The 66,416-nt window shown below is 57.5% G+C and overlaps 5 protein-coding genes across 11 annotated transcripts; 4 read left to right on the top strand and 1 right to left on the bottom strand.

Moving 5' to 3' along the window:
• The first annotated feature begins 11,560 nt into the window (after window positions 1-11,560).
• On the top strand, window positions 11,561-20,189 carry PPP1R1B (protein phosphatase 1 regulatory inhibitor subunit 1B). The gene is made up of 7 exons (XM_065897336.1): window positions 11,561-12,027; window positions 13,691-13,751; window positions 14,037-14,059; window positions 14,515-14,590; window positions 17,720-17,917; window positions 19,180-19,299; window positions 19,390-20,189. The coding sequence occupies exons 1-7, from the start codon at window positions 11,947-11,949 to the stop codon at window positions 19,437-19,439; spliced, it is 609 nt and encodes a 202-aa protein (XP_065753408.1). The 5' UTR covers window positions 11,561-11,946; the 3' UTR covers window positions 19,440-20,189.
• A 472-nt stretch (window positions 20,190-20,661) lies between these two features.
• STARD3 (StAR related lipid transfer domain containing 3) lies at window positions 20,662-43,498 on the top strand. 3 transcript variants are annotated; one of them, XM_065896528.1, is made up of 15 exons: window positions 20,662-20,798; window positions 32,944-33,215; window positions 36,112-36,189; window positions 36,572-36,649; window positions 36,773-36,826; window positions 37,224-37,341; window positions 37,535-37,633; window positions 37,852-37,907; window positions 38,275-38,367; window positions 40,106-40,168; window positions 40,335-40,430; window positions 40,812-40,891; window positions 40,981-41,085; window positions 42,216-42,309; window positions 42,758-43,498. In XM_065896528.1, exons 2-15 carry the CDS (start codon window positions 32,994-32,996, stop codon window positions 42,860-42,862), a joined length of 1,341 nt encoding a protein of 446 aa, XP_065752600.1. In that variant the 5' UTR covers window positions 20,662-20,798; window positions 32,944-32,993; the 3' UTR covers window positions 42,863-43,498. The 3 variants fall into 3 exon arrangements, with proteins under 3 accessions (XP_065752600.1, XP_065752601.1, XP_065752602.1); XM_065896529.1 differs by lacking the exon at window positions 20,662-20,798 and having other exon boundaries at window positions 32,994-33,215; window positions 36,572-36,636; window positions 37,522-37,633; window positions 42,758-42,862; XM_065896530.1 differs by lacking the exons at window positions 20,662-20,798; window positions 36,773-36,826 and having other exon boundaries at window positions 32,994-33,215; window positions 42,758-42,862.
• Window positions 43,499-45,309: 1,811 nt separating this feature from the next.
• On the top strand, window positions 45,310-46,515 carry TCAP (titin-cap). The gene is made up of 2 exons (XM_065897324.1): window positions 45,310-45,439; window positions 45,663-46,515. Exons 1-2 carry the CDS (start codon window positions 45,330-45,332, stop codon window positions 46,054-46,056), a joined length of 504 nt encoding a protein of 167 aa, XP_065753396.1. The 5' UTR covers window positions 45,310-45,329; the 3' UTR covers window positions 46,057-46,515.
• Window positions 46,516-48,191: 1,676 nt separating this feature from the next.
• On the top strand, window positions 48,192-49,881 carry PNMT (phenylethanolamine N-methyltransferase). The gene is made up of 3 exons (XM_065897632.1): window positions 48,192-48,489; window positions 49,024-49,231; window positions 49,356-49,881. Exons 1-3 carry the CDS (start codon window positions 48,288-48,290, stop codon window positions 49,795-49,797), a joined length of 852 nt encoding a protein of 283 aa, XP_065753704.1. The 5' UTR covers window positions 48,192-48,287; the 3' UTR covers window positions 49,798-49,881.
• A 620-nt stretch (window positions 49,882-50,501) lies between these two features.
• PGAP3 (post-GPI attachment to proteins phospholipase 3) lies at window positions 50,502-64,366 on the bottom strand. 5 transcript variants are annotated; one of them, XM_065896995.1, is made up of 8 exons: window positions 64,178-64,366; window positions 62,847-62,944; window positions 61,894-62,046; window positions 54,027-54,089; window positions 53,300-53,361; window positions 52,848-52,984; window positions 52,369-52,573; window positions 50,502-52,219 (listed from the first exon to the last, which is right to left on the bottom strand). In XM_065896995.1, exons 1-8 carry the CDS (start codon window positions 64,356-64,358, stop codon window positions 52,156-52,158), a joined length of 963 nt encoding a protein of 320 aa, XP_065753067.1. In that variant the 5' UTR covers window positions 64,359-64,366; the 3' UTR covers window positions 50,502-52,155. The 5 variants fall into 5 exon arrangements, with proteins under 5 accessions (XP_065753067.1, XP_065753068.1, XP_065753070.1 ...); XM_065896996.1 differs by lacking the exon at window positions 54,027-54,089 and having other exon boundaries at window positions 52,156-52,219; window positions 64,178-64,358; XM_065896998.1 differs by lacking the exon at window positions 61,894-62,046 and having other exon boundaries at window positions 52,156-52,219; window positions 64,178-64,358.
• Window positions 64,367-66,416: the final 2,050 nt, after the last annotated feature.

Genomic DNA, 66,416 nt, shown 5'->3' with positions numbered 1-66,416 from the left:
GGAGTAGCCCCCACCTGCCGCAACTAGAGAAAGCCCACATGCAGCAACGAAGACCCAATGCGGCCAAAAGTATAGAAATAAATAAATAATTAAATACAAAACTGTTTCTGAAGCTCTGTCCATCGCTGCATCTTTGTTCTGCCTTTCTTGTCAGTTTTCCAAGTGAGCAGTCGGGATGTCCTGCCCCTGCCCCTCCACGGGTCTGCAGAGGAGGGCAGTCAGTGGAAGAGGGAGCTCGAGCTGGTCAAAAGAACACCAGACTTAGCAGGGTCTCAACCTTTGTTAAATCATGTAAACTTCTGCTTCCTCATCTGTAAAATGGGACTAGTGCCACTTGTCCACCTGCTGTCTCTCTCAGCACTGATGGGAGGACCAAAAGGACAGTGATTATGAAGTGCGCTTGGAGTGGTTAAGTCCTGATTGATGGCAGAAAGTGGGCGCCTGATGGGGCAGTGCAAGGCAGTGGGAAGAGCACAGGACGGGTGTGCATTCCAGGTTTCTTTCCTCCAGGCAGGCTCTGCCTTGAACTTGCCCATGACTTGGGCATGTCCTGATTTCCTCCTCTGGAAATCAGCACCAAGGATCTGGGCTGGGGACTTCTGGGTACCTAGTACCAGACAGTTCTCTGATGCCTCCCTTGAGCCCAGTAACAGAGCATGGGGCACCTGAGGCTGGCAGTGGGCACAGAGGACCCACAGCTGCAGTGGTGCTGGTGTTCACAGGAGGACAGCCTTAAAGGGCTGTGCATGGGGGTGGGGGCGGAGGTGTGCATGCGGGGCAGGAGGTCACAATTTAACCAGATACCTCTTGGCTTAGCCCCTGGGAGACTGGAGCCCAACACAGTGTGAATGAGACTTAGCCTTTACTTCCCTGGTTCAGTGCCCTGTGGCATCAGGGGGGCACGGGGAGGGAAGGGAACAGTCTAGGGGTAGGAGCCTCATGGCCCAATGCCCCGTCTTACAGATAAGGAAACCACAGCACAGAGAGGAGAAGCAACATTCTTTGTTTCACACAATAAGTGGTGACAGAGCTGGGACTAGAAACGAGGACCCTGATTACTGCTTTGGGGTCCTCCCGTCCCTGGGACCTCAGAGCTCTCTGTAATACTTTAATGTTTTGTAATCCATAATAGTGAAATAATGACAGTGGCAGTGTTATCTGTGCCAGGCCCTGACCTCACACACACAATCTTATTTCATTCTCACCATGACCTCAGATGTGGGATTACTGTTACCTCCACTTAAAGACTAGATGCTGAAGAACAGAGAGGTTGAGGTTAAGGTTGCTGTGTCAGACTTCCCTGGTGGTACAGTAGTTAAGAATCTGTCTGCCAATGCAGGGGACGTGGGTTCGAACCCTGGTCCGGGAAGATTCCCATATGCCACGGAGTAAGCCACAACTAGGTGAACCCGTGCACCTAGAGCGCGTGCTCCGCAAAAAAGAAGCCACCGCAATGAGAAGCCCACATGCCACAACTAAGAGTAGCCCCTGCTCTCCGCAACTGGAGAAAGCCCGCAGGCAGCAACGAAGACCCAACGCAGCCCAAAATAAATAAATTTATTTTTTTAAAAATGTTGCTGTGGGCTTCCCTGGTGGCGCAGTGGTTGAGAGTCCGCCTGCCGATGCAGGGGACACGGGTTCGTGCCCCGGTCTGGGAAGATCCCACATGCCGCGGAGCGGCTGGGCCCGTGAGCCATGGCCGCTGAGCCTGCGCGTCCAGAGCCTGTCCTCCGCAACGGGAGAGGCCACAACAGTGAGAGGCCCGCGTAACGCATAAAAAAAAAAAAAAAAAATGTTGCTGTGTCAGGGTCACATGGCTGGTAAGTGGCAGAGCCCGTATTTGAACCAAGCTCTGCCTTACTCTGAGTCCAATCTCTTACTCACTTTTACAAAGTGTTCCCTTCTCTGAAACCTGGGTTTATCTCCACACTGTGGGACCAGCAGACGCTACAATAGAGAGGGAAAGGAGGGCACGCTGGGAGGATCTGGGCCAAGGGTTTGCCTGTTATCCAGGCCCCCACGTAATGGGAGTCAGTGCCCTGGCCTGGGTCTCTGCAGTTCTACTCATGGTAGGTGGGAGGGGGGGCGGTGTCTCTCTACACAAGGAAAGGGGCAGTCACATCAAACCTGGGTTTTCTCCACCCTCTATCCCTCTTCCCTCAGCTCCTGCAGGAGGTGCCTTCCTCGCCCCTGCAAGCTCAGTGAGGTGCTTCCTTCACCAGGAAGTCCTCCCTGATGCCCGCTGAGGAAATGTCACTCTTTCCCCTGGCCCTTGGCTCCACGTTGAGCACTTGAGGATGGACCGACCTGCTGGAAACCTAGCTTTACTACTTGATCACTAGCGGGGGCCCACCCCATTCTGTTTTTCGGTCTGTAAAATGGGAATAAGGAGCCCTGCCTCACGGAATCTTTGTGAGACTGGAAGCAAAGCGGTGTCCTATGAAGAAGCACCTGGCCCCCAGTGGGCCCCTGCCACTCCTTCTCCTTGTCCTTCCCACCCTGGCTTTCTCCCGGCTCTCTCCTCATCACCCCCGCCGCGTGCCGGGCAGAGGGCCTGGAGCTCCCCGGCCGCTGGGTCTCGGCTCACAGCCTGCCTTCCGGCCTGCCAGGCTCCCTCGGCACGTGCCCCGCGCCCCCTGGGGCCGCGCCACCTCCTGGGCGGCCTCGGCGCGCGCCCTCTGGCCTCTAGCCCGGCTCGGGCCGCCGGTCGCCTCCCGGAAGGGTGTTCAACTGGGGCTGGGGGGTGAGGGCGGCGGGGGTGGGGGCGGCCGGGCGGCGGCGGGAAGCGGACGCTGCCCCTTTAAGGTGCCACCGCCGCGTGGCAGGGAAACAGCTTGTGCCAGCCCCATTCCGCCAGGCTCCGCTCGCAACAAGAAACACAATGCATAACAATCAGGCGCGCTCTTGGAGCTGTGCCACGCGGCGGGGGTGGGGCGGGGCCTCGGGTGGGGTGGGGGCGCCCAGGTCACGACCCCGACCGGCGTCCGGTGGCCGCGGTTCGGCCCGGAACCCGCGCTGCCCCGCGCAGCCGCTCCGCGCCTCGCGAGGTGGCCCAGCGCCCCGGCGCCCCCGGCCTCGCCCCGCTCGCCTCCCCCTCCCTCCCCGCCTTCGCGCTCCCTACAAAGTTCATTCCCACTAACTCTTTTCCAGGCCACTTCCTCCTCACATCTGACAATCCAGGGCCCCTCATTCTCCCAGTAATCACTCCACTGCACTAATTGCACATGCAAATATGCAAATGCGTATTAATTAATTACTATACTAATTAGTTCTGTGGTATTTGCGAGTAATAAATCATTGGATGGGAGCGAGGAAGCTGGAGACCTGGCCCATTTTCATTCTGCATAAAATTTTAATGGTCTCTCTGGCTGATCCGGGACGGCGGCGCGCGGAGAGGCTCTTAAAGGGCCAGTGGCGGCGGGAAGGGGCAGGGGCGCGGGGCGCGGGGCGACCCCGGCCCTGGGCGGGCTTGGAGGTGCAGCCCCACGTCCTGCAGAGGCGATCTCCAGCACGGGGTTGGCTCTTCCCCTCCCCTCCCGGGCTAAGGGTCCTCCTGGGTGGCTTCTAAGGAGAGAATCCGGGCGGGGTGGAGGAGGCTGAGCTCGGTTTCTTTAAGAAAGGAAAGAGGGCAAGGAGCTGCGAGAGGCCAATGCCAAGGCCTTTGGCGCCCCGGGGAGACAGAAATGAAGAGTCCATCTCCAGGATGGCTGAGTAAACTGAGGCACCAGACAAGACAAGCTTAGCTCTCACCCCAGCCTGTCCCCAGGGGAAGGAAGCCTCCAGGATGTCCTCGGTGCCCCAGTCTCGTCTCTGGTGGGGGCCACCACGGCTAGGGGTACCTCCAAGCTTTCCCTTTCCACATGATCAAACTGCAACACCGCCTCCATGGGCACCAGCTGGCACCCTGGCAGAGAAGTCCTAGGCTTGAGTGGGCCCCCGGGACCTGGTTTTTTTCTTCTAGGAGGTAGTCAGGACCTAGGCATAGGGAGGGGGCTGGAGAGTTTGCAGGAGCATTGACTCAGGGAGGTAGAGGGTTGTGCCTCCTGACGGAGTCCAAGCCAGGGTCTAGGGGGATGTCAGAGGTGGGAAAACTGAGGATGTGGAGCCTGCGAGTCTATCCTGAGCCAGGAAGCCCAATACTCGGGTCTCCAGTCTGGTTCTGCTCACCCTGCAACCTTCTGCCATCAACAAGCCCCTAGTGGGGCAAGGCCTAAAGGGAGTCAGTGCTCTAGTGGGCCCATAATAGTAACAGCAACTCACAATACTGTTAATTCAGGGAAACATTTATTTAGCTGGAGACCTGTTCCGAGAATTCTAGATGGCTCACAACCCCCCAGCGACGTAGGTTCTATCACAGGCCCTTTTATGGATGGAGAAACACGGGTACTAGACAGTTAAGCAACCTGCCCAAGGTCACTCAGCTGCGAGGAGTGGAGTGGGATTTGAACCAAGACAGTCCAGTTCTGGCATCCGGGTTCTTTCCACCACACTCTACCACCTCTCTCTCCACCACTATGTCCTCAGCACCGGCTGAGAGCCAGGCCCTATGCTAAGGATAAGAACTTCATGGGTAGTGTCTCATTCAACCCTCATGACAACCCAGGAGGTAGGTTCTGGGATTCTCCCCATTCTAGAGCTGGGGAACCCAAGGCTCAGAGAGGTTGACTAAGTTGCTCTGGGCACACAGGGAGGATATAGCAGAGTCAGGCTCAGCCTGAATGACAGTAGAGGCCAGCAGGTCTCTGGGTGTGGGGCAGGAAAGGGTCATGACAGCTAATAGAACAAGAGAAGAAATGGAAGGGAATTCAATTAGACAGAATGTGGGGAGAACTTTCTTCTTGAGAGGTGGGGCTCCAAGGAGCTGGAGTCAGGTGGAAGCTTTTCCTTCTTTTCCAAGAAGCAGGCTGGGGAAAGGCCATGGCTACCTGAGTCAGGAGGAGGTTGGGGGTTTGAGGAATGGGAGGGAACAGAAGGGCCCAGAATGAGAGAACCCAGTCAGAACCATATAACTCAGAAATCCAGGTTGGTTTTGTCCCCAGAACACCTACCTGCCCCCACCCGTGGAACTCTCCTGAGCAACCCCACCCCAAGATTTGCTACTTGTGGGGAGCTAGGAGATCCAGTCTCTGCTCTTTCCAGCAGGGGGATGGGAAAGATAATACTGTCACATTACCGTAAGCATCTACGATGTGCCAGGCACTTTTTGTGCCTCAGCTTGTCTAATTTTCACAACAGTTCTGTAATTATTATCCCTATTTTATAAATGGAGTCACCGAGGAAGGAAAGAGAAGTTAAGTTACTTGCCCAAGGTCACACAGCTAGTAGGTGGGAGACCGGGATTTGAACTTCTGACCTGGTGTGCTTTACCACACTGTTCCCCGTTTCTTACTGAGCTCCTTGTGTCTACAGGGGCATGGCTGGATTTTTCTTTAAAAATAAATAAATTATTTACTTATTTTTGGCTGCATTGGGTCTTCATCACTGCACGCGGGCTTTCTCTAGTTGCAGCGAGCAGGGGCTACTCTTCAGCGGCCATGGCTCACGGGCCTAGCTGCTCCGCGGCATGTGGGATCTTCCTGGACCGGGGCACGAACCCGTGTCCCCTGCATCGGCAGGCGGACTCCCAACCACTGTGCCACCAGGGAAGCCCGGGGCTGCTCTTCATTTTGGTGTGAGGGCTTCTCATTATGGTGGCTTCTCTTGTTGCGGAGCACGGGCTCTAGGCGCACGGGCTTCAGTAGTTGTGGCTCGCGAGCTCAGTAGTTATGGCTCACGGGCTCTAGAGCACAGGTCCAGTAGTTGTGGCACACGGGCTTACTTACTCCGCAGCATGTAGGATCTTCCCGGACCAGGTATCGAACCTGTGTCCCCTGCATTGCAGACGTATTCTTAACCACTGTGCCGCTAGGGAAGTCCAGCATGGCTGGATTGACTCTTGCCCAGCAGAGTCAGGGAACACAGTAGCAGCAGGCCTTTCACCCCGGGTGCCTTTGGAACGTGCAGATGCAAAGAACATGTCTCATGTCTGCCGTTCACAAGACCCCCACCCCGCGTGGATTTTCTTGGTGCCTTTTATATGCTAGTGGAAGTTAGGCAAAGTGAATGTTCTGGAGGCCCAGATCCCTCCTCTCACTATCCTGGGGATGAGTGTGTGTGGGCATCTCCCCAGAGCGGGGATGTTATCCCAGCATTCCTTGCCGCCTCCCAGCACCTCCCACCCCCCTTGAGAGAACAGCAGGGTCAGTGAGTCTGTTAGCATCTGTCAGGGGGACCACCCTGATATGCGAATTGAGATTCCAGTGCGCTCGCGGATGAGTCCAGGTTCCCTTTGCCTCCCAGTTGCTCAGGGGAACTTCTCTAGGGAATCTGAACACCTCATCTCCCCCAGGACTAAGAAAACCTTTGACACCTACCCTCTGGGCCTGGGAGTCCTGGGTTGGGGGTTTTAGGGCGTTGGGAGGGATGGCCTTTGGGCTGTAGAAAAATCATCCTCCCCTCTCCACTCCACTGAAGCCCACAGAAGCTGGGTTTCATTGGGGTTTCCCCCACACATGTCCAGTTCTTGGGAGATTGGGGGCAAGCTGGGGAGTTGGGGGAAGGAGGCAGGAGGGACAGGCTGGCGGCTCCGAGCTTCTCCGTGCAGCCCTCGGGGCCGGGTGCCTGGGCAGGAGGGGGGACAGAGCAGCTGTTGGCGATTTATTAAGCAGTCACGGAAAAATTGGTTTATAAATTAACAGCTGTTTTAACTTTAGGGCCTCTTCTTCAGGGAATGGAAGCAGCCGACTGGACCGGGATTGGAGTGTGTGTGAGGCTGGTGGAGGGGGTGGGAGGCGGCAGGCTCCGGCAGCTGGCGTTCTTCGGGGGCAGCCTCAGCTGGCACCTCGGGGGGCACCAGGCAGTGGCCAGAGCAGGGGGTCTCCAGGTGCCCGGGGCTGAGGCTGCCCCCGCCGTGGGCTGCCGGCCTGCTCCTTCTTCTCAACAGCATCCCACCTGGGGGCGCCAGAGGGAACAGATACCGCTGTACTCATGTCTGCCACCAGAGGGCAGCCTCCGCACATTGATTTTTGCTTCCCACCCAGGCTGGTCCAAACTGGGCTGAGAGAGAGAGAAACCCGGTCCAATTCTGAGCAAGAGAGAAGCCCAGTTCTGTGTAGGCAAGCGATCTTGTACTTAACTCTGAAGTCAGACGGTTTGCCTTTGAACGCAGGCTCTGGGCAGAAGTTCTGAGCCTCATTTGCCCCATCTATAAAACGGAGTGAATCTGATGAGGATTAAATGAGACAATACATATAAAAGGCCTGGCCCCGTGTCCAGCACAGAGTAAATGCTCCATGTACGTCACGCGTTGCCAATTTCTACGACTCATGTATTTATCTATTCATTCATTCCTCAATCCATGCCCTCTACAGCATGTAGTGCTACTGTATTCTGGGCACTATGGCAGGCAGGTGATGATGCAAAGACAGATAGTGGGTAGGACATGTCTCAAAGTAGTGTGCTAAGAGTTATGATACACCCAGTGAGGGGGGAAGGGAGATTGACTTGGATGGGGCAAAAGAACATTTGGGGGTGATGAGAACGTTCTATATCTGTATTGATAGTGGTCACATGTTGTATGGAAATGTTTCATAGAAATTTATATTTAAACTTGGTACATTTTATTGTATATAAACTCTAACTCAATAGAGTTGATTTTTAAAAAAGCACCCAATGTGAATTTACTGAATGGGCAAAGGGTTGGATGATGGATGAATGAATGAATGTGTGTCAATGAGTGTCTCAGATGATTGCCCACCTGTCCTGGTGTCTGAGGGTGCCTTTGCCCTCTTCTGTCGGTGTCCACGGGTTTTCCCAGAGGCGGGCCTTGGAATCCCCAGTCTCTCCCTCCCGCCCTCCATCCCGCCCCCTCCCCCCACCAGCAGCGGCAGGGAAAGATGCCCCAGAGAGCCCAGCTAACGCTCCCTGGCTTCTCTAAGGTTGCTTCCAGGGGCTTCCGGGGGCCTCCCTTCCAGCTGCCACATGCCAACACAGCCAGCTTGACTCAGATCCGTGGTGCCAAGGTCAGGGTTGTGATGCCCGGGTACAGACACGCAGTGCCAGCAGCGCAGCAGCCCAAACACTGGCCGACTCCGCCACCTTCTGGCTATTTTCGGAACTGCACTCCTAGCGCTCTAGAGAAGCTGGAACCTTTATTGAATACTGACCGGGGAGCCCTGCACTGGGCTGGGGACTTCATTAGTTTCACTTTTTCGAATCGTCACAGGTACCATGTAAGGTGGGCTTTGAGACACGAGGAACCTAAAGGCACGGTGAGGCTAAGAATTTGTCTAAGGTCACACAGTAAGTTACAGAGCTAAGATTCCTACCCAGGTCTGTCCAATCTACCCAGTTTATGTTGTCCACTAGGCTATACCTTGCTTGGAAGAAAGGAGGGAAAATTCACGATTGAACTCTTTCCCCACCTCCCCAAAAGAGAACAAAGGCTTCACACTTCCAGAGAAGGTGAATGTAGTGCCTCCTGTATGCCGGACAATGTGGCAGGCAAGAGGCAATGATGTGAGGAGAAACGGTGTGCTCAAAACAACTGTGCTCAGACCTACTATACATTAATAGACACTCTGTGACAAACTTTGTCAGTCCAAGCAGGAAGACCCATAGTTCAATGGGAGTTAAGTCAAACAAGGTCTTGAATTTGTTCCTTGGACCCAAACGCCTGTGTTTCTAACTCAAGAATAATAACCGAGGAGTGGCATATTATTTTTACATCTCATTTGCATATGATTAATTCTAAGTCAGAGAAAATGGAGGTCACCCTGGCCCCTTGCTTCTCAACCCCTCTGGGATGGGCCTGACGCTGGCCACCTCCCCCAGCCCCTGCTGGGCTCCTCCATCCTCACCAGCCCCTCCCCACTCCTTGCCCCTGCCTACACCTCCCTCCCCCCAGAAGTCCCTTTCCCTTCCTCCTCTGTCACCCACGCAGCCCCCGCCACCTGGCCGCCCACCTGAAAAACTTTTCCCCAAGTTCTTGAGAAGTCGCGTAGGATCCAGGAGAGAAAAATCAAAGTAATAAAACCTCATTTAATTCCTAACGGAGGGCAGAGCTGTGAGCTGCAATTATCTTAATGCTGAGCTATTTTTACTCTCTCCATCTCTGTCTCCTGCCTCTCTGTCGTGAGGCTTTCTCTCTCCCCCTTTGTCTCTCCATCTCTCACATGTGTTTTCTCGCTCTTTCTTTCCGATGTTTCCTACCTCCCCCTCCTCTCTTTCTCTCACCTCCTGTCTCTGTCATCCTTCCTTCCCTTCCTCCTCCTTCCTGTCTGTCCCTTGTGACTGTTCCTCTGTCAGTGAGGTTCCCCCGTCCCTCTTGGCTCCAGGGTTTAGCAGCCAGAGCTGTGGGTGCCTGGGCAAAGGTTGGGGGAAGAGGGCAAAGACCCTCCCCTCTATCCCATCTTCCAAGCTTAGCCAAGAGAGGAGAGTCTCCGTTACCAGCTGCCCCAGCCTGGGTCAGGGGAACTTTTCCTGATTCAGGGCCACCCAGAGCTCCAATCCTTTTGGCAGAAGCTCTATGAACAAGCCTCCCTGGTCAAAGGAGCCTCAGCCGCTGTGTTCCCCAAGGCCCTCTCAGCTCGGATGGGCTGTGGGGTTCCACTGGTAGTGATGCCTCCTTGTCCCTGTCCTCTCATTGCCCATCCAGCTGTCCTCTGTCCCCTTCATCCCAACCAGGACCTTCCCACCTCCCCAGCACTGGAAGCCACAGGCCTTTCAGCCTCATCTTAGCCCAGTGGCCACTCAGGTTACTGCCTGAGCCATGCCTTTCCCGGGCCCCTTCCGACTCCCAGGACCTCCTCATGTACACTGCCAAATTGGTCGTTACCGCCCCCCACCGTAACCCAGCTGAAGGAGGGGTCTGGGCCAATCCAGGGGCTGCCAGAGATGCCCACACCCCTGGGCCAGCAACCTGGCATCTGGCTGTTTCCCCACAAGCATAAAAGTCAACAAACACAGCGGGACTTGAGCCAGGCCTGGGGGTTGGGGGGAGTGGCACTGAGCAGCCAGGGCTTCCAGTGCCCATGGGCAAAGCTCTGCCCTCCTGCTACCCTCTCCTCACCCCCAGAGTGAGCGCTGACTCTGGGGCACTGCATTGTGCCCCTGACCCCATTTTCACAAGATTCCTCTGGCCTCTTGCTCCTCGCTCTGCCAAGGACCCAGCACACTGGGGCTGGGAGTGGAAAAGTTGCTGGGTGGGGGGAGGGGGACGCCTGACTGTTCCAGGCCCGAGGGTGACCAGGAGAAAAGAGAGCCAACACAAACAGAGCCCCAAGAAGACACATGCCTATGTACACGTCTACACACACACCCTCTCGTCACCGCAGAGGGGCATTCAGTCCCTCGCCCCTAGGCCCACAGAGGGAAACACCAGTTCCTGCAAAGATACCCAGGACCTGGACAGATAAACAGGGACACTCCAAACCACAGGGCCATCTCCTCCCCTTTCTCCCCTCCAGAGACACACACAAACGCCTCTGCAGAGAGAGAGAGGTTCACACCTCAGAAACGAGCACACACACACCTCTCCCCCCTGCTCTATTCCTGCACCAAACTCACACACGTGATGGCACATGTACTGGTACAGGCTGGCCCCCAACACCCCCAACTCTATCTCCCCCAGGCTGGTTCTGTCTCCCCCACGTTAGATCTGGGGAGGCACTTGAATCCAGGATACTTCACGGCAGGGACACATTCCCCGCCCCCCACGGGAGTGCTCCCAGGATCACAGCCTCATCCCCTTCTACTGTACAGGCTGGAGCTGTGGATACAGTACCCACCCACCCCCACCCCCCCGCAAGCTGGCACAGCCTGCCCATCACCTTGACAGCCTCTGACATCCTCCCCCACCTCACCCCCTCCCCCGCACACACACAGTCTTCCCACACCCTGCCACTCACACCCGCATCCTTGACACTCTGACACACTTACTCACATAGACTCGCACACACTCTCACCACACCGACACCCCCCCCACCCCACACACACACACACTCCCTAGCTATAGGCACTACAGGGCCCCTGGCACTCACTTTCACACACTCCCTGCCATGATGACTGACACGTGTCCTCCCACGCACAACCCGCTCCACGCTCACTCGCTTTCTAGGACACCCCCATTCACAGCGTGGCAGGCTGGTGGTATTCTCTCCACGACCTCACAGGCCTCCCCGTGAAACTCCAAGTATCCACACCAGGAAGGGGTTAAAGCCAGAGTCCCCGCTGCTGCTCTCCCCTCGGCCTGCCCGCATTATCCTCCCTGCTGGACTCCATCAATAATGCAGCTTCAAGTTCTGGGGAGACGGCAGGGGGCCCCCAGCCCGCTCCCCGCGTCCTGGCTCACACTCCCCGCCCTCCTCCCGGCCCCGGGAGAACACGCTCCTCGGCGCTCATTGGCCCCTGTCTCCTGAGTCCTCCCACCAAGCTCCCGGGCGCCAGTCCCAGGCTGAGGGGACGGGCTGGGCACCCTAAGGCTGGGGCCGGAGGGTGAGACCCGGAGAGACGGAGCAAGGCAGAAGCAGAGACAGAGACAGACATGCGGAGAGGGAGCAAGGGAGACAGAGGAAGGGCGGAGAGACACTGAGAGAGAGCGAGGGAAGGAGGGGAGAGACAGGGACCCAGACCCGCGAGCCGGGGAGCCCGGGGTGCGGGCGCGAAGGCACCGAGGCACGGGCGAGCCCCGGAGCCCGGCGGGGTAGGCGAGCAGGCGGCCGCCCCCCGCCCCCGCGCCCCCGCGCCCCCTCCCCTCGCCGGCGCGGTATTTTTATCTGTGCGTGAACAGCCCTCCTGCTCCTCCCCGCCGCACTCGGCCCGCTGTCGCCGCGGCGCCCTGAGCAGCGCGCCTGGACCGCAGCCCCGGACCCCGCGGCGCGCCCCCCGCCCACCGACCACCCGCCCGCCATGGACCCCAAGGACCGCAAGAAGATCCAGTTCTCCGTGCCCGCGCCCCCCAGCCAGCTCGACCCCCGCCAGGTGGAGATGGTAAGGGGGCTGCGCCCCAGCCCCGGCGGCGCCCCCCTCACCCCCGCTAAACACCCGGGCTCCTCTGCGCTCCGGGGTCTGAACTGGCCTGGGAGACGGGGGCGAAGGAGTCCCGGGCCCGCCTCGGACGCGGCGGGGACGTGGGGCAGCGCGTGAAGTTCGCTGGAGACTCGTGCAACTTTTCCCCCCGGGGCCTCGGTCCTGATCCCGGGGCGGGAGAATCCCGGGCGGCCCCAGGGAGGGCAGACGGTCCTCCGGACCCTGCACAGTGTCCTCCTTCCCTAAACTCCCACGCGGACCACTGGTGCCGCTCAGATGTGAGAAACATGGTACACTGACCTATTACACAGAGCAGGCCTCCGCCCAGCTGCCCCACGCTCTGGCTTTCTGTCTAGTTCCACCCTGCGTGCCTGGGCTGGGGTCGCCAGAACCTTGTTCTGACCTCTAGACAGAGCCACAACATGGCAACAAGGGTGGGGGGGGATGATGACCACTCATCACAGAAGCCAGAAGTCCTCCCACAGACAACTGAGTTCTCTGGACAGCCTTTCTGGGGACTGGAGGCCTCCAACGGCTTGTGGTGGGGGTGGGGGGTGGGATGTGCTGGAGGGAGAGAAGAGGGTTCTGCCCCCCACCCCGCAACTTAGCCATTCACTTGTTGCTGAGATGCAGCTGGCACCCCACAGCGCAGTGAGAGTGGAGCCAAGTCATTTTGAGGAGAGCTAGGCGGCCATGGGGGTGGGTTGGGTCCCTGGCCCAAGCAGCTTTTGGTCTGGAGGGCAGCGTTGGGAGCTTGGCAGAGGGAGGTGGCGGTTTCAGCTTAATTCACCTGGTTCTCTTTGTGCATTTCCCTGGAGCTCAGAGGGGACCTAATTAACTGACAGTTGGTCTGATTGCCAAGCTGGGGGGAAGGCGGGGGAGTCACTAGGAGTGCTCAGTGCGCCCCCCACCCCCCGGTGCAGCTTGGCTCATGTACCAAGGAGGGCAACTTTTTGTTTTTTATGAGGACTGGGTGAAGAGTTCTGCAGCCTGAGAGATACTGCTAGAGGGACCCAGAGCCAGGCCCCCAGAGACCACACCCAGGCCCCTGTGGGTCTGAGGGTCAGACCCACACCTGCGCCTCAGTGTGAGGTTGGAGGTGCCTGCAGTACCAGGCTCAGCCTCCCTCTGCAACTGGATCCACTTTCCCTGGAGCCCTTGAGCTGACCTTAGGTAGGCAGGGCCATGTGGGTGCCATGGCCCATGGGGCATCTTCCACAGCCAGCTTCAGGTCCTGAGGTCTGATGTCTTCAAAAATGAGAGAGGAAGGGCCTTGGTAGGGGAAGGCAGAAAGGGAGGTGGCAGTTCTGGAGTAGCCATGGAGTGGGATGGGCATCAGCTGGGAGCCAGTGATGCATTTTTCTTGTCCCTTCCCTGCCTTGGCATGCTGTGTGACTTTGAGCTCTTTGCTGAACCTCTCTGAGCCTTGGGTTTCACCTTGGTAAAAATGAGGGGGTTGGGTGAGCTATGGAGTTCCTTACAGCTCTGACAGGCTTTGATTCAAAGGTTCCCTGGGGACTCCAAAGCACTGTTTGTTCCCTGCTGCCTGGGTAGGGGGTGGGGAGTGGGCTGCAGGTGTCTGTCCTGCCCCTCCTCCTCCCCATCTCTTTCTCTATCTTCTTAGATCCGGCGCAGGAGACCAACCCCTGCCATGCTGTTCCGGCTCTCAGAGCACTCCTCGCCAGGTGGGCCCCTACCCTGCCCCCTAGTGCTGGCCCCATCCTAACCCTGATGCCTTCTTGGGGCCCCTGCCAAAGCCCCATGAGTAGGAGACTGAGCAGAAGATGGGGGGGTTAAGGTCTGGGAGCCCAACTCCATTGGGTTCATTTATTGACCAGGCACTTCCCAACACCAGGAGGGAAAGGGCACAGAGACTGAGCCTTTGGGGAAAGTAATTCAGATTCTTTCTCTCTTCTGTCTCTCCCTCTTCTCTCTTCTTCCTGGCTCGGTTCACTGGTGGCCTCCCTCAGAGGAGGAGGCCTCACCCCACCAGGTGAGTTTCCAGGGGCAGCTGGAAGGAGGGATGCCAGGGCCCTTTGTGATGGGCTGGAGGGGATTACTTCCCAGCTAACACACGGTGCCACCCAGGAGGACATTAGCATATCAATTGGCACCTCAGTGAGAGTGCCTGGTGCCAGGGTGCCGCCAACACCCTGCCCTTGTCTTTCCTCTGCCCTTGTCTTTCCTCTGCTCAGACTCAGGCTGGGCCTCCAGAACGCAGGGTCCTGATCTGAGCCAGGCCATGGCTATGGAGCCCCTCCCAAAGCCACCAGTTAGCCTCAGCCTCGGTGCAGGAGGTGCAGGACCCGAGGGGCAGCAGTGCCTGGGCCTGGACCTGAGAACAGAGGCTAGACCAGTCTGCCTGGGTTGCCTTGGTGGGATAGAATGGAGGGAGGGTGAAGGAAAGGGGCCTCTGTAAGCCCATTTAACCTGGCACTTCCCCAGCAGAGAGCCTCAGGAGAGGGGCACCACCTCAAGTCGAAGAGACCCAACCCCTGTGCCTACACACCCCCCTCGCTGAAAGGTACTGTCTCCCACCCATCAGTTGGGCTGTCCCCTTGACCCCTGCAACTGGGCTGACATTGGGTGTGTGTTTGACATGTTGAGCTTTTGTTGGTGGGGACGGATAGTCTTGTGTACCCACCCCAAGCCCTACTTAGAGACCAATTCTTTCTTAATTTGGCCTTGTAAAAAGAAGCAGCCCAGGGGCTGAAAAGGGTGGCATGGGTCTTAAAATTAGGTTGTGGGGTTGAAAGAAAAGAGGTACGTAACAAGTAGGCATCGGCTCTGCACCTCCTTTGCAAGCATGCACTGGACCACCTCCCCTCCTTCTCCCCGAAGGGCGCCTTCTTTGGGCTGTACCCCTTGCTCTCCTCTCCCATCCCCGTGCCATTTGCACAGGTCTGCACACCGATGTTCCTGCTTCTCCTTTCTATACCAAAAGGCGAGTCATTCCTATAGCACTCACTTATCAAACACCTAGTGTATGCCAGGCCCCCCTGGTGGGTGCTGGGCAAAAATAAGAGTAAGATTTGGCCTCAGCCCTCCTGGGGCCCTTCACCTCAAAGGGTCAGGGAGAGTTACAGAGGAGAGGGTGTTTAAGCTTGGATGGGAAGGCTGAATAAGAATTCAACAGGCAGGCCAGGCATGGAGGGGCATTCCAGGGAGAGGGAGGAAGGTGTGCAAAGGGAAGCTGGTGTGAAATCACAGGGGTCTTCAGGGCCGGCCTGGAGACTTGGCTTCCAGGGGGGAGCTGGGGGAGATACACCTGGAGGAGAAGGTGGCACAGGTGGGGGTGTGAGGAGGGTCTCTTCCTAACTAAGCCCTAGGATGCCTTCCTACACCACCTCAGCTCCCACCTGAGGCTCTTCCTGCCTGGCCAGCCCCTCCTCCCACGGAGGCTGGGAGGGAGGGAACCAGAAGGGTGTGCGGAGAGCTCCCTCTGGGGTGGGTTTAATGAGTTCCCAGTGAACGGCCAAGTCAACAGGTGCACCTGTCAGCCTGCCGGCCAAGGTTGGGAGCAGAGAGACTGGGAGGAGAGTCCAGAAGGGCAGGAGCCCTTTCTCTTCCTCAAGGACAGGACGAGGCAGGGGCAGCAAGCGGGCAGTGGGTTCAGCTTTTGGAAGGCCTTCCTACCTGTTGGGATGTGGGGAAGGCCAGCCCCTGAAGCAGGCATGAGGGAGGAGGTGGCATCTTCTCAGGAGAGAATATGAGAAATCTCTCTCCTCCCCATCCTGGGCTGGGCCGGGGGCAAGTGCGTGTGAGAGGGAAGAACCACCCTTGGACTCTTGATTGTGAGCGAGGGGCAGAGGGCTGGGGTGAAAAAGATGCCAGAAATGTGCCCCTGCCCCCGTGGCCCCTTTGGGCTGCAACTTAAGGAGGGTCTGAGTGGGGAAAGGCAGGGCGGTGGAAAGGGGCCAGGAGAGGGGTGCGGGGGCTGTGCTGGGGACCTTGGAGCTTAAAAAGGGCCACTTGGGTCGGGGGAACTCAGGTTCCCAGAGCTGGAGACAGAGGGATTAGGAGACAGTTGGGAGGATGAGGGGGAGACCCCAGAGAGCCCTGCGAGGCACGAGGCAGGCGAGGCACGCGGGAGGCTCACGGGGCGCCAGCACAGGGCTGCGCACACCTATTGTTGATGCTGTGGCTCACGAACTGAAGAACTGAACTCTCCACCCCCGGCTGCTCGAGCTGCCACCTCCTCTCCTCCCTTCCTCCCTTCCCCAATGCTCAGAGGACCCTTCTGAACCTGCAGGGCACTGTGTTATAGGCTTTGGCTCCTTTCTGGGCAGGGAAAGCATCTGGCAGGGTGGGGGACTTGTAGGTGGAGAAGCTCAGGGCCCCCAAGGAAGGGTGGACACTGAGTCTTGGCTTGAGGGGGGTCTTCAAGGCCGAGCTCTCACACTTGCCTCAAGGTGAAGCTTTCCCCAAGGACAGGGCGGGGTAATTTATCGCACTTTTATTGCCTGGGTAGCTTGCCTAGAGCCAGCAGGAGGCACCGGGTGGAGCTCGGGGCAAGGCAGGGCAGCGGGCAGGCACAATGCACCCTCTGTGCCTGGCCCTGAGTTGGCAGGAGAGCCGTGCCCTGCTCCCTACACTGGAGGTTTCCAGCCTGGATCTGCCCCCTCTGGGCTTTCTGAGGGGAGGGGCTGCCTGCGGAGCAAGGAGGAGCTGCAGCAACTGCAGGGCCCAGCTCGTCAGCACCTGGTCTCTGGGCCTTGACTTTAGTGAGCCAAATGCTCTAAAATCCCACCAGCTCCTGGCCCCCCTGCTGCCTCTGTCCCAGCCACTCCTCCCAGGGTCCCCTCAACCCCTGCCGTTCTCCCAGAGTCCCCCAGCCCTGGCCCCTTTCTCCTAACCCCCTAGTCCTTTCCATCTTTTGGAAACTTCTCTCCAGCTGCCCACACTGTTCCCTTGCTAGGTCCTATCCCAGCAGGCCTTGGTGGCGTTGGGGGGGTGGGTGGTGTTCACTGCTTTCTAGGTCACCGCAGAGGGAGCTGAAGCTTGGGGATGTGGGTCAAGATTGTGGGGGCCGCGTCTGAGCACGCCGCATCCCCAGGCACGGACTTCACTGGCTGCAGACTATTATGTCCTCAGCCTCAGAACTGTTCCTACCTCTTAGAGCCTAGGGCAGGGGTGTGTGGAGTAGCATCTACGATGGGGCAGTGCCGGGGAGTGGGGACCAAGCCCAGCATGGGGTGGTGGGCAGGATCGGGGTAGCAGTGAGCCCTAAGCAGGCTGGGCACTCCCCTAGAAATTGAAAGGGACACATCCCCCAGGGCCTGGCCCATGGGCCCTGTGCCTTCTCCAGGGGCTGTAGCTGGTGGACAAGCTCCCCAGCCAGGGAATGTTAAGCTGTTGCTGTACCCGCCTGGTCTTGTCCGGCTTGGCAGGAGCTGCCTGGTGCCGGCCTCTGGGAGAGCAGCGCCTTTGGACAGCTTAGGAGCCAGACGTGATCAAGAGGCTACCCCCTGCTGCTTCTGCCCTGGTCTGGGCCCCCAGCAGGCTGACCTGTAGCTTTTAGCTTTTGAACTAGACCCCTGTGGGGGATTAGCTCTGCCCCAGGCCCACAGGAAGGAGGCTGGGGACTGGGCCACATGCCTCTCCCGCTTCTCGGGCCTGGCTGAGCCCTGCCTTCCCGGTCCCCCTGTGCCAGCTGTGCAACGCATTGCTGAGTCTCACCTGCAGTCCATCAGCAACCTGGGTGAGAACCAGGCCTCAGAGGAGGAGGACGAGCTGGGGGAGCTGCGGGAGCTGGGCTACCCAAGAGAGGAGGACGAGGAGGAGGAGGACGAAGAAGAGGAGGAGGACGAGGACAGCCAGGCTGAAATCCTGAAGGGCGGCAGGGGGTCTGGTAAGCTGAACGGGCTGTGAAGCCTGGATTCCACCACCACAGATTAGGTGGGATCCTCCCTGAGTGTCCTGGAACACCCCCTCCCGGTTCACAGTTTCTCACACATGTCAAGGGCCTCCCCACTCTCTCATCCCACAGGATGCCTTGCACTCAGCCTTACCTGACACCTGGGCTGTTCCCATCCTTGACTCAGTCCTTCTCCCAATCCAGTTTCCTCCAATAATTCCTCTCTTCCCTAAGAATTAAGGCAAGGCCACCTGAGGTTTGAGGCTAGACCCAAGAAAGGACTTCCCATCCACGGCAGTTGGGAGGTGCAAGGAGATGGGGGATAGCGGGCTAAGAGTATCCAGTGCCCCATCGCCTGCATTTCTGAACACAGGATGTGGTCTCTGCTAGGGGGCACAGGGCTGGTCGATAAGTCCTCTCCAGGAACCTGTGGCTCTTTTCCCCTTTTGTATTTCCTAGGCTGGAGGTGAGAGGGTGCCCTCTAGTGTCTAGATGGAGAATGTAGGATTCAAGAACCAACTGCGTTGGCTGCAGCTCCAACCCCAGCTGCCTGGGAAGAGAGGGGCCAGGGAGGGGCATGAAACCTACACAGAAGGCCTCAAAGCTAGAGACCCCAAATCCCCAAATCTCCACGGGGAGTCCCAAGGCCCAGAGAATTCCTAGGCAGGAAGATCTCAGCCCTCCCAGGACTGTTGGCCCAGGCCATCCACATCTATCCCTCCCAGTGCACCTTAAACGTTTTGGTGCCATTATTTATGGAGATGAAAACTAGCCAACCACTCCTGCTTGAAGTGTCCATCCCTTGCACCTCCCCCCAAAATGGCGTGGGCCTCCTCTCTGCCTTGGCAGTGGGGGCTTCGGTCATGGGAGCAAAATCTCCAGCTGGAACAGGTGAAGAGGAGGTGAGAGGAGACTGTTCCCTTAAGGAAAGCAGCAGGGCAGTGGGTCAAATGACAGGATGACCAATCTTGGAGCAGCTCCTAAGTGCCGGCGCTGGGCTGCAGGGTATTAACTATTATCTTATGTAAGGCAGTCTACACAATTTCCCTCTTACCATCCCCTTCAAAGAGGTAACAACGGACCTAAGTCATATGGCTAGTCATTGCAAGAGCTGTCTTAGTCCAGTGCTCTCTCCACTATACCACGATACCCTCCAAAGGCTTGGCCACAGCCGGCTGAGAGACTCGGCTCCTGTTCCAGGACAGCCAGATGGATACTCAGAGCCTGTGCTTTTATCCCTTCTTTCCCGTCCCCAGCTGGGCAGAAGACTACTTTTGGTCAAGGTCTGGAGGGTCCCTGGGAGCGTCCGCCTCCCCTGGATGAGCCCCAGAGAGACGGAAGCTCTGAGGACCAAGTGGAAGACCCGGCATTAAATGGTGAGGTTTGGGGGTGGGTGGGGCTGGGGAAGCGGGGCTGGGATATTGGTGGGCGTGGCCAGACCCTAAGTCCATCTGCTTGCCTTGCAGAACCTGGGGAGGAGCCACAGCGCCCTGCTCACCCTGAACCTGGCTCATAGGCACCAGCCCTGCATCTCCCAGAAGTGGCGAGGGCATTGCTGTTCCCCAGAAACCCACTCTGTCCCCACCCTATTTTGTACCCTTCCCCTCACTTGCTAGGGCTGCGGCTTCTGACTTAGAAGACTAGGGCTGGTCTGTGTTTGCTTGTCTGCCCACCTTTGGCTGATGCCCAGAGTCCCTGGGCACTTGCTGCCTGATGCCTACCCCTGCCAGTCATTCCCCCATTCACCCAGTGGGTGGTGGGATGTGAGAGAGCTTGCATTGGGAAATCCAGTAAATGGGGGACAAAGGTTCATCCTTCACAAGTCTACTCCCCAGACCCTCTCCCCTGGGCACAGGAAACCCACAGGGCAGGACCCTAAGATCTGGGGAAAGAGGGTACCGAGAACTTTAAGTGCCCACAGATCCTTCTCCATCCCCTGGGGAATTCCAAGTCACCACCCCTCTCACTGGCTTCTACCAGGGCCCAGGATTCAGGCATCCTTTCCACAGCCTCAACATTTTGGAACTCTTCCCCTTATCAACTGCTCCCCAGCCTGGGTGCCTGGAAGATGGACTGGCAGAGGCTGCTTTGTTGCATTTTGTTTGTGCTTTGATGCCAGGAATGCCGCCTAGTATATAAGTCCTTAGGGGGGCACATGGTGGGGGAGCCAGGCTCTCCTTGTCCTCCAGCTGCTCTGCCCCCTTCCCTCCTTCCCTGACTCCAGGACTGAACCGCTCCCATGCTGCAATAAATCTTTGTAAATAACTGCTGAGACTTCTCTTTCAGGGGGAAAGGAGAGGGAGGAGGTAACAGGTTTCCCTGTTACCCTGTGGTGGTCATCCAAGGGTCAGGTCCTCGACCCTAGTGTCCAGTCCTCTAGTTTGGAGACTTGACTGCTGACAAGCTCCGAGCCCTCTTGGGAAGGACCACAGGAGTTCTAGATCCTGCTGAGGATGGCTGAAAGAGGCAGAGGGGGAAAGAAGAGTCCTTCAAGAGTAACTGGATTCCTCCAAAGGGCCTGTCCCTCAGCCCCACAGGCCTCCCCTCAGGAAGATCCCCTTTTTTCTCCACAGTGCCAGGCCTGTGTGGCCCAATAAGGATGATGCCCCTGGGCTTCTTTCCAACACCCCTACCGTTAGGAATATCCTTTCAGGCCTAACTTTAGCTGCAGCCCCCACTTCCGCCCCTTGGGGGTGGGGCCCGAGGGCTTGGGGGCGGGGCTGCAGCCCTACGCACGTTCGCTCTCGGGGGCGGACTCAGTGGCGGAAGTGGCGCCGCCGGGAGATCCCCTTCCTCTCCGAGGCGCTGCTGGGGCCGCGGAGACGGGCTGCGGCAGGGGCTAAGAAGAACTGGGGCCGTGGCTGACATGGAGCAGGTGGGTCCGCGAGAGGTCAGTGGGACCGGGTGGTGGTACGAGGGCTACGTCTTGCCAGCAGATCCCGCCTCTCTAGCCGGTGTCCGTTCGTAGTTCCGTCCGACCCTTCCCACACCCCCTGCGCCCCAGGTTCCGCCCCCTTCCTCTGCTTGGCCTTGCTCCACCCCGCGCCGGGTTCGAGGGTCTCGGGCGCTGACCGTCCGCGGCCCCGCCCACTCGAGAGAGCCCGGGAAGGGCGTCCCGGATCGGCCTCCAAAGCCTATTTCTTCTTTGTGAGCGGAGAAGCGAGGGGGCGGTATCTGGGTATTAAAGGGCAGGAGTTGGATATGGGGAGGGGTCAGGGCCTGAGAATGAGGAGGAATATATCTACAAGTTACTGTAGGTCTGCGTCTCACTGTCATCCGATCTCCCTCAACTTCCTTTGGAAATGGCAGTGAATGACTTCCTAATTGACATCAGAAGGGCCCTTTAGTATCTTTCTTGAGTTCTTAGAGGTGCATACTAACTCGTAATTGAAGTCGTTGATACGTGCCTCTCTCCCCCTTTTTTGGCTTCCTCCGCGTCAGCATCCCCTTATTTTCTTCCTACTTCTCTGACTGTAGAAATACCGTTTCACACTCTCCTCTCTCGCCCAGTCCCTTACTCTGTACATTGAATTTGGGTGGTCTCGTCAACTCTCATGGCTTCAGCTTTACACCACGTAAGTTCTCGAAACGCGCCCAGATCTACATCTTCAGCGGAGTGCCCCTCCCTGGAGCCTCAGACTTGGCCATCCAGCTACCAGTTGTACGGCTCCACTCCAGCTGCCACTCACTTCGTCTGAACTTGAACTGCTGCTCTTCTCCCCTGCAGCTTCATTCTTTCGCTACCACCCCATCCCAGCCAGAAACCTGAGAATTATACTTCCTCTTCTTTCTCAATTCCCATATCTAAGAGGCGACCTGAACATGCTTCACACCCGGTCCTGTGCCTCTCTTTTGTTACCACCCTTGTTGATGTGTTTCTCACCAGGATGACTGCAGTGACTTCCCAGCAACTTCCAGTCATGGCTGCCTGCAACCCAGCCTCCAAACTGTAACGCTTGTGATCCTTTTATTTTTTAAAAAATTAATTAATTAATTTATTTATGGCTGCGTTGGGTCTTTGTTGCTGCACGCGGGCCTTCTCTAGTTGCGGTGAGTGGGGGCTACTCTTCGTTGCGGTACGAGGGCTTTGCATTGCCGTGGCTTCTCTTGTTGCAGAGCACCGGCTCTAGGCGCACAGGCTCTAGAGCGCAGGCCTAGTAGTTGTGGTGCACCGGCTCAGCTCCTCCACAGTATGTGGGATCTTCCCGGACCAGGGATCAAACCCGTGTCCCCTGCGTTGGGAGGCAAATTCTCAACCACTGCGCCACAAGGAAGTGCCTCTTATGATCCTTTAGAAACACATCTCATAATGTCACTTCCTTGCTTAAAACCCTTTGATGGTTTCCCATTGCCTATGGGAAAGACTGAATCTTTAGCACAATTTACAGAGCTCTCAATGACCTTACCTCTTCCCTACCCTTGTGTGTACCCTAAGGTCCAATAATATGGCATTGCGGGATGCGCTTGTCCACACCTTTTGTGTCTCCATGCCTTTGCATGCACCAGCCCCGTTGCCTGAAAGCCCCTTCTCCTCTTAGCTGCTGGGCTACCTTCTGCTGGTCCTCAGGCAGCATCACCTCTGGACCACCTTCCCCCCGCCACTCCCAAGGCTCAGTATTGCCCCGAGTCCCTGCAGCACCTGTCCGTAATAGCATGATGACTGACAATACAGACTCCTGAATCAGACTTCCTGCGTTCTCATACTGTTTTGTGATCTTGATGAAGTCACTGCCTCGGTTTCCTCATTTGTCAAATGGAGATAGTCATGTGCCTACCTGACAGTTATTGTGAGTATTAAATGAAATAGTGTATGTTTAGGGCTTAAAACAGTGAGCGCGTGAGTGCTGAATAAATAAGTGTTAGCTATTACTTTTTTTTTTTTTTTTTTTTGCGGTACCCGGGTCCCTCACTGTCGTGGCCTCTCCCGTTGCGGAGCACAGGCTCCGGATGCGCAGGCTCAGCGGCCACGGCTCACGGGCCCAGCCGCTCCGCGGCATGTGGGATCTTCCCGGACCGGGGTGCAAACCCGCGTCCCCTGCATCGGCAGGCAGAATCTCAACCACTGCGCCACCACGGAAGCCCAGCTATTACTCTTTACATAAGAATAATATAGAACAGTTGGTATAACTTTTTAAAGTATTTTATTTATTTATTTTATTTGGTTGGGCCCCGTCTTAGTTGTGGGAGGTGGGCTCCTTAGTTGCAGCATGCGAACTCCTAGGTGCAGCATGCATGTGGGATCTAGTTCCCTGACCAGGGATCGAATTCCAGCCCCCTGCCTTGGGAGCGTGGAGTTTTAACCACTGTGCCACCAGGGAAGTCCCAATGGGTATAACTTTTTTTTTTTTTTTTTTTTGCGGTACGCGAGCCTCTCACTGTTGTGGCCTCTCCCATTGCGGAGCACAGGCTCTGGACGCGCAGGCTCGGCGGCCATGGCTCATGGGCCCAGCCGCTCCGCGGCATGTGGGATCTTCCTGGACCAGGGCACGAACCTGTGTCCCGTGCATCGGCAGGTGGACTGCGCCACCAGGGAAGCCTATAACTTTTAATTTTATAAAGTGCTTGAGGACAGTTGACGTGGCTTCTCATTCTGTCCCAGAGCCCCAAAGCCTGACTCTTTGTCAATGAATATGACTCTTTGTCATTTCTCAATGACTCTTTGTCATTTCTGCTCAAGAAATGAATCTGGAAATGAATAAATGTTACATGGCAAGCATTAATTCTAGAGAAATGTACACAGAGCTCTGGGAAGCCAAGCAAGAAAAAGGCCAAGGATGGCTTTCCAGAGGAGCTGACAATTAGTGAGGGGCCTTAGAGCGAGAAAATGAGTTTACCAGAAGGAGGTAGAGACCAGGGTGGGCTCAGAGAATGGAGAGCTGGGTCCTCTGAATAGAGAGCTCTTGCAGGGGAGGGGGCTGAGGTGGGCAGGAGGGCAGAGGCAGTCTCCGCTGTCAAGGCTGGGGATTCTTTTCCTCACCTAGCCATGAAGAAGTGTCCCCTGCAGGGACCATGCCCTGGGGAGGTCTGGAGGCCTGGTACCCGTGTTTGGGGACAGGTCCCTGGGGTAAGGTCAGCATGCACTCCTGTGGGCTGGGCCTGTGCTTTAAACCTGAATCTGGGCTTTTGTTAGTGCCTGGAATGCCCATCTTCCTTGCATCCAGCTGGTAGATGTGGAGGCCCGAGTCAAATGGCTTCTCCTCCCTGTGGCTTTCCTGACCTCACCCACTCTAGCCTGGGTCAGATGCTCCCTTCTCTGGGAGCCCACAGTCCTTTGTTCGTTCCTCCCCGAAAGTGCTGATCACAGCATGGCACTGTACATTTATCTGTCAGCCTCCCTCAGCCGACCCGGAGCCCCTGAATATCCCCAGGGAGCAGCACAGTGTCTGGCACACCGTACGCTCTCAGTTCTCATGCTGCGGTAAACTGAGCTCTCCCACACCTAGACTTGTTTGGAGGAGGGGGGCGTGGGTGAGACCAAAAATCCTGTACATTTGACAGCTCACACTTATTGCGTTGAACAGTAGAGATGGTTGGCCCCATTTTACAGACAAGGAAGCTGAGACTTGGGTGGTGTCTCAGCAGGGACTTAAGGAACCATCCTCTGACTCCAGGTCCACAGCTGTCTCCCAGAAGCTGCCTCGGACTCCCAGCCCTCAAAGGGGCAGCTGCCACATCAGTGGGATAAGGGACAAGGAAGGCATCCCATCCGGCCGTTGTGTGTCCCTCTGAACTTTTCCTGCCTGGGAAGAGGCTGACCCTGGCTTTTGTCTGGTCAGAGCTGGTGCTGGGAGGGGTCTGTGCTGAATCGCCCCCACCCCTGCAGAGCCCTTCCCTCAAGTAGGCTGATAGGACTGAGACCGCCCTGGAACGTGACAGGCTGTTTCCAGACTGACCTTGAGAACTTGACCTCATTAGCCCCCATTTTTATCCCACAGCACCAAGGGGCCGGGTGGGGCCTGACTCACCAGCCCTTGAGTAGGCCAGGGGTCAGAGAATCACAGAGCAGGGGGCATCTCCAACATTAACAGGGCCTGGCATGTAGAGGGAACTGGAGGGCCGAGTAGATCTCAGTTTGTTAGGATTTTCCAATAAACTGTACCGTCAGAGCCTTCTGGGCTGGGGAGGGGTAGGGAGTGTACAGTGATGAATATGGTTTCTTGGCTTGACTGTACCCTCTCCACTTCCCCCAAAGGAAGGGAGAAACAGAGCCTGGCTTGGGCTTTGATACCTTATTTGTCACTGCTGCCGTTTCCTCCTCTCCTTAAATTCCTACCTCTCCAGGGAACTTCCCAAGCCCTCTGGGTGGGGCAGAGTAGGTGCCAGTAAGCCAACTTTGTCGAGGCTGATGGCATGGGCCACTGAGCCCTGAACTACAGGAGAGCCTAATGTGTACCGTCCTGGGCGAGCAGCTCCCTGAGGTCAGGGCCCATCCTACCATCTAGCAGTACTGATGGACCCTCAGCCAGGGCCCTGCCTCTAACTGTGGCCCCTAATATTAGTAATAGCTACTGTTATTTAAACACAGGCACATTGCAGGTGTTATTTCTAATCCTTTCAATAGTTCTGTGAAGTGAGCACTCTACCATCCCCATTTTACAGGTGAGAGACTCAGTGATTTGGTCAAGGGCACACAGCCTAATAAAGAATGGCCTTGGGCTTTCAACTCCAGGTCTGCTGACCAACCCCCAAACCCACACCCTTTCCCTTGTTCCAGGGTAGGCATTACAGATCCACAGGCCAGTGAACCTACTAGATATGTGCCATGTATGGCCAGACACTGTGACTGGGCCTCAGGGGCTTAAGGAGAGATGACTTTGAGGCTCAAGTCTAGCGTGTTGGGAGGGAAGTGCTGAGGCAGAGTCCCGAGACCTGGGCTTGGGGAAGCGTGAGGCTGAGGGTGAGGTTTGCCCAGGAGGTGCCTTGTGAACTGGTCTCTGAAGAGTTGGAGCTCCCCCCAGGGGGAGGAGGTCATTCCAAAATGGGGAAACAGAGGCACTGGAGGCACAGAAGGGAGACCAGCTGGCCATGGTGTGTCCTGGGAGCAGCCAGTGATCTGGAGAGTATTGGAGGAGGGGTATCAACCCCACAGCAAGAGAAGAGTGCTGGGGACCCTTTTGCTATCTGAGGAGTTTAACTGCTCACCAGGTCTTCTCTCTGTGAGTTGGGGCTCAGGGAAAAGGGGAGCTGCCACCCTGCCTGAGGGTGCCCAGGAAACCAGTCCCCCTTGCCCGTTGGCAGCGGAGGTGCCGGGGCTCTGGGCAGCACGAAACACCAAGAGAGGGTCGAGTCCAGCTCCAGGAGAGGCTGGACAGGTGGGGCCGCTCCTCCAGGGCTGGGTGTGAACGTGCACCTGTACATGTGGCGCTGCAGGACAGGGTGGAAGTAGCCGTTCAGCGCATTTCGTGAATACTTACTGTGAGCCTGGTACCGTTCCAGGAACTGGGCACGCAGCAGTGAGCAGAGCATGGGAGTCCCTGCTCCAGTGGAAGAAGGCAGGCAGGAAACAGCCCAGCGAACATACAATATGTCTGGGCTGATGTGTGCTGTGAAGACAAATAAAGGCGGGGAAGGGAGTGGAGGTTGGGGCTGAATAGGGTGTTCAGGGAAGGCCTCTCCAAAGGGGCCAGAATGGAGGGAGGGGACATTACAGAGACCCAGGGGAGGAACAGGCAGGACAGCAGGAACAAGGGTCCAGGGCTGGGAACATGCTTGATGTGTCCAGGGAACAGTGAGGGACTGGTGTGTCTGGAGCAGAGGGTTCCAGGGGAGGAGGCCAGGGGAAGAGGAGGCTTACAGGCCAGGGTGGGGACTTGGGCCTTTACTCTGGGGCCGCTGGAAGCTCTTGGAGGTTTGGGGCATTGGGAGGTGTGGTCTGACTTTTACTGGGATCCCTGTGACTGCTGCGTTGAGAACAGACTTGGGACGAGGACAGGAGGCGGTCAGGAAGCTGTCGCAGGTGAGAGATGTGGCTCGGGCAGGTGGTGGTGAACAGTGGCAGCTGCTGGCTGGATTTTGAAGGATTTGTTGGTCGCTCAGATGTGGAGTGGAGGGCACTGGGCTCTCCACAGGCCCTGCCTGGGTGGCTGTTAAGCTCTTTGGGGTCTTTTGACACCTCACTCCCCAGCCAGCACAGGCTCTGGGGGCAGCCACGTTTGGGTTCACCGGGTCCCAGCCCGGCACCGAGGGAAGCCCGCGTGTCCCTGGGGTCAGCTCTGCCGCATCCAGGCCGGGGGGCTGTAGGCAGGCCTCTCTGAGCTTCAGTCCTCTCATCTCCACAGCTCCTGGTAGCGGGTGCAGTGAGTAAAGGAGAGGATGTCTGCAGGGGGCCAGCGTGGGCCACTGCCAGCCCAGATTTGTTTCTTGTGGATGGTCTGCAGGCCTATTTGGTCTGCTGTCCTCCGTCCCCGAGCCAGCTTCCACCCAGACCGGCCAGCAGCAGAACACAGCCAAGGCCGACCTCTTCTGCACGCAGGGCCTCTGCCTCCTGCCCCGCTGTGGATTCTCCATTAACCTGGGCATTAACAGGGGCTTGATCCACAGCAACCCCAGCCCTGGCCTGAAGCTGTCTCCCAGAGGCAGTCAGAGCTCGAGGCTGTGTTTCCGCCAAAGAAGAGGCAGGGGTGTCATGTTAGCTCACTGTTCCACAGCGATCGCTCTGCGTCAGGGACTGTTCGGGGCCATTATGTGTAATAAGTCACTTAATCCTTACAATACCTGCAAGAAGTAGATACTACTGTTACCCCCATTTTACAGGGAGAAAACTGAGGCACAGAGAGGTTCAATGACTAGTAAGGTGGGAATCCAGGGTTTGAATCTTCTCCTGGCTTGACATCCAGTCCTTGGCTTCACCGATTCCTCCTGATTTGTGCTGAGTTAGGGACCCCTCAGGGAAGCCCCCGTGGCTAGTGCCAGCATTTCCTGAGCAATGCAGCGTGGGGGATGTGTTTTGAGCCCGTGTCTCCTGTCCCCTCAGCCTGGGGAGAGGGTTTGGAGGAGCCGCGCTGCTCCGAAGTGAGAATCATTTCTGGATATAGATGAGACTTGTTGCGTCCCCTCGGGGTCACAGAGCGCAGCTGGTGGAGGGAACACTAGCTGGAACTTGTGCGGCTCGGCCCAGCCCTCTGTGGGAAGCTGGGCAGAGGAGAGGGTGAGAGGACCTCAGAGGGAGCCGTGGTGGCCTGGTGGCCGTGGTTGACGTCTATGGTGCGCTTACTCTGTGGTGCCAGCTGCTGTCCTACGCACTCCCCACGCACCGCTGTCTCCTCTGATCCGCCAGGTGGCCCAGGCTCAATACAGGTATCCCTCGTTTCCAGGTGCAGCCTTGGAGGCTTGCTGAGTGAGTGAGGGAGGGACATTGCTCACATTGCAGACTTGCCTTGGCCAGGAAACACCGGCCGGGAGCTTCTGGCCTCGGGTGTGGCTGAGGCCTGGGAAGGACCCTGTCTGTGCCCCTGCCACCTAAGAACCGTGGAGATTGGACCCTGGGGGAGGTGGGGGTGGGGGGAGCAGGCACCAGTGGGAAGGGGTAGTATCAGAGATCAGTCCCAGGCCCCACGCTCCAGAGCCTGTGCCGGGAGCCAGGGCAGCCCCCAACCTCCCGCCCCAGCCCCTCCCTGGGGAGACACATTTGCCTGGAGCTGCAGTAGCTGGGCCCTTAGTGCACAAGGTGAGGGAACCTGGGCTGAAGGCTTGGGCAGCTTGCTGTGGGTCACCAGGCAGGTGAACTGTGGAGCTCAGATTTGAACTCAGGCCTTTGGAGGTGATTTTACTACTGTGGTATGTAAGCCCCACCCCCTCCCACACCCCACTTAATCTCCCACTCACCTGGACGGCCTTACCAGTTGCTGGTTCCATTTCCACCCCTACCAACCAAGCACCTGCCGTCCTTCTCCCGACCCGCACATAAATGCCAGCCTGAGGCGGTAGCAATTATTGCTGCCTTTTTTATTGTGGTAAAGCATACACAGCGTAACATTTACCGTTTCAGCCATTTTCAGGTGGACAGTTCTATGGCATTAAGTATATTAGCGTTCCCTTTACTTAATGCAGCTGAAGAAACCGAGTCTCAGAACGGTCCTCTTTGCCGTGGCTCGCACGGCTGGTAAGGGCAGACGGAGACTTGAGCCCTGGCCACAGAGCCCAGTTCTCTTTGCACAGTACAGCTGCCTGCTGCTGTCCGCTGAGCCGGGCCCCACCCAGAGCTCCTGCTGCGCTCGGGCTGGGCTAGTGTTTCCTGGGGCGAGTAAGAGAAGGCCTGGGTGGGGGCGTGAGGGCCCACCCCTCCCCTTTGCCCACTGAGCTTTCCCTGGGCCCAGAGACCTGCCTTGCCCACTCCTCCCCATGCCTCTTTCCCTTCAGACGGAGGACGATAAAACCTCCAGTCTCCCCTCCCTCCCCGCCACTCTCCCCAAGCCTCAGCCGCTCAGCTTCCGCAAACACATCAAGGGTCAAGTCTGCAGGCAGCCCAGGCGGACTCCTTCACGCTGCCACACGTGCTGCTCCACTCCCGACGCCTCTGAAGGCGCTTGGGAAGGGCCGGTGACAGCAGGTGGTGGGCTTGGCAGGGGGCGCTGCTCCCAGGGGGCTGGGTGGCAGCCCTGGCGGGGGCGGTGGGCAGAGGCCAGGGCAAGCTGCTCTGCTGGCAGCTGCCACCTTCCATCCTCCAGGGTCAGGGCCGTTCCAGGCCAAGGTGGCTTTCACCTCTTAGACTGGCAGGTGGTCGGAGGGAGCTCAAAAGCCTTTTGAGTTATTTTCAAACCACACCCAAGGAGGCGCCTCAGGGGTGACCATGGATGGAGTCTGCGGAAAGGCTGACCGGTGGGGCTCTCTGTGGTCGCGTCTTGTGGCAGGATCCATACAGTCCTGCTTTTATCTGTTTTCTATATTGAGGTTCTCTTTTTCGGCTGCGCCCAGGGATTGAACCCAGGCCCTCGGCAGTGAAAGCACAGAGTCCTAACCACTGGACCACCAGGGAATTCCCGTATATTGAGATTCTAAGTAAGGTTTTCTTGTTGCTGTTTCGTTTTAAGTTAAACCATGGACCTTTTTCCCACATAGAGAAACGGAGGTTTGCTAAGAAGGACTTGCCCAAAGTTATTCAGGGTTAGTGGCTTCCCTCAAACTGGGGCTCAGGTCTTAACTCCTGACCAGTGCCCATTCCACTCCTGGTAGTGCCCTACCAGCTCTTGCTTATTTGGACCCAGAGTTTCTTTCCTGGGGGAGGGTAATGTAGAACCCTTCTCTCTCTGCCTCTTGGCCAGGCGCCCCCACCCCTGCTTCAGAGCTCCCGGGGTCGGCTCCCTCACATCCCTGCGTCCACAGCTCACCCGGGCTCCCCCAACACCTTTGCCCTCAGCCCCTGTCTGTCTCTCGCTTCCACAGGGATATCTAGGTGTGTGTCAGTGCTATTGCCACGCTGAGTGTGTCTCACACCCAAGCTGTTGCCACCCAAGTCCTGTCCCCAGAAAGGAAGGGGAAAGCCAGGGGGAAAGACAGACAGACCCTGGAGCAGACTGGGAGTGGGGAAGTCACAGCGCCCTGCCGTGAGATAGGGAAGAGGGAGAGGCGGAAGGCAGGTAGAAAAGAGGAGAGAGAGGGAAACATGAGAGAGACTGATCCGATGGGGGTGGAGAGAGACTCACAGATGGGAGAGAGATGGAGAGGAAGACCCAGAGAGGGGGCGAAATAAAGATGGACGTGGGAGAGGGTACAGAGACACTTCTAAAGAAAGGTAGAGAGGTAGCTTGTGAGAGAGACAGAAAGGGGGAGGAGAGATGGAGACAGGTCTGGCAGGAGACAAGAGGGCTATTAGAGACGAGCGAATGTCACCTGCCCTGGGGCTGCGGCCCCGTCTCGGTGAGGGATGCGCTGAATGTGCAGTCTGGCACGAGATCCAGCTGATGGACGTTGGGGGGTCCCATTGCCTGCGGCCTGTCACATCCCCTCCTCTGACTGCCGCCTTCCAGAGCTGGGCCCAGCCTTCCTTCAATACCCTCCAGGTGAGCTTGTCACAGGGATCCCAAGAGTGTGGTAGTGGGGGGATGGCCTTGGGCTGGTGCCTCTGCTGAGAACAGTCAGCTCTGTGTCCACTGGCACAGAGGCAGAGGGATGGGTGACCCGGCTTGCTCAGAACCCCCTGCTGGCCACATATGGGGGGCTTGTTTTGGACTTAGTAGATGGGGTGGGGCGTGGAAGGTAGCAGACATAGCAAAGGTATGGAGGGGACGGCGAATCTGGAGGGGAGACTGGTTAGATCTTGCCTTCCCAGGATCAAACACAAAGATCTAGGGCTCCCCTTCCACTGGCCCCCAAACCTGCCCCCTGGTGCTGGTGTGTGAGAACACTCAGGGAGACCCTTGATGGGCTCCCAGAAACTCAGGCCCTACTACACTGCATCAGCTCTTCTCTGGCTCTAGACTAAACCTTTCCTCCCCCCGCGCAGGGGACAGGGCCTCTGAGGGCCCCTGCTAGCAAACTGGTAGAGCAGAGACCTTAGGCCTGGGGCCTGCACGGCAGGGAGGGGGTGCTCCAGGGCCCCTTTTGTCTCTAGGGTTCGTGAGGATTTCAGCCTCGTGATTGCACAGGCAGGTAAGGGATGGGTAAGTCCATTCACCCTTTCAGAGCCTTGGCCGTCTTATCTGAAGAATAGGAGGAACCATCCTGCCCTGTGTGGGCCTGAAACACGGCCATGGGCGCAGTGTTCTGTGGGCACTGGAGCTCTGGGTGAGCCTTGGGTAGTGGCTGGGTTTGCCCTGGTCCTCTCTACCATGTAGCATGGAGCTGAGGGCCAGGAGACCCTCTGGGTCATCCATTTATTCAACAGTCAGTTACGCAGCGCCTGTTAAGTGCCAGCATCGTGCTAGGTCCTAGGAGACAGCAGGGACCAAGTCAGGTAAAGGCCTGCACCGTGGCGTTTGCAGAACAATCAGTAAGATGGTTTCAGATGGTGAGAGTTCACTGAAGAAGGTAAAGCCCCGTAAATTAACTGGGACTGGGGACAGGAGGGTGGGAGGCTCTGAGGAGAGGGCTTTGGAGCTGCCCGTTGAAAGGACTGGGGAGAACATTCCACCCAGCCCGGAGAGCTGGGTCTAAGGCCCCCGAGGCAGGACCGGGCTGCCACGTGTAGGGAACTAGAAGGCCCGGGTGGCCGTCGTAGTGAGACGGGGCCCGTGCCTTGTGCGAGGAGTGGTGCAAGGAGCCAGGCAGAGCCACGTCCTGCGAGGGCATCACGAGGAGGGTGCTGTTATCCTCAGACCTGGGGGGCGCCCTTAAAGGGCTGTAAGTGGGGAACGGCAGGATCTGATTCATGTTCTGAAAAGCTTTCTCTGGCTGTTGTGTGGAGAGGTGGTTGCTGCGGGGGGCGGTGGGGGGGGGGAGAGGAAGCCTGGAGACGTGCCCATTAGGAGCAAGTTGGAGCGCTGGGAGAGAGCCGTGCTGGGTGGGCCTGAGGTGGCAGTGGTGGGGACATAGCTGGAGATGAAGATGTCATCCCGCCATCCCGCCCCCAGCACAGAGCAGTCTGCTCTAGGAAGTCCCTCCCAGTCGCCATGGATTAGGGGGTGGGAGGGTAGGGCTGGCTGCTGGGAGGGAATGTGGCTTTGTGCTTGGAAAACAAAGAACAGAGCTTGGGACTGACTTCTCCTGGGGGTGGGGGCAGGCCCAGGGGCTGAACCACAGGGCAGCGCTTGGCAGGAGCAGGCTGTGCCCCCAGACATCGGGGAGGATCCCAGAGGCCTCCAGGGGTGACCGTGGGGCTGCAAGACTTTGCCGGGGATGGCGGGTGTAGAAGCACGACAGAGTGAGAGGGATACTCAGACCCCTCCAGCCTGAACGGCAGGCCACAGTGGGAAATTAGGCAGAGAGGTCCCTGGGCCACCGGGTTAGGCTGGGGCTGAGGGGCAGATGTGTTTGGGAGCAAACAGGGTCCCCGGGGGGCTGCGTGGGAAGGGATGAGGGAGGTGACCAGGACCTCCAGGACCCTGACATGCAGGACCTGAGCCAGCCGCCCTGTCTTTCTGCAGCCGTGCCGCTGAGGCCCAGCCCTCTCTGCCTGAAGGTGGGGGCCGCCAGGATGAGCAAGCTGTCTGGGGAGCCGGCCCGTGACCTGGAGCGCAGCCTGCCAGCCGTGGCCTCCCTCGGCTTGTCGCTGTCCCACAGCCAGAGTCTCTCCTCGCATTTCCTCCCGCCGCCTCGCGAGAAGCGCCGGTCCATCTCCGACGTCCGCCGCACCTTCTGCCTCTTTGTCACCTTCGACCTGCTTTTCATCTCCCTGCTCTGGATCATTGAGCTGAACGTGAGTGGGGGGCAAGGCTGGAGGCACAAGCCGCACTGTGGGGGTTGCCTGGGCCTCAGTTATTCCATCTGCGGTGTGGGAGGGTTGCCTCCGGCGGCGGGGGGTGGGGAGGGGACTGTTGATTTCCAGGTAAAAGGAAGAATGAGATGATAAGAATAGCTGTTCTCATCTTCCAGAGAAAGAAACTCAGAGAGGCTGAGTCGTTTATCTGAAGTCTCTCAGCAAGTATGTGAAGGCGGCAGGGTTTGAACCCAGACTCTCTGGCTCCAGAGCTTGCAGTCTTGACCTCTGCGCCATACTGCCCCCTAGCGGACACGCTTGAGAAAGGAGGAGGGAGCCCAGAGGACTCTGGTTGAGCTGTTGAAACCTTTGTCTTCTTTCTGCTCTACATTACTCTCTGGCTCAATTCATTCATTCATTCATTCAACAAACATTTTTGAGCCCCTGCTGTGTCCCAGATACTGTGCTAAAAGCAGAGGGGACAGTGGGGAACGACCAGTAAAAACTCCCAGTTCCCCGTGGCGCCCAGCTCTCCTTCCCCACTTGGGGCATTCTTCCAGTGCCCCCCAGTTTGGCCTCTTGGGTTTGGTGAGATGCCACCTAGCAGTCTGGAGGCGGAGCTGCCTGTCGGGTCAGGGTCTGCCCCCTTCTCCCCCTGTGCAGTGCTTGGCCAGCTGGTGGTGGGGCCTAATCCCCGGATGCTAACAGGGCAGAGCAAGACCTGATATAGAGGCAGGAGCTGTGGAACAGGGCATCCCAGGCTTGGTCTCGTGTCAGCTTCTCCTCTGTAGTAACTGTGTGACCTCAGCAAGGGACTCAGCCTCTTTGAGACCCCCTGTTCTCCTTGTGCAGAGTGGGTCAGAGTTCTGCATGGCAGGTGCCCTTCTTCCAGATCGCAAGCTCAGGTGTCAGGAGAATGACTGGTGCTAGAAATGAATTTGGAGAAGGGACTGGTTTAGGGGTGAAGAGGGTAAGTTTGATTCCAGGCGTGTTGAGCTGGAAAGCAAGGCAGGGCTCTGAGGGTGACTGTCCTTTGTGCACAGGGATGAGCTGGCACCTTCAGCGAGGAGCCACAGCCACGGGGCCTTTGGGACCATCTTACCGATGAGAGAGCTGAGGTCCAGCAAGGTTCAGGGCCGCTTGAAGAGCTTCCGAGGTCTTAGACATTCTTGCTTTTGAAGGTCCCGTGCAGCATCTCAAAGCAGGCACTAAAATTCACCCACATCCTTCATTCAGTATATATATTTACTTGCCAGAAAAGAGCTGAAAAAATTTTTTGATAATTTTACTTTTGAAACTCTCTGGCTGTATTGGCTCTAATAGCTTAGCAGTCATCATGCAGACTTGGGAATTCTTGCAAAGTGCGAAAATCTAACCTCCAAATTGTTTTCAAATGTGATGAAAAATTTCAGAGTTCTGGATTTAATAGTTCATAGAATCAACATAATGTTTCACTCAGTAGACACTTAATTGAAATTTTATTAATTTTCAGTACTGTCATCTTATTTTCATATTTTGGAGCATATATTTTTAAAATTTTCTAACAGACTGTGTGTTGCCCAGTGGATGCAACGACCCTGGCCGGGTTATAAGACCTGTGCCAAAGTCTTGTAGCCCGTGGCAAAGCAGGGGCTGGAACTCCACTGTCCTGGGTCCTCATGCAGTGGGCAGGCGGGTACCCAGGCAGAGGGAGAGTTCTCTGTAAAGAGAAAAATGGTGGAAGACAGAGCTTGAGGGACAGGGGCTGTTAGGGGTGGGAGGGGCCGTGGAGCCCAAGAGGGAGCAGTCAGGAGGAAGAGGTGGACCGAGCTGGGGCGGAGTGGGGTGTCAGACCAGGGGCAGCAAGGCGTCAGACTCCACGGGGCTCAGAGCGGTCTTGAGGTTGAGGCATTCAGTGGGGATGTGCCGGGGCTCGAAGTTCAGTGAGGGGCTGTCCACATTGCTGGCTCCTGCCCCGAGCATCAGAATCTCCTGGGAGTTTTATAACCATTCTAGATGCTCAGCTCAGCCTGAGATTCAGACCCAGTGTCTGAACATCTGTATCTTTAACAAGCCCCCTCAAGCCCCACTGCCCCAGTTCATATCATCTGCCGGAGATCAGAAGCCCCGGTCTAGGTGTGAAGGGTCTTCCCCTTCAGGGCTCCCAGGCCCCATTCCTGAGAGTCCCCTTGTGCCCCCCTTCTCCGGGGGCTGCCACCCCATTCCTCCTGAAGCCTCAGGCTGCTCTAGCTCTCAGTGTCCATCCAGACCCCTCACTCCCCAGCCAGGGTCTCAGGGGTCCCATTGAAAATGTGTGGGTGGCTAGGGCAGGGGCAGGGGCAAGGACCAGTCTGCTCGCTCTGAATGCCATCCCCTCTAGCAGCATGATGGATTTCGCCCATTAAGCACAAGCCTAATCGATTGATTTGCCACCTGGGGCTCCGTCTGACACCACTGCCCACCCCTGGCCCCCATCACCCCAGATGGATGCTTGGCTGGGAAGATAGAGCACCGCAGTGGTGGGAGGGAGATGAAATTATGTGAGAGGCATGCTGCCAGCACCCTGTGTGCCAGCGCTGCCTCCCTGCATAGGGCTCATCGCCTCTCCTGCACAGCCCAGGGCCCTCCAGGCCTGCCTCTTCCTGGGCAGTGTGCCCGCGAGTGTCTGAGCTTCAGCTTAGCCCCGCCTGTCTGGGCTGCCTGGATCCTTAGAGAAACGGTAATAGTGCCGGGGTCTCAGGTCCCTGGCTGAGCTCCCCTGCTGCCTCAGGGGCTTCTTGGGTGGTAGCTGAGCATTTACAGCCTCTCCTCCTGGTTCTACTTTCTCCCCCTCCCGCCCCCTCCCCCTCTGGGAGAACAAGGGGCAGCCCTGGGGACTTGGTTCTGCTTGCAGAGCTGTCCACATCTCTCTCTTCAGACCAACACAGGCATCCAGAAGAACCTGGAGCAGGAGATCATCCACTACAGCTTTGAAACTTCCTTCTTTGACATCTTGGTGAGTGGCCTTGGAGATCCTGGGGACAGAGGGCATAGGAGCGCAACTCTCGCTGGATTCTCTTCTCGCAACACACATCCTCATCTGATCAGGGAGACTTGCTCCTATCTTCAGGGAACCCTCAGTATTCAAACGGGTTCCTAAATGAGGCCGCACCTTCAGAGAGCCCCAAGTGGGAGGGGAAGACGAGAGACCCCTATCCAAGAAGGTCACATCCAGATCGTCCCCAAAGAAACGCTGACTTGGCCTCGGCCATCCTCTCCTGGGGTGTGCACACCATGTGGAGGGAACCTCAGGCAGCAGGACTGGAGAGGGAGGCCAGCCTTCAGCAGGGGTGGGGCCATTGGCTTGCCCGTGATGCTTCCCCGGCCCCCCACACCAGGTCCTGGCCTTCTTCCGCTTCTCCGGACTGCTCCTGGGCTATGCTGTGCTGCGGCTCCGGCACTGGTGGGTGATTGCGGTAAGATGCCACTTTCCTGGCAGCTCTCGGGCCCTGGCGGGGCTGGCGCAAGAGATGGGATGGAGGAGGCCTCACTCCCCAGCCTCTGTGTTTGCTCTCTTCCTCCTTCCCTCCCCTGGGCAGGTCACCACGCTGGTGTCCAGTGCATTCCTCATTGTCAAGGTCATCCTCTCTGAGGTCAGTGGCTCAGGGTCTGGCTGGTCTGGTGGGCATCTGGCCTGAGGGGTGGGCTTCTCCCAAGAAGGGGCCGCTCCTCTGATTTGGGGTGTCTGACCCTGTTGTCGGGGTTGGGGTGAGGGGGAATCCTGTCCTTTGAGATTTCTAAGGGGTCATCTCCACTGGCTTTCCGCACTCGCCCTGCTTCAGCCCCAGGGACGGAAAGTTCCTCCTCTAGCCTAGCCTGAGTCTATCTGCTGCAGAACCCGTTAATCCATCCGCCTCAAAGGCGTGTGCCACAGGGGGTCCCCACAGCTGGTACCAGGAGTGGGGTGTAGGCCAGAGTTGGTAGCCCCAGGGTGGGGCTCTGGGTTTGAGGTGACTCCCTGCCGTGGAGCCCAGCCCCCTCCCTCCACAGCTGCTCAGCAAAGGGGCCTTTGGCTACTTGCTCCCTATCGTCTCCTTCGTCCTCGCCTGGTTGGAGACCTGGTTCCTCGACTTCAAAGTCCTACCCCAGGAGGCTGAGGAGGAGCGATGTGAGTGCTGGGGGGTGAGGGGGTGCAGTGAGGGTCGGCCCCACCCAGCAGAGGAGAGTTTCGGGCCTGAGAGCCAGTTCTGAGCTCTCTTGCCAGCTCTGCCTCTAGGACCCTTAGGATGAGCCTGGGCTAGGGGACCCCAGGCTGACTGTCCTTGGTCTGGGGCAATGGCTGCCCACGTCTGCTCCCCCAGGGTATCTCGCTGCCCAGGCTGCTGTCGCCCGAGGACCCTTGCTCTTCTCCAGCGCCCTGTCCGAGGGCCAGTTCTATTCACCCCCAGAATCCTTTGCAGGTGCGGGCTGGTGGGTGGGAGAACTGCCTTCGGGGAGGGCCCTTGGCTGGGTCTGTTCTTTCTGTTCGTGTCAGCTCCCCGGGGAAAGCGAGCAGCTCTCTGCCACACCCGCTTTCATACCCCTACACCATTGCCCTTGTACCCCGACCACCACCCCCTGGACCCCGCCGCCCCGCTCTCTCCGCCTCTTCCCATTGTCCTCTGCTTGTTTTCTGCAGGGTCTGACAATGAATCAGATGAAGAAGTTGTTGGGAAGAAAGGCTTCTCTGCCCAGGTATCTGGCTGCCTACCCCGCCCTGGGTGGGCACCCTGGAGGAGGGGCCAGTGGTGCGCTCAGCCAGGTGGGCAGGGGCTTCCCAGCGGAGGGTAGACCTTAGGCAGCCTGAATGCCAGTCCGTGTCCATCTGGGTGTGTGCCCCACTGCCGGTCAGGCCCACCGGTCTGCTTCCTGCCTGGGGCCCGAGGGTAGCAGCCGCAGCCACGGCACCTGGTCCCAGGAAGCCTGCAGGGCCCAGGAGACCAGCCCAGACCCAGCATCTGGACATCTGGCTGAGTCAGGCTTCCCACCCAGCCTGGTGCAGAAAGAGCAGGTGGGGTGCAGACCCCAGGCTGACCCCTTCCTGACTCCCATCCCTGGCCAGGAACGGGAGTACATCCTCCAGGGGAAGGAGGCTATGGCGGTGGTGGACCAGATCTTGGCCCAGGAGGAGAACTGGAAGTTTGAGAAGAATAATGTAAGAAACCTGTCTCCCACCTGATCCTGAGGGTTTTCCTGTGGGGAGTTTTCCCTCCCTTGTCTGAGGCCTGAGAAATAAGCCCAAAGATTGCACGGGCTGGAACCATATTCCTAACCCCGGGAGAGGGGGCTGAGCCCTGGGGTCAGCCACTTGGTTGGGCTGCATTGGACATTCCCACCGCCCCTCTCCCTGCTTCCCGCCACCGCCCCCCCCGCCCCCCCCCCCCCCCCCCCCGCCTGCTGCTCGGCTCCAGCTTTGAAGGGGAAGCCAGGCTTCGGCCCTGTGTCTGGTGTTTTGTTTCAGGGTCAAAACAGTATTATCTAAAAAGATGGCAGAGAGCTTGGAAAACAGAGGGAAAACATCGTCATCCCTTTTTCTGGCCAGTTCCTCTGGCAGCCCTTGTCAGCCTGGAGACACGGTCCTTCGTGGTTGCAGCTGCAGCTGTGCTCCTGCCTTTAAACTTGATATCAAAAGCCTTTCTCTCCTCATTGCAGAACATTTGTCGGAACCACTGTTTTTTTTTTTTATTGAAGTGTAGTTGATTTACAACACAACTGTTAATCTCTGCTGTACAGCAGGGTGACTCAGTTATACACATATGCACATTCTTTTTTTATATTCTTTTCCATTATGGTTTATCTCAGGATATTGGAGATAGCTCCCTGTGCTATACAGTAGGACCTTGGTGTTTATCCATTCTAAATGTAATAGTTTGTATCTACCAACCCCAAACTCCCCGTCCATCCCTCTCCCTCCCCCTACCCCCCTTGGCAACCACAAGTCTGTTCTCTATGTCTGTGAGTCTGTTTCTGTTTTGTAGATAGGTTTATCTGTGCCATATTTTAGATTCCACGTATAAGCGATGTCATATGGTATTTGTCTTTCTCTTTCTGACTTACTTCACTTATATGATAATCTCTAGTTGCATCCATGTCGCTGCAAATGGCATTATTTCGTTCTTTTTTATGGCAGAGTAGTATTCCATTGTATATATGGACCACATCTTCTTTATCCATTCATCTGTTTATGGACATTTAGGTTGTTTCCATGTCTTGACTACTGTGAACAGTGCTGCTATGAACATAGGGACTTTTTGAATTCTTTTTGAATTACAGTTTTGTCCAGGTATATTCCCAGGAGTGGGATTGCTGGATCATATGGTAATTCTAATTTTAGTTTTCTGAGGAATCTCCATACTGTTTTCCATAGTGGCTGCACCAACTTACATTCTCACCAGCAGTGAAGGAGGCAAGGAGGCAGAACCACTTTTTTATTTTTTGGCTGCGTTGGGTCTTTGTAGATAGCTTCGCGCAGGCTCTCTAGTTGCGGCGAGCGGGGGCTACTCTTCGTTGCAGTGCATGGGCTTCTCATTGCGGTGGCTTCTCTTGTTGTGGAGCATGGGCCCTAGGCGTGTGGGCATGTGGACTTCAGTAGTTGTGACGTGTGGGCTCAGTAGTTGTGGCTCGCAGGCTTAGTGGCTCTGCAGCATGTGGGATCTTCCCGGACCAGGGATCAAACCCGTGTCCCTTGCATTGGCAGGCGGATTCTTAATCACTGTGCCACCAGGGAGGTCCCAGAACCACTGTTCTTTAATGGCTCCTCAGATATCCCAAAACTCCTGGAGTTTTCTACCCTGAGCTGTTAAAAACCTGCCCTGCCTGTCACCCATTCCTGCCCCCCAGGCTCCCCTCTGCCCTATGCTTACCTCCCTGCCACCCTTCTGTCCCTGCCACAGGAATATGGGGACACTGTGTACACCATCGAGGTTCCCTTTCATGGCAAGACCTTCATCCTGAAGGTGAGTGAGGGAAGAGGTGTTCTGGAGCCTCCTGCTCTGCCTGGGACTCGAGGAAAGAGCCCAAGGGTAGGGGGACCCTCCGGCAGGTTTCTCCCAACCAGGAGGGAAGGGCTGGTGTGCCCGAGTACATCTGGCACCACCCAGCCCTCTGCCCGCCCTGCTCCAGACCTTCCTGCCCTGCCCCGCGGAGCTGGTGTACCAGGAGGTGATCCTGCAGCCCGAGAGGATGGTGCTGTGGAACAAGACGGTGACAGCTTGCCAGGTGAGCTGAGCCAGGGGGCCAGGCCTGGTCACCCCTCAGGGCAGAGGCAGAGCAACATGGCAGATGAGGGCACAGTTGTACCCCAGCATGACCATTGACCCCCAGGGGATCCAGGTCATGTCATTGGACTGCCCTGTGCCTCAGCTTCCCCATCTGTAAAATGGGGATGGTGGTACTAGTGCCTCCTGGAGAGGCTGGGGAAGATGGAAAGAGGAAATGCTCAAAGCACCTGGCCCAGCCAGTGCCCATGAATGGGAATGGCTCTTAATTAAGGGACCTGAGTGGAGAGCAGGCTGGCCTGGGGCTTTCCTGAGATGCTGGGACCCTTCCCTGGGGTTTTCCTGGGGTGGATACACCTCACGTCTGCCCTGACGCCCGCAGATCCTGCAGCGAGTAGAAGACAACACCCTCATCTCCTACGATGTGTCTTCGGGGGCCGCGGGCGGTGTGGTCTCCCCCAGGTGAGTGGCCCCCAAGCTCCCTCCTCTCAGCCAGGCCGCCTGTCCTTGGACCTTCTCGGCACCCCATGACCTAACCCTACCCCCTCCAGGGACTTCGTGAACGTCCGACGCATCGAGCGGCGCAGAGACCGATACCTGTCATCGGGCATCGCCACCACCCACTGCGCCAAGCCCCCGACACACAAATATGTCAGGTGAGCTGAGCCTTGCCTGGGGTCGTGTGCGCCGGCCCCTCCCCTGGTAGCTGTGGGGACCGGGCAATGTCGGTGTGTACGTTTGGGCACTTTCTCCTGCCGAGGCTGCCTTCCTGTCCCCCGTCCTGCTGCCCCTAATCCTACTTATCTGCTGGAGGCTGGACCCACCGCCAGGCTGGAGGGCAGCTCCAGGAGAGACCGTGAATGGGGATGAATAGGGACCAGCCCGGGGGAGGGGGCTGGGAGCCATGAGGTTGCACTGGTCTGGGGGACCTGAGCAGGAGGCCTCTGTGTTCTGAACCATGAACTTCCTGCCTGAGGAGACTCGGGCCCCTTTCATCCCCTCTGCCTGCCCCGCGGCCTTGCCTTCCTCCCGCAGCGCTTGGAAGTACCTCCAAAGGAGAGGCCTTACTCTCTGCGGCCTGTTCCAGGGCCTCCTCCAATTCTCCTGCTGTCTAATCCTAGCCCTGCAGGTGACCTCCTCCCAGATATCCCACTCTTCCCCTTCTGTCCTGGGGTTCCTCAGAGAGCACTGTTCTTTGAGTGTCAGCTTGGGGCTCTGGTCTCGCCACCACCGCAGACTTGCTGGGTGTTGGGCAAGCTCATTTCCCCTCTGGGTGCCAGCTTCCTTATATGGAGTCAGGGGAGCTGTAGGCGAATTAAATGGAGATGGGATGTGCACCATACAAGCTCAGGCCTGACGCCGCCTGAGAAGGCGCCCCCTCCTGGAGCCCAGTGGCACTGCACCGCTCCCAGAGCTGGGCCCTGGTGAGAAGTGCCCGCCCAGCCCACCTCCTCAGGACTAGAGCGGACCTAGAATCCCTGGACCGACTAGATGAGGGCTGGGAAGGTGGTGGGCTGGGGCTTCCCTGCCACTGGGGGTATGCAAACATCGGCAGGCGGTTGTAGGAGGATTCGAGCGTCCCATGGCAGGTGGGGGTGGAGGGCTGTATGCTGTGGCCTCTGGGACACCCGTCCTGGGCCCTGCTCAGGCAGCGAGGGGGTTGCTGGACCAGCAGCTCCCTTCCCTCTCCCACCCCAGTCCAGGGTGGGCCAAGAATGGGGCGGTGGCGGGGGGAGTCAGGGATGCTGCCTGGCTCCAAGGTCCCCACTGGTACCTCTCTCCTCAGGGGGGAGAATGGTCCTGGGGGCTTCATTGTGCTCAAGTCAGCCAGTAACCCTGGAGTCTGCACCTTCATCTGGATCCTTAATGCAGATCTGAAGGTGGGCGTGCCGGGGCTGCGAGGCAGGTTCTGTGGAGTGGAGGGGCCTCTGCTGTGTGACCTTGGGCGCTCCCTGCTCTGCTCAGAGCCTCCCCTACTCTCCGCCTCCTTTCTTACTCTAATACTGGGGGCAGGGTCCAGGTGGTCTTCTCACCCTGAGTTGCTGGCGGGCTTGTGCCTCCCCTTTTTACCTCTGACTCCCGAGGCCCCCAGGAAGGGTGGCTGGCTGCCAGCCCAGCCCCTCCCAGGTCTTTCTGTGTGACTCACGCCAGGCCCGGGGCACGGCATGTTCTTCCTGCCAGGGGGGAGGGGGGAGGGGGGAGGGCGGCCTAGGCTGCATTCCAGAGCTGCACCTGTGTTCTGGCCCAGAGCAGCCCCTGCTGGCGCCAGTTGTTGAGGGGGTGCCCCTGCCCAGGGCAAGCCTTCCTGGAACTTCTCGCCTCCCCCAGGGCCGCCTGCCCCGGTACCTCATCCACCAGAGCCTCGCAGCCACCATGTTTGAATTTGCCTTCCATCTGCGGCAACGCGTCGGAGAGCTGGGTGCACAGGCATAAGCATGCCCCCTCACCACCCTGCGGGCCAGGGTCCTGTCGCCACGGCCTCCAGAGCCAGAGGAGGGGCTGGTTGGGCTTCCCACTGCCCACAGAGGGCCTGGCCTCAAACAGTGGGGAGGAAGGGGCTTCCTCCCACAGCAGCCCCTCGGCCCCCAGCTGCCACCCTCCACGCGCTTCACTGTGCCTGGAAGCCCTGGCCGTGGGCAGGTCGAGAGCTCAAGCGTCTGACTCTGCCGCTGAGGCCAGTGGGGTCCATCCTGCCGACGTTTACATGGCGTCCCTGCCTCCTGGAAGAGGAGATCCGCTGTCCCCACCTGGCCAGGCCGGGGTCTGGAATGGGAACCTCGGACTTGGCTGGGGAGGACCCTGGGCAGGACAGAAGTCAGGGCAGCCTTGTCACCAGTGTGAAGGCGCAGGACCCCCTTCTTCCGCCTGCTCTCTCATCATGGTGTTTTAGGATTACTTAAAGGGTCTGGGACCTTTTTCCACTTGCACCTGTGGGGGTGTAGGTTGCAGGTGGGAGTGGTGGGTGCTGGCAGGGAGCCTGCCTCTCCCAGGTTCTCTTCAGGTCGCCTCCCTCCCGCCCAGGGCCTCGTTGGGGACCTTTGTAATTTGAGCCAATTAAAAACATGAACTCAAAAAAAAAAAAAAAAAGCAGTCCTTCCAGCCTGGCCTCTTGAGGGAAGAGAAGGGCAGCACCGTGGAGGCGGGAAAGGAGCCACTGCTGCAGCCACCACAAGACACACCCTCTCAGAGCCTCGCAGAGCCGGGATGGAGCCAGTGGAGACCCAGTTCCTGGAACCACCCCCAACTTTCTTGAATGGTTCAGCTGGGCACATGACTGGTCAGAGAAAAATTCCCCGCCTCCCTGCCGGGTCTCTGGGTCTCCGGTGAGGGAAGGTCAGATTAAGGTCTCCAGCCCAGGATTGGGAGGAGGGAGGTAGGGAGAGACCTGGCAGTACCCACAGCAGGCCTTGGTTGCCACTGGGGTCCCAAGGCTGGGGTCCGGTGGGGAGCCTGGAGGTGGGGCCTGGCCTTCCAGGTCACTGGTGCACCTCCGGGATCCGGGCCTCTGGGCTCCACTTAACCTCCCGTCTCTGCCCCATCACACTGGGGCCACCAGAAAACCTGCCCTCCCCCCTCCCTGCCTTCAGGCTTCCGAGGAGCTGACTGACTTAGAGCCAGGGGTGGGGGCGGGGTCTCCTCTTGGTCCTGGCTAGGTGTGCGACCCTGGGCAAATCTACCTCTCTGAGCCTCCATTTCCTACTTTATAAAAGCTTTTGTAAGGTTAGAAGATACCAAGAATCGGGTGTAGTGCTCAGTAATCAAGAGGATGCAGTTCTGCCCCGGGTGAGTGCCCACAGGCCTTACCACTAAGTTCTCATCTCAGCTCCTGTCCCTGCCTCTCTTGGTGCCCTCTGCTTTGTCCACTCAGTGACGCCCTCACTCCTCCTCCTCCGTGCCCTCCACCCTGTGTGCCAGCTTCCAGCAGCAGCGCCACTGCTCTCAGTGCCGGGCCGTCCTGGCAGCCCTCCTACTGGCCTTCTCCCTGGGGATGACAGCCAGGTCCTGCCCAGTGGCACCCTGGAGCTGGCAGGACCCAGAACTCTTCTGGTACGGCCACTGTGAACAGAAAGGGGGCAAAATGAGGCCCAGAGAGGGGTAGAAGCTGACCCATAGTCACATAGCCTATTTATGGCTGCTTTAGGGCTAGAGCCAGATCTGGCTGCCACTCCCTGGAGCCCCTGGGTTCCCACCTCACCCCACCTGAGGTGTTGGGGTAGAGCTGGGGCCACCTCCCACATCTGCTCCCCCCACCCTACTGGCCCGACGGGAAAGGAAGACACCTGGCAAAGGTTGGCGTCCAGGATCCCATGTGTGGAATTAACTTCCGTTGCCCTTGCTGGTGAGGTGGTGGTCGGGAGCCAGGCCTTCAGGGGCGAATGCCCGAGGGCGTGGCGGCACTGTCCCTTCTTGCTGAGGGGACAGTCAGGGGATGTGCCCTTGAGCCCAGGCAGCGGGGAAGGACACGATGGCCTGGTACAGAGCCCAGAGGGGGCCTCGGTTCCTGCTGTTTCCTGCTCTGTTTACAGACAAGCCGCTCTCCTCCCTGGGTTAGGGGAAGGGGTGGGGCAGAGGGCAAGTGCCAAGGTGGCACGAGGCTGGGCACGTGCCTGGTCCCACAAGGTGTCTGAAGAGTGTCAGACACCTGGAGGTGTCACGCTGAGGACCCCTGCCCCCACAGGAGCACCTTGAGCTCTTCAGAAGCTGACCTCTGACCTGGGGGCGGCCAGAGTCCAGGTACCCCAAGCCCCACCCTGGGCCCAGAATCCCCCAGCAGTGAGTCTTGGCTCTGCTTGTAGCATCTGACGCCAGAGGGCCTGAAAATAGCCCCTGGAGGAGGGGGAGGATGGGGCTATTTAAAGGGCATGGGAGGAACAGAGCCCAGAGGGAGTGAGCGGTCATCATGGCCACTTCAGAGCTGAGCTGCCAGGTGTCCGAGCAGAACTGTGAGCGCCGAGAGGCCTTCTGGGCTGAGTGGAAGGATCTGACGCTGTCCACACGGCCTGAGGAGGGGTGAGTGCTGGCCAGCTGGGGGTCCCTCCTCCCCTCCCCTAGAGCACCCTTCCTGAGCCTTATGAAGCCAGAGCGCAAAGGCCAGGAGAAGTTTCGGGGGGTGGGGGCCAGGAGAGTTCCCGCTGCGGGGAGCAAAGTGGTCCTGGCACCCCGGGTCCTCAGCGTGTGACTGGAGGGCAGCAGCTCGCAGGAGCTCAGTGTCCCCTTCCCCTCTCCTTCCCAGTTGCTCCCTGCACGAGGAGGATGCCCAGCGGCGGGAGACCTACCACCGGCAGGGGCGGTGCCAGGCGCTGGTGCAGCGTTCCCCCTGGCTGGTGATGCGGATGGGCATCCTGGGCCGCAGGCTGCAGGAGTACCAGCTGCCCTACCAGCGGATGCTGCCGCTGCCCATCTTCACCCCTGCCAAGGTGGGCGCCACCAAGGAGGAGCACGAGGACACCCCCATCCAGCTGCAGGAGCTGCTGGCACTGGAAGCAGCCCTGGGTGGCCAGTGTGTGGACCGCCAGGACGTGGCCGAGATCACCAAGCAGCTGCCCCCTGTGGTGCCTGTCAGCAAGCCCGGCACCCTGTGTCGCACCCTGTCGCGCTCCATGTCCCAGGAAGCACAGAGAGGCTGAGAGGGACGGTGACTTGGGCTCCACAGTGCCTGCCCTGGGCTGGGCCCTTCCTGGCTAGGACCATGGAGGGGAGCTGCTGGCCATGGAAGCTTCGTAGTTTGCCCAGAATTGGGGGCTAGGGGAGGTGGGAGCCAGAGGCCAGGATGCCTGGGTCTCCTGAGTTCCCACAGGGAGGGAGCAAAGACGGTGGGCACTAAGGGTGGAGTGCTGGGGGCCAGCACAGCCGAGTACCCCCAGGAGGAAAGGCAGAAAATGCTGGTGAGGGTAAGAGGTCCCTGAGAAGAGTGACCCCAGTCCAGATTTCAGCTTCAGAGAAGGATGAAGAAAAAGCATAAGGAATGCTCAGGGAAGGAGGCCTGGAGAAGACCGGAGGGAGGGGGACGTGAAGAGGGCCGAGGCAGGGTGGAGCCCCCAGCACCCTCTGTTAGCGCTGCAATAAATGCTCAGTCACATGCCAGAGTTTCGTCTCTTTCCTGGTGGTTGAGGGGCCCACCCGTTGGCGTCCCCCCCCATGCTCACTTCTGGGAACAGGCCCTGCATCTGAGCTAAATATGGCAGAGTTAGTGGGTCACCCCATGCTCCCGGGCGGGGGGTGGGGGAAGGTTGCAGGGACAGAGCTATAAACAGGGTGGCTGTCCGTCCAGTCCCCCTGACTCTGCTCTGCAGTCCTGGCCTCTGTGTGAGTCCCCTGGCACTGGGCAGTGCCCGGGAGGCCAGTTGGCATCCAGGGTTTGTTTAAATGACCTCATGAAGAATATGGAAGGGGCTGGCACCGGGACTGTCCTCAGCTGTGCCTCAGGGTGTGGATGGGGTCAGTGACCCCAAGGCTGACCTCTTTCTTGGTTCTGAATCCGGACAGAATCAATCCTTGGCTGGGGTCAGGTGTTCTACCCTCCCTGCCCTGGGAGCCCAAGGTGGGTTCTTGGGGGTAGGGTGTGTAGGGGGGTGGTCAGGTTCCTGTGTGTGACCCCTGCAGCTGTTGTGGTGACTCATGTCCCAACCTGGCTGCCTGGTCCAACAAGAAGACACTTTCCCTTTGGGACAAGGTGAGGGTAAGGGTGTGGTACAGGAGGCCAGGGGCTGGTAGCCTACCCAGGGCCGAGAGGCACTGGACTTAGCCAGAGGAGGGTCCCACTCCAGGAAGACCACGGAGATGGCCCCGCAGAATCCACTTCCCATTTGGGAGGATAGGAAGGGGGACCCTGGCATCTTGACAGCCTGGTACCTGGAGTGCCAAGCAATCTGCAGGGCTGGCCTGGCCCTGCTCCCCCAGAGGGGGCTGGAGTGTGGGCTGGGAGATGAGAGGGGTCAGACTCCAGACCAGGCGACACACCTAATCCCTTGGCACCCGAAGGCTCGGATCGCGTCTGCTGGTACCCCTGGCAGCCTGGAGAACGCGCCCCGCGCCCTTCCGTCCTCACCTGGGTCCCTCGCCCCGGACGTGACGGGAACGTCCCGAGCCTTCCGCCCTCAGCAGCCCCCAGATACGCGTCTGGGAGCCTGCAGGGCCCGCAGGGGAGGCCCGGGCTGTTCCGTCCGCTAAGTGCTTTATCCCTGCTCGCCTGCCCTATCGTCGCTACCATCTGACGGGAGGGGCCGGAGCTCCGCTCTGGGGCCCCGGGGCGACAGTGGCGGAGGCCAGAACGGACTGTCCTTTCTGGAGTCGGGGCGGGGGGCGGGGGGAACGCTGGAGGACAGGGACGAAAGAGGCCTAGGGGAGAGGCGGAGAAGGGGAGTTGGGGTGACCTCACTAAGGAAGGGGGGGTGGATGTTGGACAGGGTGTCCCAGAGATGTCACTGGCGCTGGGAGCTGGGAATGGGGGAAAGGGCTAGCTTGAACCCTGGCAAAAAAGAAGGGAAGGGATGCCAGGCAAAAGGGGTGAATGGAGAAGAGCTACAGGGAGGAGCTGGGGCTGGCGGACGCAGGGGTCTAAGGAGTCTGGGGGCACGAAGCTGAGGGGCAGGGCGCGGGAGCTGGCCTTGGACCAGGGCAGGTGAGGCAAAGGGTGGAGGGCAGACGGGAGCAACCGTGGAGCAGGGGCGGGGACGGATGCTCCCCCCGTGTGTCTGCTGCTCCGACACTAAAGGAGATGGATGGGGTAGGGGAAACGCAGCGCGCGCGGCCCCGGGCGGCCCATCGCTCAGCCACCACCCCCGCAGCGGAGAGGTCGGGGCGGGGGTCCGGCCGCAGATAAAGGCGAGCGGGGGACAAGGGCGGCCGCGGCAGCAGCATGAGCGGGACAGACCTGAGTCACGCTGCGGGCGCGGCCCCCGACTCAGGCCCGGGCCTGGCGGCAGTCGCCTCGGCCTACCAGCGCTTCGAGCCCCGCGCCTACCTCCGCAACAACTACGCGCCCCCTCGGGGGGATCTGAGCGGCCCCGACGGCGTCGGGCCTTGGAAGCTGCGCTGCTTGGCGCAGACCTTCGCCACCGGTGAGCGCTGGGAAACAGGACAAGGAGTCATCAGGGAGCCAAAGGGGCGCGCACGCGACAGCCAGATGGGGATAGGTAGTTAAGGGGTGAAAACAGAAGAGGGGCAAGCATCCTTTACGTGAGGCGGGGGGGGGGGGGGGGGGGGGGGGTTGGGAGGGAGAGCACTCAGAATTGAGAAGGGAGGTGGGGAATGCGGAATGAGGGGCAAAGGCGGAGGAGAGAAGCTGCCAGGCACCTGAGAGTTCCCCCACTTAATCCTCACTGGTAGGTGACTAGAGTTTATAGTTGCGGAACCTGAGTCACAGAGAGGTTAGGTCCATTTCCCAAGGTAAAAGTCAGCGGACGTTAGAGCCAGACTCAGACCCTGGTTAGTCTAACTCCAGAGCTAATGCTTCTTTCAGACAGAGACACACTTCCAGGGGGAGAAGGAACAGAGAGAGGGGGAAGAAGCCCCAGGTAAGGGAGGCCGTGACTGAGGCTGGGGGCTGCAGGCACAGGCCTAGCACCAGGACCTGCTTCCTCTGCCCCACCCAGGTGAGGTGTCTGGACGCACCCTCATTGACATTGGTTCAGGTCCCACTATCTACCAGCTGCTCAGTGCCTGCGCCCACTTTGAGGACATCACGATGACAGATTTCTTGGAGGTGAACCGCCAGGAGCTGGGGCTCTGGCTGCGAGACGAGCCTGGGGCCTTCGACTGGAGCGTGTACAGCCAGCATGTCTGTCTCATCGAGGGCAAGGGGTAAGGGCTGGGGGGTACGGGTTGGGCAGGGGGTTTCCCACGGAGTGGCTGGTGGGAGGCAACAGAGAACTGGGTGTGGGCAGTCCAGAGCCCTGGTCCTGACTCTGCCTTCTGAGTCAAACAGTGAATCCTGCCAAGAGAAGGAGTGCCAGCTGCGAGCCAGGGTGAAGCGGATCCTGCCCATCGACGTGCACCAGCCCCAGCCCCTGGGCGCTGGGAGCCTGGCGCCCCTGCCTGCCGATGCCCTGGTCTCCGCCTTCTGCCTAGAGGCTGTGAGTCCGGACCTTGCCAGCTTCCAGCGGGCCCTGGACCACATCACCACACTGCTGAGGCCTGGGGGGCACCTGCTCCTCATCGGGGCCCTGGAGGAGTCATGGTACCTGGCTGGGGAGGCCAGGCTGGCAGTGGTGCCAGTGCGTGAGGAGGAGGTGAGGGAGGCCCTGGTGCGTAGTGGCTATGAGGTGAGGGATCTGTGCACCTACATCATGCCTTCCCACCTTCGGACAGGCGTAGATGATGTCAAGGGCATCTTCTTCGCCTGGGCCCAGAAGAAGGTGGGGGTGTGAGGCCCCAGTGCACACAGTGTCGGCGGCCCTCACCCACCTAGATTCCCTGTTATCTGAGGTGGCACCTAATAAAGAAATAGGTCCATGCTGGCTGGTGTTAAGTGCAGTCTGCGGCTCTCCTGGGAAGCAACAAGGGCCCAGAGCTCTCTCTCGTGTTGTGGGCATATGGGAGGCATCAACCCTGGCCTTTTTCCCAGAAGCTTCCATGAAGGAAGGCTTCCGTACACTCATTCTTCCCAAACTAAGGAAAGCCAGGGTCAGAGGAAACTCGTTCAGCATCTGCCGTGTGCCAGGCACCTGCCAGGTCCATTCAGTCCTCACCCTCGGCAGCAGGTCCTGTTACCCTGTTTGCAGGTGAAGCTCAGAAAGGTTAGGAACAAATAAATAATAGAGGAGCTTAGCGGAGCCCAGAAGGGGAGGTGAAGGGGGATAATTAGGAGAACTTGCAGGCGGTGGTGCTACAACCCAGGCACAAAGGCCAAGGGAAGTCAGAGGGGAAGAACAGGCACCAGCTCCCTCTCCCAGCCCCCACTACAAGCGGGACGGGAGCTCCATCAAGATCTGCTGTTGCCCTGAATCTGGTCCTTGCCATCCCCACTCCCATGGGCCTAGGTAGAGACGCCATCTGCCTGTTGCCTCCAGCCAGCTCTGTCTTCTTCCCTCCAGCCCACCCTACTCACACGAGTGAGCCAGAAAAGGGTAGGTGAGTCTGAGAATTGGTTTATTAAGAATGTCCCTTGCCACCCTCCTACCTTAAAATAGTTCTCAGTATCAAAAGAAGTTACAGGTCACCCAAGTCCCTGAGGTTGGAGTCTTAGCTCAGCGCCCTTACCCCCAGGGACAGGCAAGAGGGCAGAGAACCCCGACTCCTTGCTCCAGTCACAGACACTGCCTTCGGATGGAAAGTTTCTGCAGCTCCATATTCTGTCCTTGTGGAGCAGGAATGTGCTATGGCTGCTGGCAACTGGCAGGGGTCACCTTTACCAGGGTGTAGGTACAGCACGGCCCCTGCCTGCCTCTGGGAAGACCAGAAACCAGACCCAGCCAAAGCCTTCTCCCCTCCTCCCTCAGATTGCCCCCTCCCTCCCCTGGGTCAGGCAGTGGCAAAGGGGCTTAGCAGGCAGGACACTGGGGTAGGGGCTGGCCAACCATGTCTAGGCAAGGAGGATCCCCAGTTTTCTTCCTCCCTCTGCCTCCCAAGGGGCTGATTCTGGGGGAGATCCTGGGTTGTGCAGAAGCCCAATGAGGTTCATAAAGAGGGCGGCAAAAGAAAGGAACACATATACACACATGCAGCCTGGACACCCTTACCCCTGCCAGATCTTGGGGACACCCTGGCTTTCTGCCTGGCCTGGGGCTGTGTATAGGGTTGGTGCTCAGTAAATGGCTGTGGACATGATTTGATCCCCCCCCGCCCACTGTGTGGCATTCACACTGCCCTGCACCTCCACTCAGTCTCTACACGTTCCCCTAACCCACACTAACCCGCCTGCCCCCCAACACCACACTTCAGAACCACTCACATACATCCCCGCTCTCCACACTGCACAAAGCCAATGCTCACACACACTGCCCCCCCCCAGCATCCCAGACACCCCAGGCCCGTGCCCACCAGCCCGTCACCTACACACTTGGTCTCCCTTACGCACTCACGTGCGGGCTCCCAACCAGAAGAGCAGCACAGGGGCCAGAGGGATTCCTGTCCTGGGTTCTCTGGGGTCCTGGCCCCGAAGAGGGAGTGTGGGGAGGCCTCCTGGGGGTCTGACTGGGACAATAGTCTGGGTGAGGCTGCTCCCCAATCCCCACAGCTTGGTCCCTCTAGATCCCATGGGGAGAATGAGACCTGCCTTGAAACTTGGGCAAAGAGCAAGCATCTAGTGCCACCTAGTGGTGCCCCGGAGGAGGGCATGGGGGTAACAGAAGGGGACCCCACCGTATCCCCAAAGGCCTGTGGTACCTGGTCTCCCAGCTAGACAGATGGCTCTGGGAACCACCCAGGCAGTGAGGGGATGGGAGGAGGAAGGTGATGGGGAGGGAGAGGCAGCCCTCCTCTCGGTGGAGCTAAGAACACAGTTCCAGCCCTGTTCAGCTCCAGGGACCAGAGGGGTTGCCCATTTTCCAGCCCCAGATGTTATGAGGCCAGGTCTGAACTGACGCCAAAAACTGTGAGGGCCGTGTGGGGGTGAGCAAGGGGGTGGGCAGGTTACACGATTCTGGTCCCACACCCTCCATGTCCAAGTACAAGATGCTAAAAGGAAAAAAAGGCATCTCAAGGATTGGGGCGGGGACGGGGGGGAAGAAGGGGAGCCAGCAGGGAGGGACAGAGTCCCCAAGAGGGCAGACCCGCTTCCAGGGCCTTCAGTCCAGTTTGAACTTGGCCTCTGATTCCTTCAGCAGGTAGAGGCTGTCATCTTCCAGAAAGCTGTGGGCCAAGGGAGGAGCCCACTGAGGCACAGCTCTGAGAGCGTCCCCTGGGGGCAGGGTGGGGTGTTGCAGGCGAGCGGGCAGTGGGTGACCAGTGCACAGAGGCCTCTAAGAAGCAGGCAAGGACGGGCAGGGAGGAGTACCCACCTGAAGAAGAGGACGTGGACAGGGATGGTGCTGACGTGCCAGATGGCGTGGGCATCCAGGACCCAGAAGAGAGGCGGGAAGTCTAGCAGCTCGAGCAGGGACAGCCCCTGCAGCAGCAGGACCACCACGATGCACTTGTGCACATGGGGCAGCCGCTGCCGATTCCGCAGGCACCAGGTCAGCCACCACGCCGCGTTCACCAGGCCTGGGTGTGGATGGGGGCGGGGAGAGACTCATTCCCCGACCTCCTTCTCTCCTCCCAAAGTCTCTCCTAGCCCCCATGCTCTGTGACCCCAGGGCCCCCCTCAGGGGCTCCTCCCAACCTCCCCCCTCTCCCACCCCCAATTCTTTTCCCTTCCCTCCCCCTAAGGGTCTCTCTAGAAGCTCCTTCTCTGGGAACAGCACCAATGCCCACCTCCACCCCAAGCCAGCAGCTCTGCAGATGGTCCAGCCCCCCCAGAGACCCTGTCCCACCTCACCGATAGCCACATTGGCCGCCAGGTTGTAGCCATAGTCGAAGCGGACGAGGCTCAGGTAGGAGACGTGCGCCGTCAGCATTAGCAGAAGGAGGGCCCGGAAGGCACTGGCCACGGCCGGGCGCTGCAGCCCCACGGTCCTGCCCCGCCACCCAGAGCCGCTCAGATGCAGGGTGACCCGTCCCCGCAGCAGCAGCAGCGTAGGGGAGCCACTGCCCCCACCCCCATCAAAACAGGCTAGCAGGGCAAGCCTCCAATGCCTGGGGGCCTTTGCCAACCTCCTTCGAAAGAGCCAGGGCCCCTGGTCCCACCACAGAGTCCCTATCCAGAGCCGTCTGGAGCGTATGCACGTGCGAGATGAAAGCCCTGGGACAGCACCCCCAGCGGAGAGACTGGCGACCCCTTTCTGCCCCCAGGGTCCGATTTTGCTCCCACAGCAGCCAAGGCGGGCTCACCTGACACAGCACAGATAGACCGAGTGTAGGATGACAGTGGAGGCACAGAAGTAGTCCATTTTCTGAGGACAAGGAGAGCTCGATGAAGGACCAGTGTGTGGGCAAGAGGTGGTGGACAAGGCTTCATGGAGGGCAGGCTCCAGGGGGGACCCACTAGGGGTGGGGGCAGGGAGGGGTGGCAGAGGCCCAGCCAGAGTCTAACGTGGGAGTCCTAGGCCTACGGCTGGTGGGGACGCGTCTCGTGCTCCTTTTGTCTATTGCTGTTTTATGCCTGAATTCAATAGACTGACCCTTGTATTCACATACAATTTTTTAAAGAACGTGTGCTCAGCAGCGAGGCTTTAGCGGTATTGGTAGAGGGTGCCCGCCAAGACCCCAGAACGTAAGAGCATGGGCAGAATTCAGAGTGTGGTCTGGAGTTCAGCAGCTGTGGCTCAAGTCTGGACTGCACCCCTTCACTGGCTGCATGATGCTGGACGAGTGATTTCACCCCGTCCAAGGCTCAGCTGCCGCATCGGTTAAGAAGAGCCAATAATCACACCTGCCTCCCAAGGGTCAAGTGAGGCTCAAGTGCACGAATAGGTTTAAAACGCCCAGCACGGAGCAAGTGCTCCACAAACCGAGTCAGTACGAGAACTAAGAGAGAACTAAGAGCCAGCTCTGCCCCACCGCTCCTGGCTCCGCTGGGGACTGTCTCCAGCAGAAACGGGAGTGGGAGGGCGCTCACCTCTGTGACGTCGGTGTCCCTGGTGTGGAAGACTGTGGACCAGAACCAAGCATTGAGGGAGACCTGAGGAGGGAAGTGGCTGGTGAGTGTGGTGCCCCAAGGTGGGGAAGACCCCCCAGAGGGCTCACATCCATCTCACTTTGGGGAAAGGGATCTACAGAGCTGAGAAACATGCTTCCCCTGGGCCCTGGAGCCCATGGACTGGACAAACCCGTGTCCCTCCACCCCCACCCAGCCCGGGGCCGTCAGGCTCAGCTTCCCACCACCCTGAACCCCCAAGGCCACGGGGGCTGCAGCTGCCACAAGTTCCGGCCTGGCCTGGGAACCAGTTCCAGCAGAGTCAAGTTCCCTGGTTACTCAGTGGCTAAGACAACAGCCCCCGGGGAACCTCACCTCCTCCCCCAACTGGCAGGTGATGATGACAGCCCCACCCGGGCCAGGTGAGCCAGTGACCTCAGCCTCTGGTGGCGGGAATGAAGTGGGTGGGGTGGAGGGGCTCGAGCCAGCTTGGGGTGTGTCCAGAGCAAGCAAGCAAGGGAGGGAGATCAAGTAGGTCCCGCTGGGGCCAAGTCTCTGAGGAGGAGCCTGGCCAACGGAGCCCAACCTCCTCCCGGCTGGGCCGGCCCAACCCTCCAGGCCCAGGCCAGTGGCTGCTGCTCCAAGCTCTGGGAGGAGTAGAGGAGCAGGGCTGGAGGGGCAGCGGTGGGCAAGGGCCCAAGGGAACGCTGGAGGCCTTTCTCCTGGAAATTAACTGCGAGGAGAGCGCACAGATCATCTTGCAAATGAGGCCTGCCTCTTGTGGGAGCTGGTGCTGACATTTTTTTCAGGGACTGCTGTGTCCACAACAGAAGCCCAACGTACTGAAAGAAGGGTGGGCTGGGGTGGAGATACACACACTGGAGGGCTGGGAAACCAGCCAAAGGGAGAAACAGCCAAGGTCTGGCCTGGAACGCCCAGGAGGTGGGGACGGATGCACTAGGGTGGTACAGGCCTGCCGGAGATGGGTAAAGGCCCGGAGCTGCTCAGTGGGGTCCAGTATACCAGGAAAACTGGCCAGGCAGGGGACAGAGGGAGCAGGGTAAAAAGCCACTCTCCAGCCGGTATGCAGCAGGAAGGTCAGAGGGTAGGATGAGTTCCCTAATGCAGGCTCGAGGGGGCTTATGAGGAAACGGGAAGAGCAATGGGGTGGAGGCCAAAGCTGGAAGTCTCTGGAGGCTCGGGGATCCAGTGTAAGCCTGTTCGGCCTGGGTCCAGGGCTAACTCTCGCTGCTTACGCTTCTCATGACCTGGGCACAGGCTTTGTCCTTCTGGGCCCGAGCTTCCCCCTGGGACAAATCAGGGGCTGGTCAAAGTGATCCTTTGTCCCCTTTCCAGCCCTGATGTCAGGTGATCAGTCCAGGTCAGGCTGCTTCCTCCTTTGAGGACAGCCATCCTGTCCCATCCCTGGTGCTACCCCTTCCCCAGAGACAGCAATGGAGGCACGGTCCGGAGGCTGGAAAACGGGTCGTTTTCCAGAGCAGAGTCGTTTCTCAGACTCTGCTTCTGCAGAGTCTGTGGTACTCAGGGTCAGCGTGGGGAGAGAAGCAGGCCCGGGGCTGGAGACAGGGCCCAGGCGATCACATGGGCCAGGTCTCCTGGGCAGGCGAGGAACAGGGACACCCTTGGGGAAGAGTAGCCCTGGAGCCAACGTGAGGGGGAGGTGGTGGGGAAGGCAGCAGGGAATGGCGGCCAGCCAGGCCTCCTTGTCACCCATGGCAGGAAGGGGGAGGTGACAGGAGGACTGAACTAAGTGGTGGCTGGGGGTTGGGGGGGATGCACAGGGCTAGGGCTTAGCTCTATGGGATGGGGCTGGGGGCGGCTTGGTTCCCTGTCCAACTGCCTCCCCAGGGGGCCTTCCACTTACAGAGACCCACCTGAAGCCTGGACTCTGCACCCCTGAAAAGTCCCCTCTCCCCTGGGGAGTTTCCCATTATGGGGGGCTCCTCTTCTGACCCTCTCCACAGATTTGGGAGATAGTGTCATTAACAATGCAGGCCCTAGGGCCAGACTGCCAGGGTTCAAATCCTGCCTCTGCATTTCCTGTGTGCCCTTGGGCAAGTTATTTAGCCTTGCTGTGCCTCAGTTTTCTCATCTGTAAAATGGGAATAATCATAGTATCGCTAAGGATTTAATGAGCAATACAAGTACAGTGTACAGCACAGCGCCCAGGAACAGGGTTAAACGTTAGGAGTTACTTCTCCCCACCTAGTGGACCAGTGTGGGATCCTCACACCATTTCACAGACTTGAGGCCAAAGAGCCCAAGTCTGCCTCCCATTCTCCCTGCCGGCCAGGGAGGTCTAGGCCAAGAAGGGGTGGTCTCCCCACAACTGCCTAGGCTCATCCCATAGTTCCAGGCTGGGGGCAGGATGTCTGCAGCCTCCATAAGGAGATGGACTCTGGGTTCAAGTTCTGCCTCGGCCCCTGAAGAGCTGTGTGATCTTGAACAAATAACAGCTTCTCTGAGCCTCAGCTGCCTCACCTACAAAACGGGGTTCATAATAGCATCCACTGCGTAAGAGGGCTGTGAGGACGATGTCTGCAAAATACGGGGCGCAAAGAAGCCATTCAGTAAGTGGTGGCTGTTACTGTGGCCTGGCACACGCTAGGTGACCCAGAAATGTCAGTTTCCTTCATCATGTCCAGCGACTGACCCCCTAACACTTCCCTTCATCTGACACCCCCCCAACCCCCGCAAAGGTCACAATGTTCCAGGGCAAACCACAGGGCCCCAGGGTCTCTTGATTCCAGAACGCAGATGCCTCAGCTGTAGGAAGAGGCCCCTCCTCCCTGCCCCTGAGCCACTACCCCACCAGGATGCACCGAAGAGATGCTACTTCTCTTCACTTGAGTTTGTCATCAAGACTCAAGCGAAGGGACAGAGGGCCGTGGAAGGAAGGGACAGCCCAAGTGTACGGCTGCTCCCAGACTCCTCAGCCAAGCCTGAGTAGAATGAGGGGGCCGGGGGGATAACTGGTCAATCAGACAGGCCAGGAGGGCGATGGACGCCAAGAACTTTGTGTAAACACTGAGGAAAGGGGGAGGCGGGGCAGGTTGCCAACGAGGGTGGAACTGGTGGGGGACAAGGAAGGCTGGGCAGAGGGAGAGCAGGAGGCTGTTTCAGTCTGTTGGAAAATAGGAAAACTGAGACAAAAATATCACAGCCGTGAAACTGGTTGGATGCCAAGTGAGCCAGATCTGTCAGGAATTCGACCCCAGTACTAAGACCCAGTGCTCGGGGCTGTCATTGACACCACTGAGGTGGGGACAAGTGGGTCTTTAAATAGCTCGGTGTCTCAGAAGTGGGGGAGGCAGAATGTTAAATATGATGCCTGCTGCCATCCTGGGCCCCCCCAGAGGCCTCAGGCAGGGCAAGCCGGCCCCAGTTCACTCCTGAGAAAGGAATGGGCAAGAAGTGGAAGGAGACTAGAGAAGGGGGGCTTTTTCCACCATCAAAAAGGATCCCTTGGGCTTCCCTGGTGGCACAGTGGTTGGGACTCCGCCTGCCGATGCAGGGGACGCGGGTTCGTGCCCCGGTCCGGGAAAATCCCACATGCCGCGGAGCGGCCGGGCCCGTGAGCCATGGCCGCTGAGCCTGCGCGTCCGGAGCCTGTGCTCCGCGGCGGGAGAGGCCGCAGCCGTGAGAGGCCCACGTACCGCAAAAAAAAAAAAAAAAATCCCTTGATTTCTTGCCATTGCCTGTTCCATTGGCTCTTGTCTGACCGTAGGGAAGTCCTTCCTGAAGTCTAGCCACCATTCTGCTGTGGGCTTCCCCTGTCTCTTCTCACAGTTCCTTCAGCAGAGGTAGGGTACAGTTAGTGCCCACCTCCCTGAATCATCCTGCAGGGGCAGTCTGGGATTTCCCGGCACCCTCAGCCGCACCTCTACCCCTGAGGCCTTTCCTTGTTGGACGAAGGGCAGAGCACGGGTCTGGCCTGGCAGCTTTGGCAGAGAGCAGGGGCCCCTGATTCCACGAAGTCAAAGGTCTGTGGAGGGCAGAGTTTTGGAGGCTCCTCCAAAGCCTGGCTGCTGCCCAGCCTAAGTCCAGGTCTAAATGCCAAGGCAGGGGTTGACTTCTTGTGCCAAAGCTTCATTAGCTCTGCTAATTCCCGGAGAAAAAGACTGAGACCCACTCCCCTCCCCGAGACCTAAGCTGGAGCAGGTGGGGGGGGTCTTGCCACCCCACCCCACCAGAAATCAGGAGCCCCACTTGTTCCAGAAAACCCAGCCCACGACAAAGTCCACTGCCACACCCTCCACAGAGCTTGGGATCCTTCGCGCTTGCAAACATACACAGGACTGAAGATCAAGTGTAAAATCCAAACTGGATCATCAAAGGGAGTGTGGGCACTGAGACTCTGTCCCGCAAGGGCCTATTGGTGGCGTGAAGGGGGTCCCATGTCCCAGGACACCACATCCCGTAGGGCGCCCTGTGACACAGGCCCCAGGTATCTGTCCCCTCTCAACCTAACATCTCCTGATCTGTCCCTAAGGGTCCTTGGCCACGCTGGACTGCAGGGCACACCTGGGAGGTATGATCCTCACGAAGAAGGATGCTGAGTGGCACATGCCAGTGAGATGAAAGACCCAAGAAACAGGGAGATCAAGGCAAGAGCTGTAAAGTGACCACTGGCCTCTGGCGCGTGTCGTGAAGACAAACGCTGGGACCCTCAGACCAGCACGTCCACCCAGGGAGGCTCTGAGTTTAGTTCGGAGAGATCAGGCGGGGCTGTCCTGTGCTAACAGGGGCAGGGGCGAGGGGGCGGTAAAGCGGTGAGCCAGGCAGCAGTGTCCCTGGAAGAACCCCAAGGGAAAGGGGACGGGTGTACTGTCCTCAGTTTCCCCACCCTTCCTGCTTTCTTGGCCAGGACCAAATTCCCTTCTCTGTGTGAGGCCTAAAACAGGAAGTGGTGGCTCTATCCCACCCATGCCTGTGACAGGCTGGGCTGATGCCAGGGCCTTGCCTACACAAGAGTCCTTGCCTCTCAGCCTGGCACTTGGGGCCCTCTCTGTTTCATCTTAGCCCCCTTCGACTCCCTTTCACCCAGCCACGCTGTGGTCAGGCTGACCTTCCCAAGGTTGCCTGTCCAGGCCCCACACGACCAGCTTCTGCACCTTTGCTCCTGCTGTGCCCCCAGCCTGGAAGGCTGGAATCTAACCTCCTCTCCTGCCATGTGCACACATCTAAGCCTGACCAGGCCTACGAATCCCGGATGAAGCCTCTCCTCCTCTCTGGGCTTCCCTGAAAGACTTCTCCCCCAGACGATATGATCTCCCCACCTCACAGCTCCCAGAGCTCTCTCCCTGAGCCCTCCTCACCTCTGCCTCCATCCTGCCGCCCAGATTGGCAGGACCTGGACCTCCCACTTGGCTTAGCTCCTTGGGGCGGGGACTTCAGCTACCACAGGCGCTAACCTCTTTCTCCACCCACGGCAGATGCTCCATAAGCATTTCGCACAGCACATGGAGAGAGCCCAGAGAGGGACTAGGTGCTCAGGCCCTGGAGCCAGACAGCCCTGGGTGCCAGCCTGTCTTCACTATTCACTACCCTGTTAGCTGTTAACTTGGGGCAGGTTTTCCCCACTCTGAGCCTTCCACAAAGCTCACAGTGGTATTACAAGGATTAAGTGAGAAAATGTATGTACAGAACTGAGGACCATGCCCGTCACGTAATCTGTGTTCCATAACTGATAAAAATTATTAACGTCTATTGAATGGCAAGTGTTAGGGAGGAGCTACATCACCCAGAGGCTTAGCAGCCTCCTTGCTGCCCTGCTTCCGATCCCCATCCCTCAAGTCTGAGGTTTGGCCTGGACTTCCGGCACCCCAACACTATCGGCTTCCCCGAGGTCCTCAGAGATCTCAGGGTCGCCAGATCTAGGGGCGGCCTTCAGTCTCATTTTATTTGACTGAAGCAGAATTCAGGAGTATGGCCTACTCTCTCCTTCCTGTCCTTGTCCCAGGGCTCCCCCAAGCACACGATGGATCATTTTCCACCTCCCCCTCTGGCCACTCCTTCTGTCTCTGTTGCTGGCTCATCCTCCTCTATTCAGCCATTAAGTTTTCGGGTTCCTCGAGGCTCCATCCTAGACCCCTTCTCTTCTCACCAGGTTCCCCCCTGGTGACCGCATCCACAGTTTCTATCACTGTCTCCTAAGCAGAAGCACAGGGGTCATCCTTGATTCCTCTCTTCCCATCTTAGGTTATCCACACAGCCAAGAAGGTAAGAGTGTAGACTCTGGAGCCAGATGCCTAGATTCAAACCCCGGCTCCGGGGCAGATTACTTAACCTTTCCAGTCCTTGGTTTCCTCATCTGTAAACTGGGGACAATAATACTACCTACCTCATAAACTTGTTATGGTATTAACAAGGTTAACATTTATAAAACGCTTAGAACGGTGCCTGGCACACAGTAACAGCTATGTAGTTGTTTGTAAAATAAATACATTTAAAAAATTTTAATGTCACCTCCAAAACATAGCTCAAACATACTTCTCTTTAATACCTTCCTTCCCAAGACCCAGGCCACCTCTCTAGTCTCACTACTGTGCCCTATGCTAAAATTACCAACTAGGCCCCGCATCCACTCCTGCCCGCTCCAGCCTGGTCTCTACACAGTAGCCAGAATAGCAGATTATTCACGAAGCCCCTTCTCTCCAACCCTCATTGCTTCATGAGGCTTTGACCGTCGAGGTCTAAAGTGTTACTGTGCCTTCCAGGCTCTCCATCCCCATCCATGCCCAGGTTCCACCTGCTGCCCACCTGCCCACCCGCCTCACACCCCCTCCCAGCTGCCTGCCTGGTCGGTCTCCTGGCCTTTCAGGTCCTCATATAACCTGCAGTCTGTCCTGCCAGTGCACATTCACTCATCATTCTGATTTGACCTCACACACCCCTTCCTCAGGGAAGGCTTCCCTGGATTGCCCTGTACTGGTCTAGACCCCATCACACACCCCGACAGCAGCACACATCTATCCTCCACTGCACTTGTTCACAGCTGTCCTTTTACCTTCAATCGTGTGCTTATGTGATTAGTACCAGAGGGCAGGGACCCGTCTGTTTTTATATCCTTGTGGATCTCCTGCACCCAACAAAGTGCCTGGCACAGAGCAGGCGCTCGATACATGAACAAGAGGCTGCTTTGATGGCAGGAAGGTGAGTGAGGGTGGGCTGTTTCCCTGAGGCTTCCAGTGGTAGCTCTGGTCTAGAGACATCCACTGCCACCTCCTCCTCCCACACCCTCCCCCCAAGGTTGCTGTGGCCCCTGCCCCACAGTCCCTGCTTCTCACACAGCTCCACGCTCTGGATGCTGTCTCTTCTGACCAGCCATTCTGTGAAGCTCACAGCCCTCTCTGGATACTCAGATGGAACATATTTCAGCTTCTCCAGGGATGGTCTAAGACCAGACTGAACTCTAGATGGAGTGCTGTGGCTGCTACTGCCTCCAGGCCTCAGCTGGGGTTGACAGTGCTTTGAACCTTCCAGAGGGGTCCTTGGAAAGACCTGTGGTCCCCGCTTGCTCCCTACCACCCATCTCCCTTCTGTGTTTGTAAATTGCCCTGCTGGGTGTTTCAGCAGCTTCCTACTTCAGGACAAGAACAATGTTTCTTTCCTCTCTTCCACTCTCTCAAACAGCTTGACCTAGGACTCTGCTAGAAAGGGAAGGCCTGATTCAGTACCTTCCATGTTCTCCCCAGGCTCGACCATCCCATAGCTGCAACTTTAACCCTGGAAAACAGAGGGGAAGCTAGGTGGGTGATAATGGGGATCTAAGAGTTCCTCATTCCTGGGTGAGGGTGTTGAGCAGGAATCCTGCCAGGTTACCTACCCAAGCGAAGGCCACGCAGGTAGGGTACATAGGGGATGAGGCTGGCACGGAGGTGCGGTAGCGACAGAGCATAACCAGGCTGGCCAGGCCATTGAGGAAAGAGGCCACAGCAGAAGCTGGTTCTTGGAAGCACAGGAACCGGAAGAAGGGCCACTGAAAAAGGAACACACGGAGGGGCCTGAGGAGCAAGCAATGCCCAGTTGGTCCAACCTACCTCTGCTTGACCTGCTGCATCACCAGGCCCCCGGCCGGCTCCGCAGCTCTGGACCTTGGCCAAAGCCTCAGGGGCAGTCCCTCTTCAGATCAACAAGCTCCCCTGCAGTCCCTGGCTGAGCGTTATCCCTCTATCCTGGCCAGCACTCACAGCACTGGGAAGACCAGGCTGGGCAGTGTGGATGGCTCAGTATGGCCTGGTGGAAATAGCACAGACCTGCCATCTAGAAGACACAGGTCCTAATCCCTCCTCTACCACTAACCACAGCCCTCTGAGCCTCAGCTTACTCTGTGACAAACTGGGGAGAATAATTCTTGCCAACCCCAACACTCTAGAACAGGATCATATTGGATCAAAAGGCATCAGCAAGCTGTGTCTCGCTGGGCAATCTGAGGGGGTATTATTATTTTAATCCAGACTCCTACTGAAGAAGCAACAGAAAGTGTGCCAGGGGGATGCTCAGGGAATTTGTCTTTGTAGCAAGGTGGGCATCTCAACCACCCTAAACAGCCCAGGACCACTCCCTGGGGAGACTCCAAAGCCTCCCAGATCCTGTTACCTCAAATCCAGAGGCAGGACACATTGTTCCCATCTGATGATAATCAGCATGTTTTGAGAAAAACAGGTACCTGCCCCGAACACACACTCATCACCCCACACCCTGGCCTGCTTGGACAGCGTGGTCCAACTAGAGGCATCTTACTCCCGTCATCTACCTAACCCTGACCCTCCAACTCACCTTGCCATGGAACTGAGGCACTTTGTGACCTTCCTGGAGGTAGAGGCCAACGGTGACCCACATACACTCATACTTACAGTCATCCTGACAGGTCCAGCCTGAAACAGATAAATATGGCCTGGTGAACTCCCCAGCATAGGGAGGCACAGAGAGAGCTCGAATGGGGCCCAAACTCAAACACAGGCCAAGAGGTCCTGCAGGTTGGAGAGAACCAGAAGAAATCGGAAAATTCTAGCTTCCCGCTTGGATGGATGAGAGATGGTGTAAAATATACATAAGGGAAAGGCATGTGTGTGCATGTGTGTGTGTGTTTTAGTGGGTAGGAGTGTACAGTGAGCAAGTGGAGATGCTTCTTCTCTTTTCCTTTCACCCAAGACGGAGACTTTGGCATCTGATGGACTCATCTGTGGATACCTGGGTTTACGTTTGCCTTTCCTGAACACAGGATTTTCTCTCGCTCACCAGGGAGAAACCCTTGCCGTTTACACCCCATCTATGAAAATGAAGCCCAGATTCTTCAGTCTGACTTTTAAGGCCCCATATTCCCTTTCTAACTTTATTTCCCACTACTCCTTTTCATGCACGCTGCTCGCTGAGTAAACCAAGCTGCTGGATGTGTCCATATCTGTCCAGGGCCTCCACTCTCTGTTCTTTCTGTCTGGTATGCAAAGGGATAGTAAAGAGAAGAAACATGTAGTCAAACAGGCCAGAACTAAAAACTCCACTTTACCACTTACTGGCTGTATGATTTTGGGCAGGACACTTAACCTCTCTGAGTCTCCCCATCTGCAAAAATCAGGTTAAGAGAATTGACCTCAAAGGGTTGTTGTGAAAAATAACTATTTTGACACCTGCCACAAAGTAAGTGCCCACTATGGCCACAGGCCTAGATTTAATGCATCCATCCAGAAGCCCTTCCTCTCGAATGTTCCAAGATAATCACTGCCCCCACCTCCTCAAAGCCAGAAACGATTCCCTCCTCCCTATTACTTAATCTAAGAGTCCTTTGGGGCTCAAATCATCCTCTCCCTTGCACTTGAGAAGGCTAAAGTCCCCTTGGGGACTGTGAGCCCTGAAGTCAGGACCCTGGTCTGATTTCATTGTCCTTCCAGGTCTTTGTACCCAGGAGGTAGTAAATGCCCATTTGACTGACTAAATAAAAAGTAAATGAAGCTCCTGGTTGACAGACTATAATCACTCCGGGGTTCCACTCACTCACACTCTCAATGGACCCGGGGGAGGAACTAAGGTACAGATTGCAGAGCGGTCTTCGGGGGCGAAAGGGGCAGGGCAAGTCCAATGGGCGGGGCCTATCGCGGGGTGGGGCTTACCTGCTAGGCTCATGTAGATTGGCTGGCGGGAGCGGAAGTGCTTCAGTGCGCCCCCCGAACAGTTCCGCTCCTCGCACCGCAGCACGCAGTCGCGGTACACCGGCTCGCGATCGCCCTGGGAGCCGCTTGCTAGCGCGGCTGCCCCAACCAGCAGCACCAGCCGCACCGTTCGCCCAGCCATCCCTTCACCCTGGCCCTCCGCCGGCGGAGGAGCTTAGGAGTCTTCACTTCCGGAGTAACCGGACGTGCCTTGTGTTCTTTCATCTACTCTCCGCTGAAGTCCACCCCCGTTTAAATAAACGTTCCCGGAATTTTTTGGGCGCCTGCCCCGCCCCTCGCCTTAATGTTATCTGCATGTAACAGACGTCAGGGTTAGGGGAGGGGAGACACCAGGTGGGTTAAGAAGCAAAATAAAGTGGTATCTTATCAACATCCGTCTTCTTTCTTTTCCAGGGCCTCTTTATTTCAGGTAGGGCTAGTTTTCTGTCCCCAGCCCTGTCGGGTTTCCACTCCCTAAGGTACCCGGAACTGTCCATTTATCTCCATCTTCACTGGCACCGCCACCCTAAAGACATCATCGTCTGTCGCCGAGGCAGCCGCATTAGCCTCTTAACACATCCCCCTACTTCTACTTATACCCCTCCAGCCCGTGCTCTATTTCCAAAAATTCAAATTTGACCATGTCATCCTTCTTCATAAAATACTGGCTCCCACTTGCCTCAAGATAAAATCATAACTCCACAAGCCCTGCACGATCCGGCCCCTGCCTACTGGTCTCCCTCACTCGTCTGCCCCAGGCTCCCCTCAAGGGGTCATGTCTCTCAAGCCCCGTGGCTCTACCTCGTCTGTATCACTCTTGCTATCACTCCTGCTGATTCTTTTAGTCTCAACTTAAACACTACTTCTGGGGGTGATAACACCTGGAGGGTGCTATAACATACAGTGGTCTCTTTGTCTTGTTTACCACTCTACTACCAGCACTAGTACAGAATTTACCTCAGGGTAGGCACTCGCTAAGAACGCGTTGTTTTTTTGTTTGTTTTTGTGTTTGTTGTTTTTTTTTTTAAAGTAAATGAACAACGTAATTCATCGTAAGAATTTGGGCGCCAAACCAGGGCTGTCAAATCACCAGTGTGATTCAGACCACGCTGAGATAGGAGAGGTGTCCTGTTTCAAGAAAAATTAACAGGAGGATCTTTGGGAATAGAACACTCGCTTTAATATCACCCCTCCTCCCCACACTACCACCAGCACAAACACACACACCCGTCTCATTGGCGCATTGACGCCTTGTAGCTAGATGCATAATTAGTGTGTGTGTAGATTAATGACTGCCTTTCCTCTTCTCCACTCTCTTCACCCCTGGTCAACTTTTTATCTTGGGAGGTGGAATGAGCTGGAAGTAAAACTGGATTTGGATTCTGTTCATTCACACGTTTGGCAAACATTTCCTGAGCACTTAGCCCTAGCACCAAGGTGGCAAGGCATAACTCCAGGTGGCACCATTCATATTGTATGTTCTGTGAATGGCGCTCAGGGGTGCTTCATTCACATTATATTTTCTGTGAATGGTGTCTCTTCCAGTTAAATATAACATGAATAGTGTCCCCTGGAGTTGGGCACCCAGTTGATACTGACTGGGAAGCTGAAATGAACAAAACAACCACTCAGCCCTCCAGGAGCTGATGGAAAACAATAGAGTGCTAATACTACTTTGCATCCGATGGATCGTTTCACTTTTTTTTTTAATCTTAAATTTTTATTTTTTAGTTTTTAATTGAAGTATAGTTTATTTACAATTTTGTGTGATAGATCAGTCCTTTTATAATACATTATTTTATTTTGTCCTTACTATAACGCTTGGATGAACCTTTTTATGAGGATCCCCATTTAAAGATGAGGAAATTTAGAATTAAAGAGGATGAAATATGGACAAAGCAGGAATTCTCCCTTTGAGAGAACACCAAGGTAGAAATAGAGCTCTTTTAAAACTTTTAAGATTCCAATTTTGGAAGCCTCATCCTATATTATATCAAACATGTAAAAATGTGGCAACACCCACATTAAAGAAATTTATAAGTAACTATATATAGTTGAATTGAGTTGCTGTAAATAGTTGACATAGTGTTACATTTCGTACATTTTTAATAAATATTAATTTTTTTGTAGTTTTCTTATCGTATTTTGGAGCTAACATTGAAAATTTGTTCATGTCTCAAACATTTCATAGGTCCTTGAA

The sequence above is a fragment of the Phocoena phocoena genome, chromosome 19 (genome assembly GCF_963924675.1).
Source record: "Phocoena phocoena chromosome 19, mPhoPho1.1, whole genome shotgun sequence".
NCBI lineage: Eukaryota > Metazoa > Chordata > Mammalia > Artiodactyla > Phocoenidae > Phocoena > Phocoena phocoena.
This window is presented reverse-complemented; position numbering and strand designations above follow the sequence as displayed.

Bases quoted from the DNA above. Each gene is read 5' to 3' on its own strand.
- PPP1R1B (XM_065897336.1), top strand. From the start codon at position 11,947: ATGGACCCCAAGGACCGCAAGAAGATCCAGTTCTCCGTGCCCGCGCCC. The intron at 13,752-14,036 runs GTGGGCCCCTAC...GGCCTCCCTCAG, and splicing joins CTCAGAGCACTCCTCGCCAG to AGGAGGAGGCCTCACCCCAC. The intron at 14,060-14,514 runs GTGAGTTTCCAG...CTTCCCCAGCAG, and splicing joins AGGAGGCCTCACCCCACCAG to AGAGCCTCAGGAGAGGGGCA.
- STARD3 (XM_065896528.1), top strand. From the start codon at position 32,994: ATGAGCAAGCTGTCTGGGGAGCCGGCCCGTGACCTGGAGCGCAGCCTG. The intron at 38,368-40,105 runs GTAAGAAACCTG...TCCCTGCCACAG, and splicing joins GGAAGTTTGAGAAGAATAAT to GAATATGGGGACACTGTGTA. The intron at 40,169-40,334 runs GTGAGTGAGGGA...GCCCTGCTCCAG, and splicing joins GCAAGACCTTCATCCTGAAG to ACCTTCCTGCCCTGCCCCGC.
- TCAP (XM_065897324.1), top strand. From the start codon at position 45,330: ATGGCCACTTCAGAGCTGAGCTGCCAGGTGTCCGAGCAGAACTGTGAG. The intron at 45,440-45,662 runs GTGAGTGCTGGC...TCTCCTTCCCAG, and splicing joins TCCACACGGCCTGAGGAGGG to TTGCTCCCTGCACGAGGAGG.
- PNMT (XM_065897632.1), top strand. From the start codon at position 48,288: ATGAGCGGGACAGACCTGAGTCACGCTGCGGGCGCGGCCCCCGACTCA. The intron at 48,490-49,023 runs GTGAGCGCTGGG...TGCCCCACCCAG, and splicing joins GGCGCAGACCTTCGCCACCG to GTGAGGTGTCTGGACGCACC. The intron at 49,232-49,355 runs GTAAGGGCTGGG...TGAGTCAAACAG, and splicing joins TGTCTCATCGAGGGCAAGGG to TGAATCCTGCCAAGAGAAGG.
- PGAP3 (XM_065896995.1), bottom strand. From the start codon at position 64,358: ATGGCTGGGCGAACGGTGCGGCTGGTGCTGCTGGTTGGGGCAGCCGCG. The intron at 53,362-54,026 runs GTGAGCGCCCTC...CCTTGTCCTCAG, and splicing joins GGGACACCGACGTCACAGAG to AAAATGGACTACTTCTGTGC. The intron at 52,220-52,368 runs GTGGGTACTCCT...CTTGGCCCACAG, and splicing joins GTCCACGTCCTCTTCTTCAG to CTTTCTGGAAGATGACAGCC.